At 42.2% G+C, this 62,915-nt stretch overlaps 3 protein-coding genes across 7 annotated transcripts; 1 reads left to right on the top strand and 2 right to left on the bottom strand.

Moving 5' to 3' along the window:
* Nucleotides 1–4,312: 4,312 nt before the first annotated feature.
* Nucleotides 4,313–23,534, bottom strand: LOC140105676 (arsenite methyltransferase-like). The gene is made up of 11 exons (XM_072129680.1): nucleotides 23,462–23,534; nucleotides 22,584–22,638; nucleotides 20,746–20,873; nucleotides 20,003–20,153; nucleotides 18,525–18,661; nucleotides 16,814–16,883; nucleotides 15,244–15,325; nucleotides 12,343–12,474; nucleotides 8,715–8,857; nucleotides 7,562–7,687; nucleotides 4,313–4,563 (listed from the first exon to the last, which is right to left on the bottom strand). The coding sequence occupies exons 1-11, from the start codon at nucleotides 23,524–23,526 to the stop codon at nucleotides 4,468–4,470; spliced, it is 1,185 nt and encodes a 394-aa protein (XP_071985781.1). The 5' UTR covers nucleotides 23,527–23,534; the 3' UTR covers nucleotides 4,313–4,467.
* A 2,493-nt stretch (nucleotides 23,535–26,027) lies between these two features.
* On the bottom strand, nucleotides 26,028–42,399 carry BORCS7 (BLOC-1 related complex subunit 7). Of its 5 annotated transcripts, none has more exons than XM_072131105.1 (6): nucleotides 32,176–32,371; nucleotides 31,139–31,311; nucleotides 29,509–29,571; nucleotides 27,504–27,547; nucleotides 27,392–27,412; nucleotides 26,028–27,074 (listed from the first exon to the last, which is right to left on the bottom strand). In XM_072131105.1, exons 1-6 carry the CDS (start codon nucleotides 32,354–32,356, stop codon nucleotides 27,023–27,025), a joined length of 534 nt encoding a protein of 177 aa, XP_071987206.1. In that variant the 5' UTR covers nucleotides 32,357–32,371; the 3' UTR covers nucleotides 26,028–27,022. The 5 variants fall into 5 exon arrangements, with proteins under 5 accessions (XP_071987206.1, XP_071987207.1, XP_071987210.1 ...); XM_072131106.1 differs by lacking the exon at nucleotides 32,176–32,371 and adding an exon at nucleotides 34,693–34,825 and having other exon boundaries at nucleotides 26,029–27,074; XM_072131109.1 differs by lacking the exon at nucleotides 32,176–32,371 and adding an exon at nucleotides 42,126–42,399 and having other exon boundaries at nucleotides 26,030–27,074.
* Nucleotides 38,244–51,385, top strand: CYP17A1 (cytochrome P450 family 17 subfamily A member 1). The gene is made up of 8 exons (XM_072131104.1): nucleotides 38,244–38,607; nucleotides 40,052–40,190; nucleotides 44,583–44,812; nucleotides 45,211–45,297; nucleotides 46,091–46,303; nucleotides 47,297–47,466; nucleotides 48,703–48,806; nucleotides 50,078–51,385. Exons 1-8 carry the CDS (start codon nucleotides 38,293–38,295, stop codon nucleotides 50,353–50,355), a joined length of 1,536 nt encoding a protein of 511 aa, XP_071987205.1. The 5' UTR covers nucleotides 38,244–38,292; the 3' UTR covers nucleotides 50,356–51,385.
* Nucleotides 51,386–62,915: the final 11,530 nt, after the last annotated feature.

The raw sequence follows: 62,915 nt of genomic DNA on the forward strand, positions 1-62,915 counted from the left end.
GGAACGCAGGAAACACAGGAACACAGGAGTTGCAGGAATCGCAGGCAACTCGCAGAGTAGCTTTCTCTCAGGCTGCGAGGAACAAAGATCTGGCAGGGTGTGATAAGAGAGGCAGGTTTAAATAGCCTTATGGGAAATGGCCAGTGTCAATTAATGGCGTGCTGGCCCTTTAAATTTTCTGAGGCTGCCGCACGTGCGCCCTAAGTCACGGGAACGCGTGCGCACGGAGCTAGGCCGGGACTCGGGAGCGGGGACAGGTATGTGGCGCTGCGGGGAACGGGTGAGCCTGCGATATGGGTTGCGGGACCACCCGTGACACCTACCACTACTGATCTACCTATTAAGGTAGATCCGGTGGTAGGTGAATCTAACGTATGTAAGGATAGCCCTTTTTAGGGCTAATTTGAACTTTAATCCCCTCTATCTTTTCTAATCTTTAATCAGGATAATATACAATAATATACACCTCAGAGGTTACTGAGGTGTGGAGTAGACCAGTGATTTTCAACCTGTGTGCCGCGGCCCATGTCACGTGACTGACGCGACCTGACGTCAGGTCGTGTAAGTCACGTGACATGGGCCGCGCGGTGCAGGAGCTACAGAAGATGGGCGGATCGCCATTAGGAGAGAAGTTACGCGGAAGAAGACATCAAGGGTAAGTATATAAGGTTATTATTTGTATAGGGAAGGAAGCTAGGGTCTTTTTTTTTATTAGTAAAGGGAGGCTGAGGCTTTTTATTAGTTAAGGGAGGCCTCTAGGGCCTTTTAATTAGTAAAGGGAGGCTGGGGCTTTTAATTAGTTAAGGGAGGCCTTTAGGGCCTTTTAATTAGTAAAGGGAGGCTGGGGCTTTTAATTAGTAAACTGAGGTGTCTAGGGCCTTTTAATTAGTAAAGGGAGGCCTCTAGGGCCTTTTAATTAGTAAAGGGGGCCTCTAGGGCCTTTTAATTAGTAAAGGGGGCCTCTAGGGCCTTTTAATTAGTAAAGGGGGGCCTCTAGGGCCTCTTAATTAGTAAAGGGAGGCCTCTAGGGCCTTTTAATTAGTAAAGGGAGGCCTCTATGGCCTTTTAATTAGTAAAGGGGGGCCTCTAGGGCCTTTTAATTAGTAAAGGGGGGCCTCTAGGGCCTTTTAATTAGTAAAGGGAGGCCTCTAGGGCCTTTTAATTAGTAAAGGGAGGCCGCTAGGGCCTTTTAATTAGTAAAGGGAGTCCTCTAGGGCCTTTTAATTAGTAAAGGGGGGCCTCTACGGCCTTTTAATTAGTAAAGGGGGGCCTCTACGGCCTTTTAATTAGTAAAGGGGGGCCTCTAGGGCCTTTTAATTAGTAAAGGGAGGCCGCTAGGAGCTCTTAATTAGTAAAGGGAGGCCGCTAGGGGCTCTTGATTAGTAAAGGAGGGCCGCTAGGGTCTTTTAATTAGTAAAGGGAGGCCGCTAGGGTCTTTTAATTAGTAAAGGGAGGGCACTAGAGGTTTTTATTAGTAAAGGGAGGGCGCTAGGGGTTTTTTATTAGTAAAGGGAGGCCTTTTATGACTGTTTTAGTGTCATTTTGTGCTATTTTGGTTGGTGGAGTGCCCCAGGATTTTCTAAGTATAAAAAGTGTGCCGCGGCTCAAAAAAGGTTGAAAATCACTGGAGTAGATGGAGCGGAGGCTACACGCATGCATAGAACACAGGCCAGCGGCTGCGCCATCTCGGCTCCAAACCACTTAAGATGTACATGTACTAATAATGTGAAGCATACACTGGCTACAAGCAAGCTGGATTTGGGATTTTTAGGATCAGCACTTGATTATAACTCCAGCATCTATATACATAGGTGGAGTTGAAATGAATGTTTCCTCTATATATGCTTCTTTATAGTCTTTCCACACACAAGTTTCCTTTACAAAGAATATTTTGCTTTCATCATTAAAGGGGTATTCCCATCCGGGCATTTACATTAAATTGAATTAATTTGCCGTATGTAAACATTTCTTCAATTGGATGTTATTTAAAAAAATGTTACTGTGTGAAGATAATTTCTCATAAATGTAGCCATGTTGTCCCTTAGAAATTAGATCAGCTTCCTCGGATACGATCAACTCACATTTAGGCAGCAGTGGCCAGAGATGAGTCCTGTCTGACCTCCTGGATTCATCAATCATTACTACAGGACGGCTGTGGGGCTTGCAGTAACTCCCGGACATTTCATGTACCAAAACCTTTTGTTTCTTTGTGCAATCCCTCCAGCAGAGGTGGCCGTATCCGAGGAAGCTATCTCGTTTCTAAGGGACAATATGACTACATTTATAAAAATTATCTTCACACAGGAACATTTTTTTTAATAACATCTAATTGAAGAAATGTTTAAATGTGGCAAATGAATTCAATTAAATGTAAATGCCCAGTTGGGAATACCCCTTTAAGTAAACTAATAACTTTGCCTGCTCGTCCACCTGGTTCCCTTTTTCTACATTATCCTTTACACAAGAATTCACATTCCAGTTAAAAGAAACTTAGAAACAAGAATACCCCAGTATGTGCAGAAGTGGCCACACCCCTGTAAATGAGAAGCCTGATTTGCATAATTTGAAACCAGGGGTGTAACTAGAAGAGGCAGGGCCCCAGCAGAATGGGGCCCTTCTATCCACTTAAAAATATACATATTACACTCATATTTGCACACATTTATATACCTTTATACATAAACTTACAGTTCTTTACTAATACACACACATTTATACACTCTTACACACATATGCAACATATAGAGCATACACATATCACACATACAGTGCCATAATCAGACATACATCATACACATACAGTATATGCACATCACAGATACACCCACATATACATCACATATATGTTATATACATATTGTGCTGTACAATGTGTATATGTATATAATGGTGCACATCAGGCCACAGTGGCTGCTATGGCTGCCACCACTCTAGATATGCCCCTATTTGCAACCCATTACACGTAATTAAATCCTGTTCTTTCCTTAAATTTTAGGAATGTCTACCCTTTGGAACACAGCCCAGGGCAAATGCGTTACTTCTGGCTTTTTGGGGCTATTTTGGGGGATTTTTGCGGTGTTTTTGCCATTGACTCAACTTCTGAAAATCGTTGAATAGGTTTGTGTGATTTTTCAATTTACTTGGCTCCGCTCGTGCTACTCTCTTCCTGATAATAGGTTTTGCAGAATGTGGTCTTGCCATAGGGACAAACAATGTCAGCAAGGTTTCAGATTGACATTACATAAAAGTTCTATGAATGGGGAGGGGGTCAGTGAGTTACAGCAGCTAGGTCTCCACTCAGCATCTCTGAAACATCTGGAAATTGTTGGACAGAGTTTCCCTCATGTACACACACTGAACTACAGATCTCTGCAAAGTTTGTTGAAAGGTGAAAGGCTTTGTAGCAACTATATTATATTTCATTCATGCTCAAGAGGAAATACATTTCTCATCCAAAAGTGAATATGTTATATATATATTATTTGTACACAACAAAAAAAACAAAAACAAGGTAACATTTTTATTGAAGATGTCACAAAAATAAATATAATTAATCAGTCATTAAGATCTCCGGCAACTATTCCTTTTCCAATGTTAAAAGAGGATATGTCACCCCTTCTGACAAGTCTGTTTTAGCACCTTACTATATAAACTATATAGATTCAGTTAGAAATGCCTTATTATATTCTCAAAATGTAAATATACACCAAATACTGTCTGTGTTTATGCCCCCCACTACCTTTTCCCATATAGAAAGAAAGCAATGAAGTCATTAGCTATGTGATGATCTACTTCTAATCACCATTTAATCCATAATCTATCTTTATATTATCCTAATTCAGTTATATAAAGGGAACCTGTCATCAGGGACCTCAAGGCAGGTTGTAAAAGCCCATGACACCTGCAGTACAAATCTGCCTCTCTGCCTTTTCTAAGCATTTGCATTACAATATAATTGTGTGCTATAATTTACCTTGCACCCTGACAGAATCCTCTGTGTAGTCACAGGGGCTGGTCTTTGGTTTGGATGCATTTCAAAAAACAACACATGACTTGTCTGTACTGCAGGCTGCCTACACCTTTGTGCTCCTGTACAGCTCCTCCCTCCCCCACCAGGCTGTGATCTCTGTGAAGGAGCAGGAGGGAGTAGCTGTACAGGAGCACAAAAGTGGGGCCAAGATCTGAGGAGTTAGTAACACAGACAACTCACATGTTGTTTAATGAAATGCATCCAAACCAAAGTCCAACCCCTATGACTACACAGAGGATTTTGTGAGGATGCAAGGTAACTTATAACACAAAATTATATTGTAATGCAAATGCCTAGAAAAAGCAGAAAGACATTTTTTCACTGCAGGTGTGATGGGCATCTGTAACCCGTCTTCAGTGAAAATGAGGTCCCTGGTGACAGGTTCCCTTTTAATTAATTATAATTAATTATGACCAAAATCATTTTATTAATCACTCTTAGCAATATCCTTTTGGTCCGCAGCAGCTGTTATTGGCAGGTAAGGGCAGGTTTTTCTGGTCATCTGCTAAACGGAATGGGTCCTTAATGATCACCTAAAAAGAAATATCAAATATCAAGAAAGCTAATTTTTTTATTGCAGATTACAGAAAAGGTCAGCAGGGGCTTAACTATAGCGGTAGCATGGGGCCCCAGCATCTGGGATACAGGGTGTGTATATGCTGTATGAGTGTGTGTGGTTTGTATATACTGTATGTGTGTGTATATGCTGCATGTCTGTATATGGTACTGTATGTATGTGTTTATTTGCTGTATGTGTGTATACATGATGTGTATATTCTCCATATGTGTGTGCATATCTGTATATTTGTAAATGGTGTATGTCTGTGCATATGATGCATGTATGTATCTGTGTATATTCTCTATGTAATTGTAACGTGTATATTCTGTATGTGTATATGATGCATTGGTGTATATGGTAGTGTATGTATGTGTGTATATTCCCTATGTAATTGTAATTGTGTATATTCTGTATTCAAAAGAAGTGTGCTATGGGGCCCAGCATCTCCTAATTAAGCCCCTGAAGGTCAGTACATTTATAATCAACAGGATCCATTGCAACGCCAAACACAATACAGTAAACAGCTTTGCACCCGTACCCATGCTTTGGCTTAGTCTTGTTGTATTGGATTGGCCTAAGCTGCAGCACTGGACATAGACACATAGGGGGGGGGGGATTTATCATCAAGATGCTGAGGCAAAACTGCTCATGGAAACCAATCAAAGCTTAGCTTTCTTTTTATAAACAACTGTGGGAAAGTAAAATCTGAGCTCTGATTGGTTGCTCACAGTTCTGCTCCAAGAGACTTACTACTAACTCTTCCCCATAAGTCTCAAGATCAGCGTTCATCTTTTCTCTAGATCTCAATGTTTAAACCCAGCAAGTTTATTCTTCATCGAGCACAATACAAGGTCAAACTACGATATTGCATATTTACAAGGAACATTCTTTTCTTGTGTTAGTACACACAGTCCCTTTTTTCTATAGACCTCGATAATCCAGCAGTTTGCAAAAAAAAAATATTCCACATCTGTAGAATTTACACTGTTATCATCTGTGGCATTAACTGAAAATGTAATAAATTATGTGTTGTGGTTTTGCTGAGTTAATTTTGTATGATGCATAATGTGGCATAAATAAAAAACTTTTTATTTGAATCTAAAGGAGATTAAGGAGCTCCTATAAAATAAAATGAGGTGTAACTGTCCTGAAGACAATTCTAGGGGTTACCTCTCACCTTCCTAGGGTGCACACGCGCCGGCTCTAGAAGATTTAAATGGCCAGGGCATCGCTGATTGGCACTGGCACTTCTGGTTTTCCTATTTAACCGGCGGCTCCCATCACTCCCCGCCGGATCTTTGAGCTGTTCGCCATTGAGAAAGCTCTCCTGCATTGTTCCTGCGTTGTTCCTGTGTTCCTGCATTCCTGTTCCCATGTTCCTGTGTTCCCGTTTTCTCCTACGTGATCTCCTATTGCTGACCCCGGACTTGGACTCTGCACCTCTGCCGCCTGCCCTGACTACCAGCCTGCTTCTGATCCCGAGCCTGGACTACGATTCGGTACTGTATCCTTGGCTGCCACCGTGGGCTAGTCGCACTTGTGGTACGACCTGGTGGTACCTCGCCGCAGCAAGTCCATCCCGCTTTGCGGTGGGCTCTGGTGAAGACCAGGTGCCACTTAGACTCCGGTCCCAGGTGTCGGCTAGTACCATCTCCCACGGTGGTTCAGAGGGTCCACTGACCCTGAACCCCATCATTTTAAAAGTTTATTTTAGAAGAAAGGAGGTCATGGATAACAAATATATGAAGATTACCACAAGTGTTATCAATGCTTGAATCTGATGGTAGATCTCCTTTATATGAAATCTCTTTAAAGTAGACCTCCCGTCAAAACACAATTTTATCCCTGCTCCAAACACAAAAGCCATAAGTATACAGTCAGGGAAGCTAAGTTGTAAATTTCTTAAAACTGTGTTTCTAATTATTACTGGTAACTGTAGTGGGAGTTCCTGACCCTATGGAGGGTCTGTGAGGTAAAGACAATGCAACCACCCCAAAGTAATACTTTATATAGAGATAGAAATAGTAAAATAATTAAGGGCAGGGTGGGCTCTAGGTACCACTCGTCACTTAGGCACTTCCCTTTTTGAGCCTGTCTCTGGACAGAAGTTCTTGGAGGGGGCAGTGTTCAACCTGATGAATTCCTTGGAACACAGAACTTTACCGTATTTTTCGGCCTATAAGGCGCAGCAAAAATCCTTTAATTTTCTCCGAAATCAAAGGTGTGCCTTATACGCCAGTGCGCCTTATATATGAACTTATACAGAAATGTACTACAGACAAGATGTACTGTACATTTACCAGTGTTTAATAGCTCCAACCCCAGAAATTTCCTGCACCTTCCCACACTGTATACAGGGTCCCTAGCTCCTGAAGTGCCCTGGCACCACAACTAACATTGTGCCCATCCTGCCCTCCCCTAGCATGGAGAGACCGGAGCTGCCATAGTGCCGACCACGAGGCAATCATCATCATCAGTAAAGTCATACCTGACAGCCCTGTAACAGGGGAAAGAGAAAGAGCCACAGGGAACCCCACAGGAATAACACCCTGGCTGAGGAGGGAAGGAGATGGGGCAGAGGAAGACCGCTTAACCCCTGCTGCATCACCCTGCATTAACCCCCAGCAGCTATACCTCTGAGATCAGAGCTCTCTGACACGCTGAAGACAAGTTTCCCGGGAAGTGTAGCTGGCTTGAACTGTGCACAGGTCTGCCACTGCTGGTCATTTTTAGGTACTGCATTTGATCCTGCGCCTTATACTCCAGTGCGCCTTTTATATGAACCTAGATGTCTTAGCAGGCATTTATTAAAGGTGCGCCTTATATTCCAGTGCGCCTTATAGGCCGAAAAATACGGTACTTCCTTTGTTGTTCTTGGTCTGAGTAACACTTTCACTGGCTGAAGTGGGTTTCTGCAGGTCTTCATTGGCTGCTAAGGGAAAGGGTTTTTTTTCGTTTTTTTTTTTAAATACCTTTTCTATGCAGCATTGTCTAGGACTGTTTCCTTTTCCTAAGGGCTGAAATAAAAATTCATCAGAAAACCTGGAAGTCTTCAGGATCCTCCACAATTCTTCATCCACCGATGTAGCTTCTCCTTCCTATAAAGAACAATATCTGACATAAATACAATGCACAGTCACCATAATATCTCTCATACTCTTCCTATACAATATATGAAATGCAATAATTAAAAAAACAAAAGAAATAGGGGGAATTTATCATACATCGCTACCAGGTGAGCGAAAGTATGACGTTCTCCTCTCCCCTTCCCCCTGCTGGGACCTCCATTTATATCCGCTCTCCAGCCGGGCATAGAATTGCACTTTAACCTGCGTCCGAACAAACCTGAACGGGCCTAGGCTAATGCTAGTGTGCAGACCCAATCCACCACCAGGCACACCCCCCCCCCCCCCCCCGCCACCCCACTGAACCAAATTGGTGTGTGGAAGGTAGGGGAAGTTGTGAAAATAACTGCAATACCTGGCTGTGCACCAGCAATTGCTATTATTTTAGGGCTTGTGCACCAGGGAACTGCTGTACAAACCCTGATAAATGACCCCTACTATACTTATGGCCACAAAAGCCAAAACTTACTGATTACCATAGCCTCATATGTCAAGACCCAGTCAGCTTTTATAAATTTTAAAGGGTTTTTTAAAGGAATTTACTACTTATGATCTATCATTAGGATAGGTCTTTAAAAATCAATAGGGGTTTGATAACCTTTCTGCCTACCACATGCTTGAACTAGCTACACAATGTCACATGAATAGGTCTGTGCTGCAGTAACCAAGCCCAGCCACTACACTGCATATGGAGCTGTGCTTCCCTCCGGGGCATAGTGATCAGCTGATTGGTCAGACTTCCACCAAGCTGCTATTGATCTTGTTCTAAGGGAATGTGATAAGTAGTAAACTTCCAATAAACTCTTCTAAATGAATCATGTGTATGAAGTGCGGTTATTTCAGGGACTACATATACATAGGAGCTGTACAAAGAGTCCAACATAAAGTAGCACAAAAAAAATTGCAAGCAATGATGCAGCTTTTGATGGTGGTGCAAATGAGTTCTCCCCTATAAACAATTATGTATACCTACTGCATGGCAGCACACAGGCACTTGTACCTTAAATGTGAAGTTTGTATCAAACTGAATTTCATCCTCGCAGCCTGTGATTCCTCCATTGTATATAACCATACCCTTCTCCTTTACAGAATCCTCTGGAAGCTTGAACAAGCGAAATGTAGCAGAGACAAACTTGAGGTCACCTAAAAACACCCGAAAAACACAAACCAGATTTTATAGCATGACACACAGAAAAGAGCTCTTTTGATACATCGTGGCTTGATATGGTAGATTTTATTTTTTTGTGTAAAATTGGAATGTGGCTGCTTACAGTTTTGTATTTGGAAATACTCCAAAAAATGCTTTTAATCTGAAATTATGCAAGACATTTGTGTACCTCTCAACATTTGTTAACCTGTTGAGGGATAAAGGAAGTACGTGCAAGTACGTAAGTTCTTTAGGTGTGTTCTTAAGTTAAATTTATATGTAAGTCACTTTGTGCGGCCATCAAAACAAGGATTATTAATAAAGCATCATTACAGACACCTTACAGCCTGGGATCCAGAGATCTTCACCAGAGGTCACAGGGAGCAGAGAGGTTTGTCTGTAACTAGGGGTCATCTATAAGTCGGGTGTCCTTAATTGGGGGACTGCCTGTACTTTCAAATGGCTTTTCCAGGCTCTAAGTGTTATTAGAAAATTCCTAGGAAAGGCGATAAACCGTCCATTAATAGGTATTAGTGTGGTACTGAAGCTCCGGCTCCATCAGCTTATTGAGCCTATGGGTGGAGTGGGAAGCAGAGTGCTCCCTCCGCGCTCCCTTTTATTTCCCTTAAAATGAAACCTATAGACAGGGATGTCTACCACAAGCAACACCACCGTGTCCAGGAGGCAAGATTGGCCGGGTCAGGATGGACAGAGGTGACAGGTTGAAGGGATGAGATCTAGTGTCTGTGTAGGCTTCTATGGCCACATGACTAAGCTACGTCACTCTGCATCTGACAATTGTTTTAACATCCTACTTTGAAGAAATGTATTCTCCATAAGAAACGGAAACTATAACGGCTGGGAACCCTGATCCACTGAGACTTCTTCTCTGCAAATAAGACCTTACTCATGATATGATCTGGGTCTCACTGAAATCCCCTAAGCTCATACTCGCTGTAAGTTAAAGGGGTATTCTCGCCTGGGCATTCACATTCAGTTTGATAAATCTGCCATACATAAACATTTCTTCAATTAGATGTTATTAAAAAAAATGTTACTGTGTGAAGATAATTTCTCATAAATGTAGTCATGTTGTCCCTTAGAAACGAGATAGCTTCCTCGGATACGGCCACGTCTGCTGGAGGGATTGCACAAAGAAACAAATTGTTTTTGTATATGAAATGTCCGGGATTTACTACATGACCCACAGCCGTCCTGTGGTAATGATCACTGAATCCAGGAGGTCAGACAAGACTCAATAGCTGATGTCTGGCCACCGCTGCCAGAGTGTGACGTGGTCGTAACCGAGGAAGCCATCTCGTTTCTAAGGGACAGAATGACTACATTTATGAGAAATTATCTTCACACAGGAACATTTTTTTTAATAACATCCAATTGAAGAAATGTTTATAAATGGAAGATTAGTGAAACTGAATGTGAATGCCCAGGCGAGAATACCCCTTTAAGGATAGGCTTTCCTTCCACTATGGCAACAAATAAGCTAATTCCCATGCCCCTTGTAATGCCATAAATTTTTCTTGCCAAAAAATACCCAGTTTCTAAGTATCTGCTGGATATATAACACAGAGCGCTAATTCATTCTGTAGCGGAGTCTAATGTCTCAAGGTTACAGATGGATTTTTGCATTGAAGGCTCCATTTTTTTTCTTGCTCGTTACGTAAATCATTCAGATAACATATCAAGGTCTCTGGCTGGAGTGTGGGCTGCAAGATACCAGATGGGAGTCAATGAAATAATATCAAGCCACAAAAAGCTTCCAGTGTTTGAAGTTACAGTTATCGTAGTTGTATTGGTTTATGGAAATGTAACAAACTATAACAGAACAGGTATCCCTCTTTCTCCACTTGGAAAGGGCATTTCTGTCTCATGAGATATCTTAAGAAACTTTTTGTACAACAAAAAGTACAAGGAGGAACATTAGAAGTTAAGTTGCTACTGTATGTGGAAGTACTAGGCTACAATTATGAGGTTAGAGCTAAAAGTATTAGGTTAAGGGGAACTCAACACTTTGAAACCAGGAGCAGCTAAGCAGATTGTACATAGTGTACTATCTGCAGGCAGAATGTTATAGAGCAGGAGGAGCTGAGCAGATTGTACATAGTGTCCTATCTGCAGGGTGCATATTATAGAGCAGGAGGAGCTGAACAGATTGTATCCCTTCTTCAGGTAGAAAGTTATAGAGAAGGAGCCGAGAAGATTGTACATAGTGTCCTACCTGCAGGCAGCATGTTAACGAGCAGACATAGCTAATCAGATTGTACACAGTGTCCTATCTGCAGGCAACATGTTATAAAGAAGAAGGAGCTGAGCTGATTGTACATAGTGTCCTTTCTGCAGATAGAAAGTTATAGAGCAGAAGGAGTCGAGAAGACTGTACATAGTGTCCTACGTGCAGGCAGTATATTAAAGAGCTTGTGGGGCTAAGAAGATTGTACTTAGCTCTACCTGTTTCATAACAAGCCCAGAGCTATCTTAGGTAGGTGCAGGGCTGAGCCCTCTTCATACAGAGGAGGGGTTTGCTGCATATTAGAGCAAACACCCACTGCTTATGCCCTCTATTGATGCTAGCACAGATTATGGGTAATAACCCTTCCAATGTTGCCACCAGCATTTATAAGATGGCAGTGCGTGGGCCCCGCCATCTGTGTTCCGATTTTTGCTTCCCGGAACGTCATTGGGGAGGGGGGATCAGTTGCCATGACAGCCTTGCGTTTTCGTCAGATCCAAGGCTGCATAGCATATCCAGTTTTGTTACAATGAGCTGATTATTGCCTGGGGTGAACCCCAAAACGAAAAATAGCCCACAAATGTCCGAAACGCTACTTTTACACCATTTTTCATCACATAAAAAATGTAATAAAATGTAAACAAAAGGTCGCACAGACCTCAAAATGGTAGCAATGAAAACATTGTCTCATTTCTCAAAAAATGACACCTTATTAGTGTCAGAATATGGCAAAAAGAATAAACCAAAGAATAAAGCAGCGGTGTTATTTGGAGCACACAGTGAAAGACGTAAAAACTGAACCCGAAAGAAGGTGCCGCAAATGCGTTTTTTTGCCAATTTCATGACACTTGGAATTTTTTCCAGCTTTCCACTACACGGCATGGAATAATAAATAACGACACTGAGAAGTACAATTTTTTACGCAGAAAATAAGCCCTCACACAGCTCTGTACACGGAAAGATGAAAAAGTTATGGATTTTTGAAGGTGACAAATTAACAAAAAAAACCTTTGTCCTTAAGGGGTTAATAAGAAACATTATTTTTTATGAGATAAATATGACTGCTTTCTTCCAGCAATAGCACCACACCTGTCTATGGGTTGTGATACTGTAGATCTGCTTAATTCAAGCTATGGGAATGTAGTGTAGCACCACCACAGGTGATGGACACGGTTTTGTTATCTCATCATGGCCAACCCAGCAGGATAATACCTACCCAAGCTGTAAGCTTACCAATGATGTCCTCTAATTCTTTATTGTTCACTGTGATATAGCTGGAGGTCACTAGACGTGGAGGGCTAAAACCAATCTCTTCAGCGATTAGATACAGTTCACTCCAGGAAAGGGCTCCGCTAATGCATTCTCCTAGATAGACAAGGAAAGGAAGAAAACACCCGAATTGCTTTCTAACAGTGAAGCCCAACCATAAGTAACAGCAATATTGTATAGGGAACTGAAAAGCCAATCAGATTAGCTTTTCAATGCACTAAGGACGGTACTTACCCTTTGGTGCACCTGTTTATTTCCTTCAACTATTTACTCCTGCAGTGGATGGCAATCAATGTTTAGTGTGCAGTTCTGGGTAACACTGGTAAAACGTAGAAAGTAGAAAACATGGGCAGAGGTGAGTTAGGCTATACCCATGGGTGCACTAGCAGGTGAAGCTATGTCCATGGGTGCACTAGAAGGTGAAGCTATGCCCATGGGTGCACTAGCAGGTGATGCTATGTCCATGGGTGCACTAGCAAGTGAAGCTATACCCATGGGTGCACTAGCAGGTGAAGCTATACCCATGGGTGCACTAGCAGGTGAAGCTATGCCCATGGGTGCACTAGCAGGTGAAGCTATGCCCATGGGTGCACTAGCAGGTGAAGCTATGTCCATGGGTGCACTAGCAGGTGATGCTCTGTCCATGGGTGCACTAGCAAGTGAAGCTATACCCATGGGTGCACTAGCAGGTGAAGCTATACCCATGGGTGCACTATCAGGTGAAGCTATGCCCATGGGTACACTAGCAGGTGAAGCTATACCCATGGGTGCACTAGCAGGTTAAGCTATGCCCATGGGTGCACTAGCAGGTGAAGCTATGTCCATGGGTGCACTAGCAGGTGAAGCTATGTCCATGGGTGCACTAGCAGGTAAAGCTTTGTCCATGGGTACACTAGCAAGTGAAGCTATTTCCATGGGTGCACTAGCAAGTGAAGCTATGTCCATGGGTGCACTAGCAGGTAAAGCTTTGTCCATGGGTACACTAGCAAGTGAAGCTATTTCCATGGGTGCACTAGCAAGTGAAGCTATGTCCATGGGTGCACTAGCAGGTGAAACTGTGTCCATGGGTGCACTAGCATGTGAAGCTATGTCCATGGGTACACTAGCATGTGAAGCTATGTCCATGGGTGCACCAGCAGGTGAAGCCATGTCCATGGGTGCACCAGCAGGTTAAGCTATATCCATGGGTGCACTAGAGGTGAAGCTATGCCCATGGGTGCACTAGCAGGTGAAGCTATACCCATGGGTGTACTAGCAGTTGAAGCTATACCCATGGGTGCACTAGCAGGTGAAGCTATACCCATGGGTGCACTAGCAGGTGAAGCTATACCCATGGGTGCACTAGCAGGTGAAACTATGTCCATGGGTGCACTAGCAGGTGAAGCTATGTCATGGGTGCACTAGCAGGTGAAGCTATGTCATGGGTGCACTAGCAGGTGAAGCTATGTCCATGGGTCCACTAGCAGGTGAAGCTATGTCCATGGGTGCACTAGCAGGTGAAGCTATGCCCATGGGTGCACTAGCAGGTGAAGCTATGTCATGGGTGCACTAGCAGGTGAAGCTATGTCCATGGGTCCACTAGCAGGTGAAGCTATGTCCATGGGTGCACTAGCAGGTGAAGCTATGCCCATGGGTGCACTAGCAGGTGAAGCTATGTCCATGGGTGCACTAGCAGGTGAAGCTATGTCCATGGGTGCACTAGCAGGTGAAGCTATGTCCATGGGTGCACTAGCAGGTGAAGCTATGCCCATGGGTGCACCAGCAGGTGAAGCTATGTCCATGGGTGCACTAGCAGGTGAAGCTATGTCCATGGGTCCACTAGCAGGTGAAGCTATGCCCATGGGTGCACTAGCAGGTGAAGCTATGTCATGGGTGCACTAGCAGGTGAAGCTATGTCCATGGGTCCACTAGCAGGTGAAGCTATGTCCATGGGTCCACTAGCAGGTGAAGCTATGCCCATGGGTGCACTAGCAGGTGAAGCTATGTCCATGGGTGCACTAGCAGGTGAAGCTATGTCCATGGGTCCACTAGCAGGTGAAGCTATGCCCATGGGTGCACTAGCAGGTGAAGCTATGTCATGGGTGCACTAGCAGGTGAAGCTATGTCCATGGGTCCACTAGCAGGTGAAGCTATGTCCATGGGTCCACTAGCAGGTGAAGCTATGTCCATGGGTGCACTAGCAGGTGAAGCTATGTCCATGGGTGCACTAGCAGGTGAAGCTATGCCCATGGGTGCACTAGCAGGTGAAGCTATGTCCATGGGTGCACTAGCAGGTGAAGCTATGTCCATAGGTGCACTAGCAGGTGAAGCTATGTCCATGGGTGCACTAGCAGGTGAAGCTTTGCCCATGGGTACACTAGCAAGTGAAGCTATGCCCATGGATGTACTAGCAGGTGAAGCTTTGCCCATGGGTACACTAGCAAGTGAAGCTATGCCCATGGATGTACTAGCAGGTGAAGCTATGTCCATGGGTGTACTAGCAGGTGAAGCTATGTCCGTGGGTGCACTAGCAGGTGAAGCTATGTCCTTGGGTGCACTGGCAGTTGAAGCTAAGTCCATGGGTGCACTAGCAGGTGAAGCTATGTCCATGGGTGCACTAGCAGGTGAAGCTATGTCCGTGGGTGCACTAGCAGGTGAAGCTATGTCCTTGGGTGCACTAGCAGTTGAAGCTAAGTCCATGGGTGCAACAAATAAGTGATTTGCTAAGAGCTTCAGAATTTTCTCTAAAATGGAAAACTTGTAAAACTTTGGAAAACTTATAAATGCTTTACAAAATGCTGGTTTTACTTGATGGGAGGTTTATGACAACTCAGATAACCTCTCCACCTTTACATTTAGTACAAAGTGTCTTTGACCTGAACTTACCCCAAAGCACTTTATTCTGCTTTAATTCCTCAGGAACTGGCTTGTTAGAATAGACATCACTAAAGTAGATCTCGCCACCATCCTATGAGACAAAATGTTCCCTTTACAAGTTGTGACATTGAGGATACAAGATAGCAGACCCAGAGAGATATCTAATTGATTCTATAATAAGCAGAAAATATTTCATCATGAATTACAAGAATGATGGTTGCAATAAGCTCACATCTAGAATGCCCGTATTCACAAATGGAAGGTGCATCTACTCCGTATGACTCCACTGATAATTCTACAAAAATTTACAAAATCAACCAGCGGTGTCTGTGCAAGCGAAACAAAGTAACTATTAATTTGTAAATGTAGACCATGAGAACTTTTCCTACTACCTACATCTGTTCTTAATATATAACAAAGTTTTACTCTTTGCACTACCCAGTGGTGAATGGCATGAGAAAGTTGATGCCAGGGATGTACTGAAACAAAGTACAGCGTTCACCACTAGGGTGGTGTAAATTTATCATCTAAAGTCATACTCTACCAATAGTGGCCACCCCATATTAGAGCTCACCTTCCATTTTGCTCCTGGGGTCCTTGTTGCTCAGCATCCCTGTTGGTCTATGGTGGTGTAGGGGGCATGTCAGTGACTAATAGACAGCTACCCTGATAACATTATTGGTACGGGTGAATCAGGTTAATTTTAGTAAGTGGGTTCTCCATGCAGTGACATGGGTGGGTCACCTCCATACTGACATCAAGTGTGAAAAGACATTGGCGCACATTACTAAAAACAGTGCAGTGTGTACTATGTGCAATTTTCCTGTTTAGTTTGCAGGGGACGCTAGATTCATGATATCTGGCTCCAGTTCTTCATAAATCTGGCGCTCCCTGCACTGCCCCAGCAGAATGCACCAACTCTTTTTTGGCGCACCTTTAACATGGGGCACTTGTTCCGGACCTTGCATGTTAAATGTGGTGCACAGTCCGACCGTGCAACGGAACATCTCTTTCAGGGATGAAACATGTGTTGCGGCTGCACTATTCTTCACACGACACAAATTTCTTCAGTGCAAGGGGCGTTCCGGTGCACAGTCAGACTGTGCAACACATATTTAGCGTGGACCGTTTTTATATAAATGTGCAAGCAGTTTGCACATGAAATAATGAGCAAAGTCTGACAGAAAACTGGGGCAATGACCTTAGTAAATGTGCCCTTCTATTGTTAAGCAATATATCCTGCCACAGGTGTAACCAGGGTCCCTAAAAGCCAAGTCCAGCCTGCCTTGCAGCCACCTGAAGATCTAGGAGCCAAACCAAAGTGATGTCTAATTATAGGCAGCTATATACTATATGTAGCTGGGAAAGGAACTTACAATAGGACACCACTGGAGCTATCAATTAAAGGGATTGTCAGGAGGTTGAAAAACTACCTCTGTAATTAGATTACTCATTCCTCCAGTACATTTGTAGGAATGCGCTACTTAGGACCTACTACAACTTTCCTTTAAATAAACAGTCTATATTCAGCAGAATACAACAGTCATGTTGGTGATGTGAACAATACACTATAGATTACCTTTAACACTCTGTAAGCTTCTCTTAGTACAGATCTCTTATCAGGGGAAAGATTGATCACACAATTAGATCTACAAGGGAGAGAAAATGTAAGGTAAAATGGTTTTACCATATAAATCTGTGTGTCCATCACAAGATCAGGGCGGATTTTTACCAATTGGAAATAAACAATGAAGATTTTATTGCTTGACAGTGTAAAAACCATAAGGAATTGATTCTATAACTATTTAAAGGGAACCTGTCACCAGGAATGTGTTTTTTAGCTGGTGATAGGTAGGAATAAACTCTGCAATAATGAGTTTTGAAATGCATTTGTCTGCATTCTAAATTGTTTTAGTACTTTATAGAAGTATATTAGACATTAGCCGGCTCCAGCTAGTCACAGGGGTTGGGTGCAGCTCCAATGGTCCAAAACACTGTCTCCTCAATTCACCCCCCCCTCTCCTCCTCCCTCACCCCCCCCCTCTCCTCCTCCCTCACCCCCCTATCGCAGCCTCTCAATTACCCTACCTACATCTGCTAATCGAGGAGACCACAACATGAGCCGTTGGAGCTGCCCCTGACCTCGCTGTATGAAGCTGGCAAGGTGCCAGGTAATGCCTAATATACTTTTAGAAAAAGTATATAAAATAGTAGAAATGTTTATTGTGCAGGGTCAGATGAGCATATCTGAACCTGCAATATTCAGACAAATGTTCAGCATTTGGGCTCTACCACACTGGTAACACCCGTAATCAGCACTGGCGCTGATCATAGGGGGTTAACCCTTTCAATGCTGCCAACCAAGCCGCCTTGGCAAACCTGAACTTTGATGTGTCACTAGCAATAACCAAATTTAATTTATGAACACTATTATACCCCTTTAAATGATTTTAGCACCCACCTTCCCTTGTAATAAACAATGGGTTGTGGGCCCAGTGTGCCACCAGAACAATTTGGCTTGGAGGCTAATACCAAGGGCACAATCCTTTAACCCTTTGTTCACACCCTTTACCTGTCAGTAGAGGACTCCTTTATCTCAGTAGTACCAGTATTAGGGGCAATTGGGCCAGTTGGGTCAGCACCAGTGGGTAAGGCAGAGAATAAGTACAGGGAGAACAGAGTACCCTAAGCGGTCCCCTACTTAGGAACACCCGACTTACAGACGACCCCTAGTTACAAACGACCCTCTGGATTTTGGTAATTTACTATACTTTAGCCCAAGGCTACAATATACAGCTGTAACAGTTATCACAGGTGTCTGCAATTAAGATTTATTGTTTATTTTGGTTCTTATGACAACCCAACACTTTTAAATTCCAATATTCATAGAGACCCAAAAAAATGTTGCCTGGAGCTACAATTATAAAATATACAGTTCCGACTTACATACAAATTCAACTTAAGAACGTAACCTGGGGACTGCCTGTACAGGTACCAGCAAAGATTAAAATGGCTAGCTACGGTAGTCAGATCTAGCTAGCGTGGTCACCATGAATCAGCATGACTTTGTTGAGACGGAGTTGTACAACAAAGTTTGAGTCAGGAAAAAGGGAAACAGATAATCCATGAAACAAACACATTTGCGAAGATCTAGTAAGCCAGGGACCTGTGTTGCTGAGGCACCTTATGTAATGGATGCACTGACCCGTAAAATTTTATATTAATACATTTAGTAGCCAGGATGGCGAGTATCTCCCTGGCCACGACCAGGGAGACCTTATAATACTTACATAACGATGTCATAACTTTGATCATCTATGCCTGAAATTTTGAGATTCTCAATATATCCATTCACAAAAGTTGTATTTGGTTCACTGTATCCAAATTTTTCCATGTGATAGTCAATATATTTTCTGGAGATTTCAACCTGAACACAAAGAGAGTCATAGGGGGACATTTATCATGCGCCAGAAATAATAATAATTCCTTTATTTATATGGCGCACACAGATTACACAGCGCTGCACAGAGCTTGCAAAATCAGCCCCTGTCCCCAATGAATCAATGAAATCCCCGCTCCTCTTGCGCTGCCGGACACATCATGACGTTCCCGTCTCCTGATGTTTCTGCAGGGCAACTGCACCATCAGACAATTTTATGCCTGACATAGAACTGCGCTATAGCCTGTGAAAATTCCAGCCACAAGTGCACAGGAACGCCCCATGCCAGTCCACTCCGCTGCCATCCGCACCCACTTTGCATTGAGAAGGGAAGTGGTTAAAGGGGCTTTCCCACAAAACAAGTTAGGCCCTATCCACAAGATATCTCAGTGATGAGACCCACACAGATCACACGATGTACCCCCATTGGACACCTCGCTGACCCATTCAACTCAATGTAGCTGCCTGAGATTGCCGAGCCCCGTACTCAACCAGCTGCTCCACTACACTCCACCCTATCCTGTGGATAGGGCCTAACTTGTTTTGTGGGAAAACCATTTTAATAATCACAATTACTGGCAGATTAACGCTTATTTCAGGGTTTGTACGCCAAAAATCCTGATAAAAGTCTCCCGTAGAGTGAATATTATAAATGAAATGTTAACATATGAAAAAGGATAACTTAAAGAGGAATTGTCACTATGAATTAGTGCCCCCATCCAAACATACCTACTAAATCTACTCCCCGGCCCCTTTCTAAAGCAGTCTATTTCATAACCCTGGATTTAATCAAAATTCATTACTATAGCATACTTATAGGTCCGATCGATGGACTAGCGGTCCGGCGTATTCATTAGGGGGCCGTCCAGGCACTCCTCTTTCTTCACAGGCCGCCACTCCCCCGGGTTCCAATTCTCGCCCTTGCGCACTAGATGCCGGCGATGATGGCATCCAGCACTCAGCGTGACTAACTGCGCATGCGCCGCTCACTGATGTCTCCTTTCATTGAAGCTGGCAGCAATGCTGACATCTATTGGGCAAGCGCTGCCGACTTTGTCCTCTTACGGGGACTTACTGCACATGCGCAAACACGAGAACTGGAAGCCAGGGGAGTGGAGGAGGCTGGCACGGCTCCCTTATGAATATCCCCAACCGCTGGAGCAGAGGTCCTTCGACCTCTTATTTTATGGGAGGTCACAGCATGAAGGTACATTTAATAACCTTTGGAATTACACAGATCAATAAATTTGATGTCTATAGAAAGGGGCTGGGATTAGGCAGATATATTTGAATGGGGGGCCTTCTTTAATGTATAATGGCAAATCTTACTTGCTCATCAGTCATGTCCACTCCAGTGACGTGTCCCTTGGGTCCCACCAGCTTGCTTAGCATGTAACAGTCTCTACCACTGCCACTGCCCAGATCCAAAATCCTGCATCTCTCCAAACACTCTGGTACCACAAGTCCACAGCCATAGTAACTATAGGGGAAGAACAGAAGTCCTTGATTATGTCTTTAAGTTTGTGCTGGTACAAAGGTTTTAGAAAGGCGTGGAAAAATGTTTCTAAAAAAAAAATACTAGTGTTGTACTGCTTTTTCTAACCATCCTGGAAGTAGAGACAGGGTATGAAATATCCTTTCCAGAATTCCCTCTGTTATATGAAATCTCACCCAGTTACCTATAAAGAAATGTCCTCCAAAAAAAAGGCGACAACTAGATTTTTTTCTGTAGTCCGCATTCCCAACTATGGTTTAAACTGCCTGTATTTCTGGTTCTGTTGCTCACAGAACCACAAGCCTGATAGGGTTTGAAAGATGAGATTCTTATCTTTATTATGTAAACAGCATGTTTATTGGTACTATACAACAAAAGATAGGGGTGACTGAAGTGAAAGTCAAACTGAAGCCTTTAAACTTGACTTATTTTAGCCAAAATACAACCACATAAAAAAATAAACTACCACCTTACCACTCCTATTCTAAAACCATTTTTACTTTGCAGCATTTTCCACTCCTGCCTAAAACATTTGCACAGTACTCTCTATACATTATATTTTCCATGAATTACTTACCGAGAGGAAACCTCTTCATGAACCTGGGTCAGTGCATCCCGTATATATTTCGGCACTGGCTTGGATGGGGTTACACACGCATTAGTTTTCAAGTCTTTTGAATTCTTCAAGTATTTCCCATAATATTCCTATGCAAATGGTAGAAACACATGACCAAACAACAGGATGAAAGATTGTATGCAAATGAGCCTGAGGGGCTCCAGGTTCCATTAACAACTATGGAGCCTGGAGCCCCTCAGGCTCATTTACATACAATCCTTCATCCTGGTGGTAGATGGCGTTTAAAGGTATAATACATTTCCGGGTAAGGAAGAAGATGAAATGTAGGGTCTGAGTATTGGGCGTCTGGTAAGTTATTGGAAGACACTTTGCCTTCATCATAAGTCTGGTTACATCATTTAACCCCTTCCCGACGAGCACCATACTAGTACGGGTCCCGGTGCATGTAGAGGGCTCGCAGGCTGAGCCATCTCCATAGCCGGTAAGTGTAGCACCGATCGCGGGTGTTTTCCCGACTATCAATGGCAGCAATTCTGCCATCTTACCACGGATCGTCGCTCCCCGTGACGTCTTCTGAAGACCTGTGGCTGTCTTGTTTTAACCCATTCATTACAATGTGCTATCAGCACATTGGGGCAGATTTATCAAGCAGTCTAAAAGTCAGAATATTTCTAGTTGCCCATGGCAACCAATCACTGCCCCCCTTTAAAATATTCATGAGCACTGGTAAATTGAAAGCTGAGCTGTGATTGGTTGCCATGGGCAACTGGAAATATTCTGACTTTCAGACTGATTGATAAATCTGCCCCATTGTAATGAATGAGGAGGAAAATCCCCATATACTGCCATACTGTAGTATAGGTTAAAGTACCCTAGGGAGTCTGAAAAATAGTAAAAGTAAAAATTTAAAAATGTTTAAAAAAAATATATTATAAAAAAAAACAAAAAATTCATATCTTTCCCTAGAACTGATATACCGTAAATATTAATAAACAGTAAAATTAAAAACACATTAGGTATCGCTGGGTCCAAAAATGCCCGATCTATCAAAATATAATAACGTTTTTTTACGGGATTTAAACCCCGTGATAGAAAATAGCGTCTAAAGTCGAAAATGCCACCTTTTTGCCATTTTGAAAAATATAAAAGAAACTATAAAAAGTGGTCGTCCAGTCCTAAAAAAAAAATGATAGCAATGAAATCGCCATCAAAAGTCGCAAAAAAATTGCACCACCCACAGCTCCATACACCAAAGTATGAAAAAGTTATTGGCGGCAGAAGATGGCAAAAAAAAAAAAAAAAAAATTTTTTGTATAAGAGGTTTTAATTTTTGTAAATGTATGAAAACATTATAAAACTTATACAAATGTGGTATCCCCATAAACATACCAACCCAATGAATAAAGTAGACATGTTATTTGGGGCGCACATTGAAAGCTGTGAAATCCAAGCCCACAAGAAAACGGCACAAATGCGTTTTTTCAACATTTTCACTGCATTTGGAATTTTTTCCCGACTTCCCAGTACATGGCATGGAATATTAAATACTGTCAATATAAAGAGCAATTTGTTATGCAGAAAATAAGCCCTCACACAGCTCTTTATGTGGGAAAATAAAAAAGTTATAGATTTTTGAAGCTGGGGAGTGAAAAATGGAAGTGAGAAAACTAAAAAGGGCCAGGTCGTTAAGGGGTTAAGGTACAGTGTGTGAAATATGGTACATCAAATGTTTGATAGGTATATAATTACAGGCAAAATTTGTTTTGTAAGTTTTATAGTGAATTAGCATAGTAAGTGGCTAGCACTGTGTTATAGCATTGGATCACGGTCATTAGTACCTTGACATCTTCGTGGGTCTGAAGACCTTGGGAGCTGCAGCTGGATGTGGGAGAACTAGACAAATCAACATTAAGAGGACATTAGACATCTTCAAGGCTTAACCTCAAACCACACAACGCCTTCATACTTTACCTTTGTATCTAATCCGTAAAAACAAGATATCAAGACTGTGTTTTCCCAAGGTTAATAGTGTAATAGAGAACCTGTCACTAATAGATAGATAGAAAACCAGCAGGTCCTTATGTAGCTGGGGCGTCACCATGATGGTACATTGCTGCAGATGAACCAGAGCTCCTCACAATATTTAGCATTGTACAGAGTCATATCCCAGCCATCCATGCCCATCGGTGGACTACATCTCCTTGAAGCCCTGTGAAATCAGCTCTGTCCTACTCTAATGTATATTCCCTCTTCTTTCTTAAAGGGACAGTTCACCCACTATTATGTTGCCAGCCAATCCAGCCCATCTTTTTCCCAAAAATGCAGCTCACCAGTGTACTTAAAGGGAACCCGTCACCAGGTTTTGCCCCACTAATCTACAAGCCCTCATGAAGAGTATGAAAAGTCCTATAAATTCTGAAAAAATATATAAAGGCGGAAAGTATACAGGAAACTTGTATAACTTCTCAGTATTCCAACAATAACGTGTATTTGCTGAAATGGGAATAACCCTTTAAATTGTTAAATACAAGGATCCCCCTCCTGTAGGGAGTGACATTGTTAGGCTGGAGACACATGCATAGCTTACAGATTTTATGAGCAGAGTCAGGAAGGAGAAGTAAAGGTCCTATGAATTCCTGATTTTGCATTATAATCTGCCATGTGTCATTTCATGATAACTTGTGCACATCCACAAACCCCAACAAAGACATTTTACCTGCAATGTGACTGGGACATGTCGCTCTGTAGCTGAAGCTTCCTCCATCCCACAATGCATTGCATCTTTATGGTCCCCTCCTCCAAATGCATATGAACTGAGTGAACTCACAAGAGACCTTTGCCATGCATTGTATAAATTGTACACAATTGCCTGATACTTTATGGAGGATTCAGTACATTCCTGCACTTGTACAGTTATACAAGTAACAGCTGGTGACTAGCAGGCAATGCTGGGACTTCTAGTTCTAGTTTTAGGGTGCATTCACACATTCAGTTTTTTAAGCCAAAAGCAGGCGTGGATCAAAGCGTGAGAACATATCATTGAGAGAAGCTGTTCCTCCTCCGTTTTCATTCCTCTTCAGGACATCAAAAACTGAGAGGCTGCAGAGGGAATGTCACTACAAAAGCCCCCCATCTTCGTTCTATAATATCTAACAACATGTTTTTCATATCATATTAAAGAAAATAATATTATATTTCTAATTGCATCATTACTATAGAGTCCAAGATATGAGCATTTGAAAGGTCATCCCTTTTCAGCTTCTAAAAGTGACTCATCTCAGGCAAAATATGACTCTTCTCTGCGCATTTTCACATGACTTTGGAGGTGATTTTTATAGGTGATATTTAACATAAAGAAAGCAATTCTAGAAAAGATATTTCATACTCTATTGCAGGTATAGAGCATAACCTGGTGACACAGTCCCTTTAAAGGAAATCTACCATCAAAATCCATCATGATACACAAGGGACACTTCCACACGTCGCGTTCTTGCATCGTTTTTAAATGAACTGAAAATGGATGAGCTTTTAAACCCGCTTACCATGCGTTTGGCTGGTTTTAATCTGTTTCACAGCTGCCTACACTTATAGAAATGAAGATAAATGGGTTCAAAGCCGCCAAACACATTGTAAACATTCAATACACGTCCAAGAATGTGACGTGTAGCAGCACCCTTAGGCCGCGGTCACACGATCCGCTAGGCGTCCGTTCATAACGCGACGCTAGCTCACAGGGGGAGGTCCTCGGCCCGAACGCACATGCGTTAACAGGGAAACGCATGCGACTGATAAGCCGATCGCATGCGTTTCCCTGGAAACGCATGTGCGTTGGGGCCGAGGACCGCCCCCTGTGCGCTAGCATCGCGTTATGAACGGACACCTAGCGGATCGTGTGACCGCGACCTCACTTACTTATATTTGTTATCCATGGCCTCCTTCCTTCTAAAATTAACTGATAAAATTTTGCTAATGTGAAGGGTTCTGGGGGCGTTACCAGAGACCCTCCATGCTGCTGCTTTACAGGCTGTTACACTGTTAAAACCTGCCCTCTGCATTCTCAGCTCTTTCCCATACCCTCTGCCTGATGTAATCTCACACAGTGGGAGAAGGGAGTGCTCCTGCACAGTGTAACAGCCTGTGAAGCAACAGCATGGCAGGGCTCTGGTAATGCCCAAATTTGGGAAAGTCTAAAAATGTTGATGTTTTTAACAAAAATAGGCTTGTTTGATGCCAAAGCTATCAAGCGACAGGCAGGTGTAGCAAAGCCAATGTAGTCAAACTACGTCATTTTCAAAAGCTAGAAATTGTACCAGAGTCCAGAGTGTGACAGGATTTGTACCATGAAATGTTTATTTATAAAAAAAATATTGTCTTAATACAACTGCATGGTAGAGAGCATACAAGTACAAAAGAGAATCTTTGACATTTTATTATGTAATATTATTTACACTATTCGTTTTACAAAAGTCACAAGCAATTAGAAATAAAAAGACACATTGTAACAAGTTTTATTTAAAAATAGAATACACATTCTAGATATAAGCGAAGTACTTTTCTTAGGTTCAGTTCACATTAAGTTTTTACGTAGCATGTCTGTTCCGCTGCACACACTGAAGTGTCCTTAGTCACACTGTCAGACAGAGGCCAAAAAAGGCAAAGATTGTGCCATTTCATCCTGTTTGCTCCTGTAATAAAAGGGATCTGTTTAACTGAGGCCATAAAAGCCTCCAGGAGACAGATGCCACTAGCCAAAGCTAAAGAGGACCTGTCACCCCAGAAAACCCACCCACCAAATGTGCCCCCCATAATCCTCCCCCAGCCCCTTTCTCCCTAGCCATTTTTTTTTAATGTGCAGTAAATTCATTTAAACCGATCCGACCTCTCACTAAATAAGAGGTCGGATCGTGTATCTGGTGCGCTGGCAGTCGGCCTTATTCATAAGGTGGTGTGCCGTCACACCCCCAGCACGCCCCCGCCAGCGGTCACATTGTAGGAGAAGCCGGCAGCATCGCATCGCTGCCGACTCTCCACGGTGCTGGCCGCACCACACTAACAGCGGCTGCAGCCTGGACTCACGTTGCCGGCCGGCCGCGCCAGCTTCTCCTACAATGTGACCGCTGGCGGCGGCGTGCTAGGGGTGTGTCGGCACGCCCCCTTATGAATAAGGCCGACTGCCAGCGCACCAGATACACGATCCGACCTCTTATTTAGTAAGAGGTCGGATCGGTTTAAATGAATTTACTGCACATAATTAAAAAAAAAAAAATGGCTAGGGAGAAAGGGGCTTGGGGGAGGATTTTGGGGGGCACATTTGGCGGGTGGGTTTTCCAGGGTAACAGGTCACCTTTAAAGGGTGACCATTGGTGTACCTTTATACGGACAGTTATATCACCAGGAAGACACCCTGACAGCAGCACATTACAGCCTCAGTTGGCAAAAACAAGATCTAAACGTTGCCATAGAATTGACTGCAGAGCCTGGACTCCCCACATGTAATGCCAGGAGGAAAAACAGAGGGTCGGCACATGCACAACACAGATTTATCAGAAGAGATTCCCCAGAACTGTTCACATGGACTATTTTCTAAGACAGCAGAGCTGACAGATCCTCTATTGCTGATCTGCTTTCTGTCATATTGTGTGTTCACCCGTTTAGTTTTTCAGATGCAGTTTTGGAAGCCAAAAGCAGATGTGGATCATAATGGGCAAGACCACTTCTGGTTTGGACATCAATAACTGCATCTAAAAAACTGAATGTGTGAACGCACACTCAACATCCTTATAACAAGTGTGCCAGAAATTCATGGAAGGGGCTGTATAAATAGTTCATGTGGCACAATTCCGTGGCATTATCAACAGTAAACATTTGTAATTTGTAACAACCAATTAAAAAGTTCACACATTTACCTTTACTTTGTTACAGTGTGTTAATGGTGAAGAATCCACCAACAACATCTGCAAATATGTTACCGGTCATCAAATGTTGTGGTGCAATTGCATAAGTGACATTTCAAGGACTTTCTGCAAATATATAGACAGGGTGCAGCTATGGGAATGTCACTCTGTATGATAACTTCACTGCCATAAAATTGTTTGATAAACCATCTCTGCAAGACAGAACTCTAAGCTGCAGCGTCATCAATGTCCCCTAGTGCCAACATAACAACGGTGACACATCTGCCCCACAACACATGGGTCGCTAAAGCATCTTCATGTACAACTTTTCTTCCATACTGATAATAATATTCAGTGCACTTCAGATTATGCAGTTTTTCTTCTCACTTTAACAGATGCCTCAGCTGATCCTGAAGATTTGATGACTGCTCAACGCTGCACAAAAAGCAAAGATCAGGAGATTACACATAGGATATGGGTACTATAATAATACACGCAAATATATAATGTGATGGGGCGGTCATATAACAATAAATGTAAATCTGGTGAAAACGTACTTTGTGTCTTTGACTATAACCCGGCTGGCAGGTCTATTATAGTTTGCAGCCTTTTTTTGCTGCTTAGCATGAAGAGCACCATACTTAGTATAGTGGTGGCGCTTGGTATTGCAGCTCAGCCGCATTCACTTTAAAAGACCAAGTAGCAAACAAGTCATGTGATTTATGAATATAATAAGCAATAAAGATACTTACTTCTTCTGGATGGCTTCTTGCCTGCAAGATGGATGATAGAGTTATACATGGTATTGATGCACAGTCCTGAGCTGAGGACACATTAGAATAAAGGTGTAATAGATGCACTTACTGGTACTGTAGATGAGTTGTTATAATTGCCATTTTTCTCAGGCTCTGAAAAGATCACACATTGAGCAAGTTAGGAATCAGCATTAAAGATGAAAATTGTTATGTATGACTACTTTATAACTATCGATCTCTAAATTACTGCATACATTTGATGAATGAGGTCCACGTTAAGCCATCAGAGAGCTAAATGGGTTGTAGAGGATTATATACACATAACTCTACTCTTCCAGGAATAGCACCACATCTTTGCATGGGTTTTGCTGGGTATTGCAGCTTAGTGACATTAGGATCAGTTTCACACAGCAGTATTTTGGTCAGTATCTTGCATCAGTATTTGGAAGCCAAAATCAGAAATGGATCCTAAGCCAAGAAGTTGTACAAATCTTTTCATTATACTTCTCTCTGTATGATTGACATTTGGTGCTGGTTTCCAAAAATGGTTTAGAATACTGGCGTGTGAAACAGGCGGCACTCGAAGCCCTCTCTGTGGGCACTCAGGCCATCACCCCAGCATGAAGTTCACCAGACAGGACTCAAAGAATCTGCCTGCAGAATCTTCCTACAATAATAGGCGACTTTGCCTTCCTCCTTTCAACTGCATTGGTGTCTTTAGGAGGCTGAACGATTGAAAGTTGTCAAAGAACAAGGAGAAATAAATTACTGCTTAAATTGCAGTGCTACACACTTTGCAATAAATAAGTGGCTTTTGGTTGAAGTTTGGGCACTCAGGCTCTAAAAGGTTCGCCATCACTGCCATAGAGGATAACAATCTGGTGCAGGTCTGACTTCTGGGACACTCACCAATCATAAGAATGGGGGTCCATTTCTCACTAATTATAAGAAACAGCAGGTTGAGCATGTATCCTTCCGCTCTATTTAATATTATGTGAGATTAGAAATTGCCAAGCACCGCGCTCAGGTGTCCCCCAAAATCTCATAAACAGTCCTGGAGACTATCAGAGTTTTGAATGGAGTTTCAGGCTTGACCCGACCATGCTTGACCCGATGCTTTATTTAATTACTGAGAACAAGACCCCCATTCTCTGGATTGCTGGGGGTCCATTCTTGTAAGCGGTGGGTGTTCTAGCAGTCGGATAGCAAGTAACAACCCTACATGTGTCAATTCAGCTTCAGGCCGGCAACACACGTGGCGTTTTGAACCCGTTTTTGGGTCGTTTTTAAGCAGTCCGTTAAAAAATGCATCCGTTTTTGACCAGTTTTAATTAAGATATTGGTAAAACCTGTCAAAAACACATGCGTTATTTAACGGACTGCTTAAAAACGACCCAAAAACGGGTTAAAAATGCCACGTGTGCCGCCAGCCTCAGGCTACGGTCACACGGTATGTTTTGGTTGCATTTCATTGCATTTTGAAACACATTGCATTTTGTAAACGCAAATGTTAATAGTAATGTAATTAAGCAAATAACCTCTCCTCAGCTGTAGTAATGGGTTTCAAAACGCAAAGAAAATGCTACCAAAACGCAACATATTACCCCGCCCTCAAAGAACCTGCTGATTTGTACAAGCAAGATTCGGGCACATGGCTACGTTGGTAAACATGTTGTACAGCTGTGATACCACGGGTGGGGTATACAGAGGAAGCTCTGTGAGTCTGTTGCTGGAGGGCCCACATGATCTGCGGCTCTGCTCACAATGTTGTGTTTTATTTAGCCTTTTATCAAACGTTTATCTTGTTAACGACCACATGGTGTTGCAGCCATTATCAGTATTGATGACTTATCCTTAGTACACATTATGAAATCTAATTCACATGAAACAAATATCATCTTCTTCCTCTACCAAGCAATCTCTTCCTAACATCAATGAAGATCACAGGATCTCTTGTTCCAATGTGCTCAGGCTCATATTTGTTTTCTCTTATTGATATGGAAATGCTTTGCAAAGATTTGGTGGAAAAATGCAATTCTCTATCAAGCCTCCTGTAAAATATACATATGGGCTCAATAACTTTTGTATGTAAAAATGTATTGTAGTTTGCTTACATCTTCCGAATGTAAAATGGCATCTTCTTGCATCACCATGTTTCTTGCTGCATGTCCAAGAAGCTAAAAGAAAAAAAACCTGAAACTTAGCGACATGACATATTCCTGTAGTATATGAACTGTCAACTTTACATAAGAAAAAGGAGGTGAATCAAATTGGTCCGAATAAGGAGAAGTTGGAAACCATGCTCAACTTCCGCAAGCAGTTTCCAGCATGGCCTGACGCTTGGACCTATCACAGCAGAATGTCTACCAAGACCTGGAGTCTTTATAAAAGTGGCCGTCCTACTTGGGCCAGCGTCACATGTGGCATTTTGAACCCGTTTTTGGGCCATTTTTAAGTAGTCCGTTAAAAAACGCATGCATTTTTTACCCGTATTAATTAAGATAATAACCATGGAGCCCCAAACTGGACAAGGTGGTTCTGGAAACACTCTCCCGGAGGCATGACACGGCCTAGGAAGACCTCGCTGGACGGCTCCTTCCACTACCACACATACAGAAAAGCCTCCTCAGATGTCCCTGGGAACTTCAGCTCTGGTTTTACCACTAGGAGGACCCACTACCCCAGGCTGAGTCAAGGAACAAGGAGGGTGGCTACTTTTTGAAAACAGCTCCATGAGGTTGGTCATGGCTTCCACAACCTCCAGATCTCTGAACCTCAGTACCACAAATCACCAGGATATTGAGATTCGTGCAGAATTAATTTTTTCATAAAATTCACATTGGTTTCCACTTATCTCTATCTACAGCGGCTCCATGGTACAATGTACAGAACATGCAATGTAAACAGTGAGGGGTACAGATATATACTAAATGTTTTCTTTAATTCATGGAATAGGGTATAAGATTATTATTGACTGTAGAGGTTATCTGACTGCTGTGAATAATAATCAAGAAAACCTCTTCCTAAATGCATCAGAAGGTACAGGTGCAGGCACACAGTCGCTTCTCTGGGGGATTATCATAGATAGCCAAGGTTGGACTGGTCCACCAGATTACATATGGATCCTCCGGTAGCCCCAGTCTTTTCCCCACACAGTAAATGAGCACTATTGTTCCTGCAGAAGAAAACCTAACTATGTTTTATTTCCTAGGGGTTGTCACAATCATTTTATGTTGGTCCAAAGAACCATAGTCCAACACTGCCTGTATTTAGCCATTGTCAGCAAGCTATGAGATACAGTATGAATGAAGCAGGGACTAGAGACATGCGTTCATGTGATCAAACATGCATCCATTGTGTGTCATTTAAGAATATACTGGATTGTAGGGTTGCAGAATGGATAATATCTGATCTCTCTCATACTATAGTTGTTGGCAGAAAGTCGGATCAGACATACTGTTATCAACATTCCCAAAAATGTTGTCCTAGTGGAAGTATTTCGCTGCCAGAAATGTGTCATTCACTGCCAAGTCAAAACACTTGGCAGAAAACTTTGTTAAAAATATCATACCAAGTTATATATGGTAGTTATCCGATAGTTATTCTAAATAATGACAATCAGATCATTGAAGATCCAACCCCCACAAGAGTCCTTTGGATAGGGGATAACAATGTAACTTGGTGCGAATCCTTTTAATCTGCAGCAGACTGCACCCATGGTTATGATGACATCTCCAATCTTACTTCCGAACTGCGGGATCCTTTCAGCACTTGTTTGGTGAGCGCGATCACATCAGCACCGCATGTACTGACTTTTTCGGTGAGGAGCCCTTTCACAGACTGCCCGTATTTGGTCTGGCCATCCGCAGAGGCTGCCATCTTAGCTACAACTTCTCTCTCCATCCTTAGTACAGCAGCTTTGACAAAAAGAGAGATATGCATTAAATCACTAATAATGGTGTAAAATTTTTTTATTTTTTAAATATTTTCCATAGCTCCAAGGCACCTGGTTCCGGTCTGAGGACTATGTGACGGGGGAAGAGGGTTGTTAGTCTGAGGCCTGTATTAATGTGGAGGTAGTGGGGGGGGTTCTGGTCTAAAGGGCTGTGTAAAAGAGGGGGTCCTAGTCTGTGTAAATGGGGATCTTATATCTCTGTAAATGAGGGGACTGAACTGAGATTTGTTACCGTTATAAGTTGCCTAGACACTAAAGTAAAAATGACATTTTCCCCAATCAGAGATTTGAAGATAACTCGCAGGGCGATGATGGGACCTCCCCACAGATCACAACAATGACAGAGACAGCTGGGCACAGCATTTGGTTACTTCCATCAGTGCCAAAGGCTGTGACCGGAGTGACAGCGTGCATGGCTGACCTGCAGCTCCATTTGAGATACAACATGGGACCCCACCCATAAGCAAGTTACCCCCTCTTCTGTGGGAACAGGAGATATTGGGGCTCATTTACCAAGGGTCTGAACGCAGCACTTTCGTCGGGTTTCGCAATTATTTCGTTTTGCATGATTAAATCAAAAATTGTATAGTGCATGATAATTTTTTTTTTGCAGACATTGGGGCACATTTACTAAGGGTCCAAACTGCGCATTTCCCGACTTTTTACCGATTTGCCCTGGGTTTTTGGTGCACGCGATCGGATTGTGGCACATCGGCGCCGGCTTGCATGCAACAGAAACCAGGGGGGTTGCCATCGGACAACCCGACGGATTCGGACAAACCGCAGAATTTAAAAACAGAATTGTGACACAAGATCAAGCACTCACATGCACCAGGAAGAAGCAGGTGAACTCCGGCGGACCTCGGCGCAGAAGCGACGGATGCAGGAACTCGGGGGCACGATCTTAGTGAATTGCGGCAGACCCGAATCCTTGTCGGACAACGCACCGCAGGATCGCGACAGGACCAGGTAAGTAAATCTGCCCCATTGTTGTGGCAAAGGCCCATGGTATCAAGAGCTTTCAGAAATGCTATTTATTCATACATTGGGGCACATTTACTAAGGGCCGTGCACCAATTTTTTGTCGGACTTTGCACATTCTTTTCAGGGCAAACTGCTTGCATGGGTATTTAGGAAGTGTCTGCTCCACATTGGTTTTTGTGGTGCAGCTGCACTTTTCTTCATGCGACACAAATTTCTGCACAGAAATGGGCGTTCCCATGCTCAGTCGGACTGTGCGCCACATTTAACATGCAAAGCCAGACAGAAATGTGTTGTACGCTCCATGTTAAAGGTGCTCCAAAAAAAAAAAGTGATGCACTTTCAGAGCAGTTCAGAGGGCACCAGATTCATGAAAAACATACGCCAGAAAATAAATCTGGCGCCCCCTGCACACTACACAGGCAAACTGCATATAGTATAGACTGCACTGTACTATAAAAAAAAGTGTGTATGCAATACATTTTTATGGGACTGCTTTTCATAAATTACACTAGAATAATCTCAGGAAGGGAAATTGTATAGAACCAAAAGCTATAATATTTGAATACAAAGTGGTAAATATGATCAAGTTCATTACAACCCTATATAAATATAGACCCAGAGCCCTAATATACCGGTAGGTTGATTAGGCTACATTCACACAGATGTATGGGGGACGTATATACGGCCAACTTATATACGGCCGATATACGTCCCCCATACACTTCTATGGGCTCACGGCACTGTACGGGAGCGGTACGGTGCAGCACATGTGCGGCGTCGTACCACTTAGTAGCCTGTAGAAAGGACATGTCCTATCTTTCTACGTGATGCGGCGCAGAGCGCTGTATACTCCCATGGAGAGGGGCGGGGGTGAGCGGCAGTCATCCCCTGCTCCTCTCCGCAGCACGTGTGCATGTAGCCTTAGACTGTGAGACCCATTGGGACAGGGACTGAATTGGCAGCTCTGTGCAGCGCTATGTAATCTGTGTGCGCTATATAAATAAAGAAATTATTATATTAATATAATACAGACCACCTAACACATATAATATAATACAGATTCTTCCCAGATTCTTTAAATATACATTTTCTCCATAGACCAATATATTACTTAAATATCTACAATTTGTAATTGAAAATTACATTGTTACAATGTAGCAAGGATGAAACAATACATACTGCATGCATAATACACTAGATACTATACATCCCACCACATTGTAGATGGTTCAGTATACAGACAGCGCTGTCTGTTATATGATGATCCCCTCACCACAATTTATCCAAATCCTGCAAACATCCCCAAACCCATCAGCTGAATTACCTGCCCAGTGACATGTCGCTCTGCAGCAGCAGTAGCTTCCTGTTTTCCCACAATGCACTGCAGCTTCATGTTCCCCCTCCCCTCAGCTGCACTCTGTAAGGCTGCATTCAAACGTTCAGTTTTCAGATGCAGTTTTCAATGTCCAAACCAGGAGTGGAGTGAGAAGAAAAAGAGGAGCTGCAGCTTCTCTCAATGATATGTTCTTCCCCATTATGATCCACACCTGCTTTCGGCTACAAAAACTGCATCTGAAAAACTGAACGTTTGAACGCAGCCCTAAATCCTCTGCAATGCTTTCCATTGTACGCCGGTGGTTAATAATCTATACAAAGAGTATGACAGTCCTTTTATTTCTAGAGTTGTCCATGTTATTGAATGGGTGACCATGCTGGGTCTTGTAGTTCTCCAGCACAGTGTTCTCTGCTTGGTATAACTCCTGTTTTATGCTAAATTCATTCTGATGTCTGGTTACAGCAGGTATCTTGCTCTACATTGAAATATCATAGACAAATATGCAGAATAAAACTATTGGGGACTTTGCAAAAAATTTGTGCTGCTGATGGTACACCAAATTTACTCTTTGGGCATGCAGAGGTGTAACTTGAAGCTGCCGAACCCCCAGAAATGCTAAATTCACCTCTATAGTGTTTCTCATATTCTCACATTGCTGTTTATATAAGAATTTTTGATCAGGTCCTTTCATCGGGTCTAACCATGAAAATCCCTATTGATAAACTCTACTTCAGACACCATGGAGGTGGCACACACTACATACAGGCAGTCCCCAACTTAAGGACACCAATTTACAGATGCCCACTAGTTACATACGCTCCCTAGTTACAGGTGGACCCCTCTGCCCCCTGTGACCTCTGGTGAAGTCTCTGGATGCTTTACTATAGTCCCAGACTGCAATGAACAGCTGTAAGGTGTCTGTAATGAAGCTTTATTGATAATCCTTTTGAAAATCCAATTGTCACTGTGACAAAAAAAAAATACCAGTTCAAACTTACATACAAATTCAACTTAAGAACAAACCTGAAGAACCTATCTTGTATGTAACCAGGGAACTGTCTGAATAAGCGTACAAAGACATTCATTTGAATAATTAGCACATAATTAAAAGCTAACATTGGGGGACATTTATCAGAAGTGTCTGAGGTAAAACAGTTCGAGTTACCAATGGAAACCAATCAGAGCTCAGCTTTAAGTTTATAAACAGCTGTGGGAAAATGAAAGCTGAGCTCTGATTGGTTATCATGGGCAAATAGAACAGTTCCGCTCTCAGACACTTCTGATCAATCTCCCCCATTGACAGGAAATTTCTTTCCACCATGAGAGAGATTATTGCCTGGATGTATTTTATACATGTTTATACTAATAGCAGCAGGACTGTGAAAAAAGCATTTATATTCAATGTTTGTTGCTGTACTTGGTGCACTGGTGTGTGAGATTACTTCACCAAACACAGCACAGCCCAAATATATTTTGTACAGTCCTGTTGCCACTAATAACAAACACATAAGTATGACTAAACATATCTCCAGAGACACATAGAATGCATAAATGTTCCACAGGACCTTTGTTTTGGGCCCATAAACATGTTCGGGTAGCCTAATAACCAAGAACTGCTTGTAGAGCCTGTGGAGGCACAGATCAGGAGAAGATACAAAAAACATGTCTACTCCACTGAAAGTTTTTAGGAGCACGTTGTCCTGCATAATTCTTAATTGGAAAAAACATGATTGTTGCTATTAATGGTTAAACGACAAGATATAGTAGGTCTTCATAAGGCGTTTTTGCAGCATATTCGGTGCTTTTTTATGCAAATTTTCAAAATGGGACCTCAGAAGATTCACCTTCCAACAAGACAAGAACCCTAAGCACAGACAAAGTAAATGCATGAGTGGCCTAGGTATAACTCATTGAAAGTCTGGTCCAGAAGCACAGACCTGAATCCAATCGAAGAGATATGAGAATGGCTGCCCCAATCTGACAGAGCTTTACATGATATGCAAAGAAAAATGGTAGAAAGTCCCCAAATCCATTTGTAGCAAGACACCCAAAAGACCCGTTTATCAATGAAAAACCTGCTTCTGTTGGTCTTAAAATTTGAATAGCTCCACAGACAATCCAAATCGAAAGCAACACAGAGTCTTAATGGATTCTGGGAGAAGCCTTAAATGCAGAACTGGAATACATCAAAGCAGCGCACCCAAAGCCACCCCAACGTTGAACCATTCGTCCGACGCCTCCACTTGGTGCACGGCAGTAGTCCCAAAGCAAGAGACAAGATATAACACCTAAATAAGATTAATTCCACCAGGTTACATCTATAAGACTACTGGCAAATCTTCTCCAGTAGATAATCGGCGCATATGCGCAACACATCGTTTTCGCGCTAAGACTGCCATATAGAAATACTGACACGTCACTTTCGGATATCTAACTTCCGGCAATTGAGCTCCTGGAACGCAGGAGACAGGCACTCTGACCTGAAGCTCTCCCAGTGGTCAGTTCCCCCTTTATTTATGTGAGGATTGCAGATACACTATACAGTATAGCTTACAGTGGGTACAGAAAGTGTTCAGACCCCTTTACATTTTTCACTCTTTGTTTCATTGCAGACAAGATCAAAAAGTTATTTTTTTGCTCAGTTATGCACACTCTGCTCCCCATCTTGACAGAAAAAACACAAATGTAGATATGTTTGCTAATTTATTAAACATGAAAAACTGAAACATGGTCATAAGTATGCAGACCCTTTGCTATGACACTCATATTTAACTCACGTGCTGTCCATTTCCTTCTGATCCGCCTTGAGATGGTTTTACTCCTTCATTGGAGTCCAGCTGTGTTTAATTTAACTGATTGGACTTGATTATGAAAGGCTCAAACCTGTCTATATAAGACCTCACAGCTCACAGTGCATGTTAGAGCACATCAAAATCATGATGTCTGCCCAAGGAGCTCAGAGACAGAATTACGGCAAGGTTAAAGATCTGTTCAAGGTTACAAAAGAATTTCTACAGCACTCAAGGTTCCTAAGAGCACAGTGGCCTCCATAATCCTTAAATGGGATGACCACAACTCTTCCTTGACCTGTCTGTTCAGCCAAATTAAGCAATCCTGGGAGAAGAGCCTTGGTTAGAGAGGTAAAGAAGAACCCCAAGATGACTGTGGTTATGCTCCAAAGATGCAGTTGGGAGATGGGAGACAGTTCCACAAAGTCACCTATCACTGCAGTCCTCCACTAGTCGGGGCTTTATGGCAAAGTGTGCCGAAAAAAAAGCCTCTCCTCAGTGCAAGACATATGAAAGCCACATGCAGTATGAAAAACACATGAAGACTATGAGAAATAAGATTTTCTGGTCTAATGAGACAAAGATTGAACTTTATGGTGTTCTGAGCGTTATGTGAGGAGAAAATCAGGCACTGCTCATCACCTGCCAAATACAATCCCAGCAGTGACTCATTGGAGCAGATTTATCAAGCTGTCTAAAAGTCACAATATTCTTAGTTTCCCATGGCAACCAATTACAGCTCAGCTTTCATTTAACCAGTGCTCATTAATTTTTTAAAGGGGAGCTGTGATTGGTTGCCATGGGCAACTAAGAATCTTTTGACTTTTAAACAGCTTGATAAATCTGCCCCTACAGCATCATACTATGGGGGGCAGGGACAGCACATCTGGTTGCAATTGAAGGAAAGATGAATGCGGCCAAGTACAGAGATATTCTGGATGATAACCTCTTCCAGAGTGCTCTGGACCTCAGACTGGGCCAAAGGTTCACCTTTCAACAAGACACTGACCCTAAACACACGGCTAAAATAACAAAGCAGAGGCTTCAGGACAACTATGTGACCATTCCTGACTGGCAGAGCCAGAGCCCCGACCTAAACCTAATGGAGCATCTCTGGAGAGACTTGAAAATGGCTTCCACCAACGTTCCCCATCCAACCTCAGGGAACTGGAGAGGATCTGCAAGGAAGAGGCAGAGGATCCCCAAATCCAGGTGTGAAAAACATGTTGCATCATTCCCAAGAAGACTCCTGGCCGTACTAGCTCCAAAGCTGCTTCTACTCAATACTGAGCAAAGGAGAGGAACAAGTTATTAATTATTTAATTAGCTGATAAGAACAAGTTATTAACCATTTTATTAGTCATTAACAATAGTTTCATATTTTTTTTTGCAGTTTAGAATTATTTATATGATTATATAAAAAGGGTCAAAGATCTTCCAACATCATCCACCCAGGAATATGACTAACGGTTTGGCAAAATCAGAAAAACACTTTTGAGTACACTAAATCCTTAGAAGTAAATTGAAATATCTTTAGATTAAAACACACACACAAACACACACACATATATATATATATATATATATATATATATATATATATATATATATACTCTATCCCTATCAAAAGTTTGAAGTTTCATTATTAAACTTTTAAGAATGAAACTAAAGATACATAATCAAAAATATTGCAAGAGTCTGAAGGAAGACACTTATTTTCAGCACTGAGGGAGTTAATGATCTCTTAGCTGTGATTGGTTGCTGTAAAACCCCCAGCAATATTTATTTGGGCTGTAGACTGCCAAAGTTATTACAAGGTGGAGAAGACCCCAGCATGATTGTGTGGCTTGGTGGTGCTTTGCTTCTAGTCATTGGGCTCATTCTCATCTCTGTCTGGAGATGGGGATTAAGAAGCCACGGATCTGCAAAGTATCCCAAGAGCTTACCTTCATTGCCTGTCATTGGGAGTTTACTTCATCTTGGGAATCACCTCCCTCCACACATCCTCTTCTGTAACCTGCAGAAAAAGTATGGCAGCCTCTACTCCTTCATGATGGGTTCCCACTATGTGGTTATCGTGAATAACCATGAGGACGCCCGGGAGGTTCTACTGAAGAAGGGAAAAACTTTTGCTGGAAGACCTCGCACGGTGAGTATTCCCGGAATATATTCTTTTTAGCTTATCACTTAGCAATGTAATGAGTCCCATATACAATTTCAATATACAATCATCAATTATTAGTAATAGTTGTGAGTTATTAGTGTGGAGAAATCTGGGACTTGGATGAAATGTGTCATGTATTTCATTTACAAGGACAGGACTTCAAGGCTAAACACAACTTAATGAAATTCTTCAGACGCCACCTTGTAATGCTAGATTGGATAGTACTGATACTGGTTCTGACTCACTGCTGAACCTCTGTCCAATGGCTGGAAAAGGTTAAGGCTTGCTCAAAGTTTTTAGAAATAAGTTTTCCAGGATGGGTCAAGGAAAAGACATGGGCACATCATCACTGTTGTAAGATGTCATAACTATTTGTGGTTGTCAATCCACAATGGCCAATAAGGTAGAATCCCAATAGGACAACCGCTGCGGCTTGCATGGGACATCTTTTTAAAAGTTTCCATTTCCATATAATTTACCGTATATACTTGAGTATAAGCTGAGTTTTTCAGCACAACTTTTGTGCTGAAACTTCCCCACTTGGCTTATACTTGGGTATATAAAAAAATAATAAATTGAGTCATCACCATTCCGACACCAGGTCCGTGTGCATATATATATATATATATATATATATATATATATATATATATATATATATATATTTATATATACAGGGGACTGGTAGGATATATAATACAGGGGGCTGGCAATATACTACAGGGGACTGGTGGCTATATACTACAGGGAGCTGGCGGCTATATACTTCAGGGGATGGCAGGCTATATACTACAGGGGGCTGGCTGGCTATATACTACAGGGGGCTAGCAGGCAATATACTACAGGGGGCTGGCAGGCCATGTACTACTGGGGCTGGCAGTCTATATACTACAGGGGGATGGCTATATACTGCAGGGGACTGGCAGGCTAAATACTGCAGGGGGCTGGCTGGCTATATACTAGAGGAGGCTGGGGGCTAGCTTTAAACTACAGGGAGCTTTCTGGTTATATACACATTTGTTACAATGTGTCAGTGGCGTATAAGCGCGTATAAATACTGCACAACTGTGGGGGTTTTTTTGCCAATTCTACCACAATTGGGATTTTTCAATTTCCCTGTACAATAACGAAATATAAAATAGTGCAACTAGAAAGTACAATTTGTCCAGCAGATTATAAACCCACTTATATCTCTGTGTACGGAAAAGTAAAAAATAATTCCCTTGTGGAAAGAAGGGAGTAAAAAAACCCGCAAAAATGGAAAAGGGCCGGTAAGGAAAGGGTTAAAGAGGACCTGTGATCAATTACAAGATGCTGAATGTTTATTCATATTTTGCTCTCCATGTATGGTGCCAGTGTCTCATGATGCAGTGTAGCAACTATTATATTTGAAATAATCCGTATGCCCTTTGTGTATTTTCCTTTCAAGGTCACAACTGATATTTTGACAAGAGACGCCAAGGATATTGCTTTTGCAGACTACAGCCCGACTTGGAAGTTTCACCGTAAACTGGTGCACTCCGCTCTCAGCATGTTTGGTGAAGGGACTGTCGCCATTGAGCAGATCAGTGAGTAAATGTCTATAGAAATGTATATACTAGCAGTCAGACAGTGTCTGACAACCCTCTTAAATAATTATTGAGAATTAAAGTGTTGTCAGAAATGGACCATTACAGCTGTTAGAGTAGTGCCCTAATTTATCACGGTGGCTTATGGGTTAGCACTACAGCCTTTCAGTGCTGAGGTCCTGCCCCATCCAGGTCAACATCTGCAAAGAACTTGTATGTTCTCTCTGTGTTTGCGTAGGTTTCCTCCGGGTACTCCGGTTTCCTCCCACACTCCAGATTATGAGCCCCATAGGGACAGGAACTGATGTGGCAAGCTCTGTGCAGCAAAGAATCTGTGTGCGCTATATAAATAAAGAATTATTATTATTAATTGATAACCCCTCCCCCCCATTGCTAAACTGTAATCTGCAGAGCAACCTGTGGTCAGTCTGTGAATCATGGAACATGTCTTGTCCTGATTCAAAGACTGACCACACTGCCTTGAATGGGACTCCCTGCATCAGAGGATTTACAGAGAAATATGGATACATCAGAGATATTTTGTAACCAGAAATAAGACGGAATCAAGAAGCGGCTAATGCAATAACATAGCACACCGTTAATGAGGGGACCAGCCCCAGGCTTCCACACTCCTTATCCTTCCCCTGTCTCCTTCCCTACTGGTCAGAGGTACCTGGTACCCCTTCCCGACTGGCATATGTTATGGTTTTATCTTGAGAATCCATAGATACTAAAGCATGCAAATAGGACATCAGACGGTGAAATGGATGGGACCAAGAAATAAAACAAGTGGATGTGTGCAACGCATGGAAATTATTTAATAATTGCTTGATGTAATTGTATTCTACATTTTGTCATTTATGCCCAATAAAAGTCCTTTATATGTGATATACAGGCGACTTAAGAACACCCACCTGTCAACCCCTATTTACAGACAGACCTCCCTGACCCCTGTGACCTCTGGTGAAGTCTCTGGATACTATACTTCCAGGCTGCAATGATTAGCTGTAAGGTGTCTGTAATGATGATCCTTCTTCCCATGACAGATAAAAATTTGGAAAATCCAATTGTCAAATTGGGACAAAAAAAAATTTGGCCTGAAGTTACAATTATAAAATATACCAGTTGCGACTTACACACAGATTTAACTTAAGAACAAACCTAAAAACCTATTTTGTACGTAACACGGGCACTGGCTGCATTGTCATAATTACATTATACATCATATTCCACTTTGATGCCCAGAGTCCCAATAATAATAATTTCTTTATTTATCTAGTGCGCACAAATTCCGCAGCACTGCACAGAGTTGGCCTAATCGTCCCTGTCCCCAATGGGGCTCATAATCTAATCAACCTACCAGTATGTTTTTTGGAATCAGGGAGGAAATCGGATTCCCAGCACTCTGTGGTTGGACCATGAAACAGAACACTGCACAGTCCAATTTCAATGTAATGACTAGCTACACCAAATTTGTGAAGAAATTGCACATCTTAGCCTTATACATTTTTAAAATTTTTTATTTGCCGAGACCTACGTTCACTTTATATGGAGTACTCTTGCTCCCTCTAGTGGTAAAAGTTTAGAATACTGGTCATACTACAGTCATAATTAATAATAATGATTCTTTATGAATATAGCGCACACAGATTACGTAGCGCTGCACCGAGCTTGCCAAACCAGTCATCATGGTTAATATTATTGATGATTCATTTATTGATATTTAATGTCTCTGTGACAAGAGGGTGTGGCTTAACTGTCAAAATGTGGTAAAATGGGCTACAACAGCACCAAAATTTTTCTGCAAAATTCTGGAACTAATTAACCTATTATATAGGTGTCTAATACTATAGGTTTTAATCGCAAACTGACAAAGTCTTGGATACTTCCAACATACAGAAATAGAGAAACCCTCAATGGGTCACATTTTCTTACCAGTTCCAGCGAGTTCCCCGAAAGTGCATTGTCCGTGTATAATGCCCTGTGCAGCGATTCACTAAGATTGTGCGCCCGATATCCTGCATGTGTCGCTTCACCTTCTTCTTCCTGGTGTATGTAAATGCTTGGGCTTGCGACACAATTTGAAAGTTAAATCCTGCGCTCAGTCCGAATCCACACATGTGGCACAATCCCAGCAAACCCCTGTTAAATACCTGTCAAAACCATGCAAATCCCGAATACGTCACGAAGTCCGATGAAAGTGTAGCGCACAACCCTTAGTAAATAAGTGCCAATGTGTTCAATCTCTTGAAGAAAGGAAAATATTTGGGTTGAAACCTCTAAAACATCCCTAGTGTCACCATAAAGACATTCTTAGGGCTCTGGTGACATCTAGTGGTCAGACAAGAGATTTTAATGTTCAGTAATTTTGCTATCATATGTATAAAATAATTTTACACAAATCATTAGGCTTAAAATTTTGTGCATTGTATCCAGGCATGTTAAAATGATCTGCCAAGTTAATTTAAAGTGCTTATACCGTGGATATATAGATGTGCATTCTAATGAATGGGGGAGAAATTTTGTGTATGTCAGTCAAGTGAAAATATAGCAGTGTAGTTATTATTCTCCTTTTTTTAATTTTAATTAATTTAATATTGCATCTGTCTATATACTGCAGTCATCTATCAATTATACATTTACTTCTATTCTGTGAATTAGAGGAAATTGATATTTATTTATGTCTTTACACCCATGTGGGGATACTAAGACAACAGACTCCAAATACACCTTGCACATACAATTTCCTTAGATAATATACCAGTATTTCATGTTTTTTTCCAAACTGTATATGGAACAACATAAGACCTCTATGGTAACCTAATGAGGCTAATTCCACACAAGGTTAACCCCATCTTGACCATGAATCAGGACTGTATAGTGGCCATGAGAGAATAGCCTAAGGGTTAAACTACTTCTATGTCTGGTTATGGTATGTTTGTATGTATCGTATCTAAAAGCAATTTAACACCTTAAGGACACAACTTAAAATGGCCTTCAGGACCTAGCTCAAATTCCAAAAGCCATAACTTTTTATATTTTTTAGCCTACAAGGGCATATGAGGGCTTGTTTTTTTGTGGTAAGATTTTTATTTTCCAATTGCATGATGATTTAAATTTATTAATCCTTTCCTGCAGCGATACAGAATAAAACAGCGGTTTTGCCACTTGTTTTTTTAATTAAAACGTTTACACAGAGTATAAACGTAGAGTATAATAAACTATTTTGTGTCATCATATTCTGAGAGCTATAACGTTTGTATTCCTCAATCAAAAGACAATTATTAGGGCTTTTTATTGCAGGAAAAGTTAATGATTAGATTGGTACTATTATAGGGAACATCTGACCTTTTGATCGCTTTCTTTTACATATTTTTGGGAGGTGGGAGGCACTAAAATTGCAATTTTTCACAATACGGGTCTAATAATGTAATATCTGCTTGGCCAAGGTCACTATGGATGCGACAATATCAGTTCTGTGGCTGGGGGGGGGGCGGTGTTTGTACAAAATATAATGATATAATGATATATTTTAAACTCTACGGCCACATCTTGATCCCTCATACAATACTTTGCAGGACTTCTATACTGTAATGTATTGTATCTGTTAGAATTTTTCGGACAGTTTGCCTACAAGACCCAGTTTTGGATTGTGCCTCATAGTCCACTGTACATGAAAGTCACGGAGGTCTGGCAGCCATGTTAATCCCCCAGCACCCTATGAATGCATTGCAGGGGACTTGGGGAGTGACGGAGGGAACTCTGTTTTCTCTGTCTTTCTCCTTAGCTGCCACGGTTTTGCTTAAGGAGATCTCCCTGCCGGACAGACGCAGCAATGACCAGGCTGTATGTAACAGCCAGTGTGCCAGCATGATCAGCTGGACGATATATACCATCCTAATGTGGCGACAGCCCGCTAATTAGGACTATCTATATCATCCCATGGCGGCAACCAATTAATTGGAATCGGTGATCAGTTTTATCCATAATAAAACGTGCTAGGTATAGGCCCTGGGTATATATAATTAGAGTGAATTTTTAAGCTTTTTGGTTTGAAGCTTCTGTAACTGCTCTGGACGGGTCTTTCAGCCTGAAAAGGTTTGGGCACTTTGACATGAACACTCCTCTTCACAGCTTCTGTCCTCTGTGACTCTTCTGTGGAGCTGCACAATGCAAAGAGCAGAAAGCTCTTCAGGCTGAAGACCCACCCAGAGTCTTTAGAGAACCTGTCACAGTTCTCTCACTATAAACACACAAACCTATGAGTACACAGCTCTCCAGGGCTGCTACCTAACATTGTCTTCAACTTAAGATAGCTGCAGAGAAAGCAAATGAGATCACAAAAATGAATTCACAGAAAATGTCCTTCTAACTCTTGTCCCTTTACCATAGTTTCTCATGAAGCTGCCTCCTTGTGCCAAACACTCACAACTTTCCAGTCCATCCCATTCGACATGGCTCCAGAACTCACAAGAGCCGTCACCAACGTGGTTTGCGCCTTGTGCTTTAACACAAGATATAGCAGAGGCGATGAGGAGTTTGAGACCATGTTAAGATACAGCAAAGGAATCGTGGATACTGTGGCAAAGGACAGTCTGGTTGACATCTTTCCCTGGCTCCAGGTAAGGACATGAAGCGATAGTCCAGGGTTAAAAAGACCAAACACAGCACCATGACTGTAAGTGTTGTACAAGTAATAGCATTTATTTTAATGAGGCTGAATACAATGGACAGTTTTGTCTTCTGGTTCCATTCAGTGTATAGAAAAAACACCATATACAGATCCTATACTGATCTCTGCAGTGGATACAGCATCACTATAAAACTGGAAACCCCCTTTAACAAAATGTGATAACTCAAGGACCCATATCTATGGTTAATGCACATAATATACAGCCTTCTGTTTCCTAGAGCTATTGTATATGGCATCTACACAATACATTTATTAGATAGATGCAACAATAAAAGTTTACCAATAGAGTGAAATTCAATGTATGATGTTGTTCTTCTATGTTGTCAGATATTCCCTAACAAGGACCTCAATATATTGAGAGAGTCGGTGATAACCCGTGATCAGCTGCTCCAGAAAAAACTGAAGGAACATGAGGTAGGTGGAGGAGCGAATACTGTAAAGAACTATACACACTTTATACAGGCACACATTGGAGATGACTTTTGCACAAATATTTGATGCTACCTAGTACCTAGTAATGTAGACCCCCAGGTGTTGTGCACTTGTTAACTACCCCCTTGCCACCCTGTGTCCTCTTATAAGCTTTTTTCACATTTGCTGTACCCTTGGGTGACCCAAGAGATTCTGGTACCAAACATAGTGGGCCATAGATTGCCTAACCCTTGGCTCTATTATATCACAGGATGCCTGCACATCTGGTAGTCAGCCATTGATCAATGATGGCTAAAAGACTGTATCCGAACCCAGACAACTCATGTTCATCCACTGAATGCCATGATACCTGTGACTAGCGTGGCATGGCTACATAGCCTCCTTTATGCAGACAGTTTAGTCTAGTCCTAACTAAGACCGATAGGTCAATAGGAAAATTCTGCAGTCACATCACTTTTTTGCATTTATAAACGAGTTCACCATTAAAAAATGTTATTACAGACATGGGGGTCTTGGCACACAATGACAGAAAAGTTCCCTCCTTAGTGCGGTTAACCCATTGTACATTGACTCCAATGAGAAAACCACCTCCTACCATTGTTCCACATGTTACAGTACAAAGGACTGATGTCTTGTAGGAGGTTAGAGTGACCCTTTAATAACTAGACTGGAAGCAATATTTCAATTATTACATTGTTTTCCATGGATAATAACGATACATCTGGACATGTGTTTGCGACATCTGGTTTCTGATTCTAATCTCAATATGTTGCAGGAAGCTTTTTGCAGTGAAACAGTCAATGACCTATTGGATGCTCTTCTGAAGGCCAAACTCAGTATGGAAAATAACAACAGCAACATATCCCAAGATGTGGGGCTAACGGAGGATCACATCCTCATGACTGTTGGGGATATATTCGGAGCAGGAGTGGAGACAACATCTACAGTGTTGAAATGGACCATTGCTTATTTATTACATTACCCAGAGGTAGGGGGATAACTTGTGGATATTCTAGGAGTGATAAGCAAAAACAGTAATGAATGGTGGGTTAATAAGCCTCTTTCTCCACTTAACATCTGCTGTTCCTTACCCCAATGCTCCAAAACGACATCCACTGTGAACAATTTTGTCAGCCTAAGACACACTGGACACATAGGCAAAGACAAAGGGTGCTGGAGCTACACAGGAAGTTACTATCTCACCTCAAGTGCTTTCACCTTAATCCTTAATCTCAGTGAACTGAGAACGGCATTTTTAAAGAAGACCTGTTACCAGAATTTTAATAATAATAATTCTTTATATAGCACACACAGATTACGCACAAAGCTTGCCAAATCAGTCCCTGTCCCCAATGTAATCAACATACCAATATGTTTTAGAGTGTGGGAGGAAACCTATGCAAACGCCAATAGAACATACAAACTTCCTTCACAGCAGTAATACCTGCTGTTAAAGGGTTAAAAGTCCTCACCATATCACTTAAAATTATCTGTCACTGAGGCTCTGTACCTAACAGCTGTTTTTCTCATATGCAAATGAGTAGTCATGAATCAATTTCTGAATAGAAGAGTCATGGTTTCATCAGGCTGCCAGTAAGCCCCGCCTCCTTCTTTTGACTGACAGCTCATTGTCTCTTCAAATCTCAGCCTGACCAGACAGGAAGTCCTCTCCCTGTTCTAACCAGAATGTGGTGTATTTGTATATGTAGCAGTAAACACTGTGTGGGAAACTGCACATCTTGTCACACACCCCACAGCGGGCAGAGCCAAACCTGAGTGAATTGAGGACTGCATTTTTAAGGTGTCCTTGGACGCTGCCCTCACAGCTGACTGGTACCACTGTCCAACAACCATTTAAAATAAAAAATTATGGCTAGAATTTTTGCCTCGTGAACACATCCTGTACTATATATATATATATATATATATATATATATATATATATATATATATACACATTTGTTCCTATAATATATTACAGGTACAAAAAAAGATTCAGGAGGAGATGGATGCCAAAGTTGGATTAGGGAGACATCCACTACTAAGCGACAGGAAAATCTTACACTACTTGGAGGCCACCATTGCTGAAATTCTGAGAATTCGCCCTGTCTCCCCTCTACTCATTCCTCACGTAGCTATGAAAGATACCAGGTGGGAATCTATAAGAAATGTACAACTTTACAAAATGTGATATACATAAATGAAATAATTTTCTTATTTTTTATATTTATGGGACTGTATTAGTTAAATTTACTTTTGAAAAGCCCCAGGGGGTGGAGCATGACTCGAACAACACTAGTGAGAGTCTTCATGTCATGCTCCGCCCCCTGGGGGCCTGCATGAAATATAATAGATGTATTAGTGCTGTCCAGAGTCATCTTTTATAGGGAACCTATCAGTGACCACAACATTGCATAGGGCACTTTATAAGCTTTTCTGTGCTTTCTTAGCCCTCAATAAGTTATCATTTTAGAGAATTTACACTTTTAATGTTATGCAAATCATCTCATCAGTGCATCAGGGGGCACCCTAGCACTGCCTCTTTACAAAATCTACGATTTTGCTTCGATACATTGTGAACCGAACATACCTTGGGAATGCTACAGCTACACTGATGCAGAAACATTTTTTTTTTTAATCACTGAACCGAATGGTTTTGCTGAAAAAACTATTATAAAATTATGATAATGAGGCTCTGTCGCTCCTGTGACTGCTCGGGACTTCTCCTCATCCTAATTTTGCATTGCTCCAGCCTTGTCCTGCCCAGCAGAAGCTGAGAATCTGTTATTATTGAGTGGTCCCCGACAGGCAGAAGTAATTAATCCCCCAGTAATTAATCCCCCAGCTGCTTTGTATGAGTCATCCAGCTTAGGTTGATTATTCCTGTTTGGACAGTTCAGGAAGCTCCGTGTTTTATGTGTTTATGTAGGAACTCAGCTTTCCCAACCTCCTGAATTTTATAATTGTGTTTTGAGCAAAACCACTTGTTTCAGGGATTAAACAAGATATGTTTCTGCATCAGTGTAGCGACAGCATTCTTAAGGTATGTTTGGTTCACAATGCATAAAAACAAATGGTACATTTTCTTTAATGAAGACTGTAACTTTTACAACTCTTACAGAACCTCCATGTCAAGTAGGCAGGAGAGGCATGTAGTGGGTCCTATGAATAGGCCGAAGCATCTTAGCATATCTGGCATCTCGTGAAGGCTTGGGGGGAAGGGGCATGGTGCTCTAGGGCTTGGCAACACCTCTCAACCCCCCAAATTTTTATTGTCACAGAATTTTTGGTCACATGACTCATGATAATGCTTGGAAACAATGTCTAAAATGCTCATTACATTAGATTTAATTGCATTTCACATATATATCTATATTTGTTTACCAGCATTGGAGAATACACCATTCCTAAAGACGCCCGAGTGGTTATAAACCTGTGGTCCATGCATCATGACGAGAAGGAATGGGTGAACCCCGGAGACTTTAATCCAGGTTTGTGCAAAAATTTTCAATAGGAATTTTTCACAATAACAATTTCTATACCATAACCAGCCATTTGCAGAGCAAACTTCCAACATGTCCGGTCTCAGATCGGAAAGTCAGGAGAATCCTCACTAATGATTTCTTTGTTGCCCTAGACATACACATAATTGTTAGCAAAGCTCTTTATCACTTATATCAGCCTCATTATCCTTGCCTTTATGAGAGTACACAACATAATCAGTTCATCTGTGACTATGCTAAGTGCCTGGTTTTCAGTACTCTCTGCTGAGTTAGGACCATAAAACTGGAGAACAGGCTGCTAGGTGAAAGGTTGACCCCAAAGAACAGCTGAAAGTGTATTCATAAAGATCTTCATTCAAACTGATTTAGAGAGCCATTATCTTAAAGGAGATGACCACCTTACCTCATGTTTTCTGTTATGTATCCGTAAGTGTGGGGGGTATGATATTATGTAATTTACCAATCAATTTACATCTATTATGTCACGGGTGCTCCCGCAACCCATGTCTCGGGTCGTGGGCTCACCTGCACTCCTCTCTGTGCCCCTGCGCCCCATCACCCTCACTCGCCTCTCCACGCTCGTGTATCTGCTCCGGCGGTCCGTTGCGCGCATTCCTGAAAATTTAAAGGGACAGCGCACCAGTGATTGGCTCTGGGCATTTCCCAGAATCCTTTATATACCAGCCTCTCCCTGCACATCGCTCCCCCCCCCCCCCCCCCCCGCCTCCCGGATCTTTGTGCCTCACAGCCTTAGAAAAAGCTTGTTGGATGGCTTGTGCTATTATTCTGAATTCCCGTTGTGACCCCACTTCTGTTGTTGCCTTGACCTATTGCTACATTCCTGACTCTGATCCCGTGCTGCCCGTCCTGACCTCCCGCTTGTCCCCGACTACGATTCTGCTCGACGTCTATGTACCTCGCCTTGGCCACCACCGCGGGCAAAGCCGCACCTGTGAAACGACCTGGTGGTACCCTGCCACATCAAGTCCAAACCGCTTTGCAGCGGGCCCTGGATGAGACCGGATACCACGTAAACTCCGATCCCAGGTGTTGGCTTACGTCATCGTCCGCGGTTCTGCACCCCTTTCTTGATATGTGAAGTGGAGCCTCCTGGCATTGCTAGCTGGGGAGCTATTTTTTGAGCATGCTGTAACATAACATACCCAATTCTTATAAAGTTAAAGGTACTCAAGAGCAATATGTCTAGGACAGACCACAAACAAGGTGGACATCACAGGTCTTCTTCTAATCTATTACAGAACGCTTCTTAGACGAAAACGGACATCGAGTATATTCGGCTAGCCAAAGCTACCTGCCATTTGGTGCTGGAATTCGAGTGTGCCTTGGAGAAGCCTTGGCCAAGATGGAAATCTTTCTTTTTCTCTCATGGATCTTGCAAAGGTTCACTTTGGAGGTTCCTGAGGGAGATCCTTTGCCAAACCTGGAGGGGAAGTTTGGTGTTGTGCTTCAGGTAAAGCCATTCAAGGTGACGGCAAAGCTGAGAGACGTCTGGAAGAGCGTTGACATCATCACATAATCAATGCATGTTGCAACACAGATAGTGTACTTCTGAAGATAGGTCATGTGAGGATCATACATTACATTACGGCGCAGTACTACATCTCTTAGTCATTTCATCCTCATTATTCCTTTATAGATGGTGGATAATCTCTTACTGTAATATCAGGCACTTGTGGTCAATACATGAGTTGTATAGGCATCAGGTATCTCAGAGCCTGAGGAAAAAAAAATGCTGTAAAATGCCACTACAAAATGCTGCACATATAAGACATCATAAAGTGTCAAAATTACTTTAAATATGAACAAAATACAAAATAAAACAATTTATTGAGGCCAACACTAATTTTTACCCTATATTATATCACATGCAATGAAATAAGCTGTCCACGAGCCACGGGAACCAAACCCTTGGAGCTCTACCTTTAGCAGGGGCAAAAGAAGCTTCTCATTTTATTGTGTGAAGGTAATTATTTACCCTTACTATTATCTCTCCTCTATCAATTTTTTTTTTTTTGCTATAATGTATTTTTATAATTTTTTAAATGTTTTTTATCAACCTCTTTATTTTCCCCAAAAGGAATTTTTTTGTATATATTACACAAAGACAAGGGGGTGGGGAGATTTATAAATTTCAATGTTTCAGCACCTCCACAATTGTACAATTATCTTTGACTTTGTATCGTTGATCAGTATTTGAGAAAGTCAGCGGATTTACCGATAATTCAGCAATTACTTTAGGTTCTGCCCTTCAGCGGCCAAAAGTAATCACATGCAGGATTGTAGGATGTAAAAACAGATTCTGATGTTTCAAATCTTGTACATATTTTCCTGGCTTTTTATGTGAAAATTCATCTTGGGACTTAATTGTTTATAATCTAGGTTTTAGTATGTCATGTACTGCTATATGTTACTTCTTGCATTCAGTTCTATGGACCTGCGTGTTCCACAATGTCAACATTATTTGCTTCAATAAAGAATGATAAAAAATAATTTAAAAAAATCTTGTACAAACTTTTTATCAAAGAATAAAACTGAAGTCAACTATTTCCAAGGTTTCTTTGATCTTTGTGGGTGTGCAGTCCACTATTAGTACATTAATTTAGGTGACTTGAGATCTGCAACATAAAGCTGCTGGGCTTAAAGGGAACCTGTCACCAGCTTTTACACCACTAAAATAGTCAGGTCGAGTATGACATGTCTAGAATTCCTTCTTCTGTGTTCAAACTCACCTATTTACCTATAAAAGAAATAATCTTCAAAGTCATATGTAAATGAGCCTGAGCCGAGTCGCTTTTAGAGGCTGTTGTGGGAGCATCTCATCAGAAGTCCATATCTTGGGTTCTATAGCATCCACAACCATAACTCTGGTTGGCTTGTATATACGCTATAAAAGCAGGGATACAGATAGGTAAGGACTAGTGCTGAAAGGACCCATTTTGAGGAGAATTATTGTTCATCTAACAATGCACCGCTGGGATTTAAATGGTGCAGACGGCTTTGCCAATGGTACTTCACAAGTTAACTCCAAGGATTGGTACTAGCACAGATCGTGGGGGTTATCAGTTGGGGTTCGGTTAACTCAACTGTGCCCGAAATTTATCAGGTGCGCTCATCATTAGTAAAGACATAGGGTCCGCGGATCGGAGGATTTTCGAAGTTTTTGGGATTTGCGCTGCTGTGACAGGTATTTAACTGGAGATTGTGTTGCACGCGATCGGATTGTGGCGCAGCTGCGCTGGATTTCATGAGACCGGAATCGGGGGCAGGCCGTCAGACGATCCGACTGATTCGGACTCAGCATGGGATTTAAGATTCAATTTGTGTTGCAAGACAATGCACTTACATGCACCGGGAAGAAGAAGGTGAACTCTGTCGGACCTGAGCGGGGAAGCGCCACATGCAGGATATCAGAGGCACGATCAGACAAATCACTTTTAGGGAACTTTGCGGAGCAGGTGAGTAAATGTGCCCCATAGTTGTGAATGATCCAATGTCCAACTGAGTCTTTAACAGGCTTTATCTCTGATTCTGTAGCACATATGTTGATGCGTTTTGAAAAATGAAATTATCATAGTTACAATAACACCAGTACCAACTGCTTGCTAATACCAACATCAACCACCTTTCGCAGGTGTTAACCCCTAAGTGCCACCCTCAAGCACTTAAGTGATGGTGTTGCATTCCCGCCTCCATCTTGGATTAAGCTGGCACCCTCACAGACTGGTCAAAGTACCCTAGGGAGTCTAGAAATAAAGTGAAATAAAAAATCACCTCCCTTTCCAACAAAAAATGACACAGCTCTGTACACCAAGTTATTGGCATCAGAATAGGGTGAAACAAAGACATATTTTTTGTACAAAAGGTGTTATTTTTATTTAAATCTATTAAACCCTATAAAAATTTGGTATTATCGTAGCGACCCAAAGGATAAAATAGAGGTTTCACTTGCACTATACAGTGAAATCCGTAAAAACTACGCCCACAAGAAAATCACGTAAATATGGGTTTTTTTGGGCAATTTCACATCATTTAGAATTTTTTTCACTAGGAAGAACTTTTTTCCATACATGAAAGATATTCAAAAGTTCAGGATTTTTAAAAGGGGGGGGGGGGGAGGTCGAAAAACAGAAACAAATAATATTTTATACCATACTTAAAAGAGCTGTTACATTTATTTAATAGCAAAATAGCCCCCAGACCCCCCCCCCCCCCGACTATAATGTATCATTTATAATTAAGATCCTTAATAATATGAAGTGACACTGCATGGAGCACCTAACATGTCTGCAGATGTATACCTTGCACCTCAACCTCAAGTTACACCTTGAATTTTACAATCCACTAAAGTGGGCAGCATTATAAAGCAAACCCTTACCTCCTCCATCAAGTGCTTCTGGCTTCTGGACTGGATGTGCTGACCATGATGTGGCTTAGTGGTTAGCATTACAGGCTTTCAGCGCTGGGGACCTGGGTTTAAGTCCCAGGGTCAACATGTGCAAAGAGTTTCTCTCCGTGTTTGCGTGGGTCTCCTCCGGGTCATCCCACCCTCCAAAACATACTGGTTGGTTGATTAGATCCCACATTGGGGACAGGGACTTATTTGGCAAGCTCTGTGCAGTGCTTCGTAATCTGTGTGCGCTATATAAAAAAAGGAATTATTATTAATTATTAAAGTGGTTTTCCCACAAAACAAGTTAGGCCCTATCCACAAGATAGAGCCTAACTTGTTGATCAGTGGGGGTCTCTGTGATGAGACGCTCACAGATCACGAGAACAGGGGGTCCGAGGTACTTCCATCGGACCCCTTGTTGCTCCTCAAGATGAGTGGAGCAGATCGCATGTCTGTTCTGCTCCATTGATCTCTGTGGAGCTGGCAAGGATTGTTTTGTGGGGATACCCCTTTATGTGCGCCCATTATGTTACTGTTGAGCCAAACTCTGCTCTCACTGGTCATGTGTGGATGCGTGGTACGGGATAGAAGCACCTGAGACTGGAAGCCGCTGGTGGAGACTTGGAGGTTTAGAGGCATTATGGGAACCTGGGTCCTTTGCAGCTCAGTCCGACCCTTCTTGGTGAGGGATTATGGTGAATACTAAAGAGTTGCCTTTAACTCATATTACAGCTCTGCTACTAATGGGTAACAATTTGACTTCAGTTACTTTTTTTATGATGATAGTTTTTGACATGACTTTTTTTTCTGAATTATCACGTAAATCCATGATGTTTTATCAAAGTTTGCAGCAGGAAACAGAATGTGTGGTTTGGGTTTGCTTTCCTGTGCTCCAGATGCAGGGAAGGATGTTGCTGCCTGTACCAAATATCTAGACCGGTAATCAACACTTTCTCAGTTGCCAGTTCCAATTAATTGCCTTTGAGTCTCCAGCAGTGAGGAAATGAGGTTGTATAATTAGATATTCAATCACAGCCGTTTCATTTCATCTTTTTATCTCGGGAGAGACACATCTGCAGGACAAATTTAAAAAAAAAAAATCAAAATGTTGATGACAAAACATCCAGATTTAGATGACACATGGACGCTCACAGTCCGTGCCGTTTCCTATGGTAGGGCTCCAAGCATTTTGAAACAAAAAGATAAAGGGACAGTAGAATGACAAGATATTTGCTTGAGCAATTAAAAAAAATTCCTCCATTTCCTCTTGGCTTCCTAGTAAAAAAAAACAAAAAAACACATGTATCGGACTGGACACCCCTCTTGCGCAAGAGATGAATTTATGCAAGTGAACATCTAGTGTGTAATATGTATCAGTTTAGCTGATCTGAAAGAGAACCTGTCATCAGCCCCCCCCCCCCCCAAACCTCATTCAGAACCTTTTAGACGTCTTTATAAATGTTCCACTGATGCTTCTATCCATAGGATTAGAGCAATTCTTCTAAATAAGACTCTTAGTAATGTCCTCTGTTCCAGTCATGAAGATGGGAGCTTCGGTATACCCCCACCCACCCACACTCGCCAACACTGCTAACCCCACCCCCTTCATGAATGATAAATACATGTGACTCTTCAAAGAGAATTCCTGAGGGTAGCGTGAGGCTGATTTCATATAGCCAGGTCTTTGTCAGCCCAACCAGGGAGTGGTTAATGAACAACTTTCTCTATCTCAATGTTCCGGCAAGGGATTATGTAATAGTTCATCCAGCTCCTCCAGTGGAAAGTATAAGGAGCTGTATATGTCTGCAGTTTAATATTGGCAGACTGTCCCAAAGTACTATATCTGTACCGGGTAGCATGTTGCTAGCAGTGAGACCTGCCAAACAGGAACAGGGACCCAGGGCAGTGCAGTGAACCTTGAATATGCAGGTCTCACTTACTGTGATTGGACTCACTTCAGGTGAGTTGCATATTAGTTTACTAAGCCACGGCAAGGAACCAATAACGGATAAGGGCAATGCTTTTTTTGGAGTGCTAATTTGAATGGCAAGTGGAATGTACCTATATGGACCCATAATTTTGTTTTTGCTCCTCTCTATAATGATTTATAGTATTTCACACTCCATAATGTATGTGATGGCTCATAAGAGATAACATACTATATGAGGAAGGGTTTGCACCACGTTTTTTTTGAGCATACAGGTGCACGTTGGAGAGGCGGAGGGATGAGCACTGCTTCCCCTCCATAGTGATGCATGATGCCCGCTTGTAAACACAGAAAAATATAGGGCATGCACACCCTACCGCGGTCGGGTGCTATAGGTGTCTAGGGGGAGGTATATCCGGCTACAAAGATGTGACCAGATATACATCCCCAAAACGTCAGTGTGAAAGGGGCCTTACTGTTTGTTACTCAAAAGAGGGAGTTATTGCTATGGGCCCAAAGGTTCATCAATGGTTAAAGATGTGTTTTTGTATTAGGTAACCTACACCCTTTCCGTTTAGGTATAAGGCCGAGTGCCTCCAACTTGAAACACACTTGCAGGGTGTGCTGGCTGGAACATCGAGCCCAAACAATGAACTCAGTGGGGCAGATTTACTTACCCGGTCCATTCGCGATCCAGCGGCGCGTTCTCAGTCGAGGATTCGGGTCTTCCGGCGATTCACTAAGGTAGTGCGCCCGATGTCCACCAGGTGTTGCTGCTGCGCTGAAGTCTTTCGGAGTTCACTGGAGTTCACCATCCGTTGCTGAGTGCAGGTAAGTACGTGTCAAGCGACACATTTTTTTTTTTTAATTCTGCGTTTTTTCCGAATCTGTCGGGTTTTCCGACGGCCATGCCCCCCGATTTCCGTCACGTACATGCCGGTGCCGATGCGCCAAAAACCTGGGGCAATTCGTCGAAAATCGGAAACATTTGGGAAACCCGACCAAAAAAAGTGATTCGGGCCCTTAGTAAATGACCCCCAGTATGTCCGTCCAGTTCCGTTTGCTCATCGTTCAGGCCGGGCGATTCAGCCAGCACATGCTGCGAGTGTGATGCGAGTGGAAAGGCCTAAAGTTTTGCAGGAACAACATATACGCCCTATATAAAGCCCATATTGTATTCCAAGTCATGGCCTCTTGGTGTATACAAATGTATATACATGGCGCTATAATACAGAGCTACCTATATACACAAGGAATAAATCATAAATCAGGGACTCCAGTACAACGTGTCACAATCTGTAAAATATCCTATGCACACAACTTCCTAAAACCTGGTGATCAACAAGAATTGATCTTCCCTTCCATGTGATGTGTATCTGCAGCAAGAAGAAAATACAAAGTCAAGTTTACAATCTGCTGAATCTCCCAGTAGTGGTTTAATATGAACCAGACACCGGTGTTAGAGACATTTATAATGGCCAAGTACATGCGGCAGATGCTGACTATTACTATTTCAGAATGTCAAGCATTTTTCCTTGGCGATGGGAGCTGGGATTTTGTTAGAAAGCAGGAGGTCGCTTATACTATGCTCAGTTTTTCTTTTTGCAGGGAGCAACACCAAAATTTTGCAATATGCTTAGAAATTGCAACACTGCACAACTTTTTATTAGTAACTTTGAACCCCCAACCCCCTCTTCCGATTGCAATCCCAAACTTGGGCCTGATTCACACTTGCAGTGCAGGGTTGCTGTAGGCTCAGCTTCTATTCACTTCAATGGGACTTGAACTCCCACTATCAGCTGATATCAGACTCCCCCTCCCCCCAAACTCATATGGAAAGACCAAAACAGGTTGGGGCTGGAAAATCCATTAAAGCATTCACTTTGTAGATTTGCTTCAAAGCATTTGTATACAGGGATGATACAAGATTATTGTCAGCGTGAAAGGATAGATTACAAAAATGTGGAAAAGGTTATAACGTGTCCAGAATGTATATTTTTCTGCTTAATAAATCAAATAAAAAGCAAATGAATTTTAAATTAATAATAATTATTTTATAGCGTACACAGATTACACAGCCCTGCACAGATGTTCCATATCAGTCAATATATACTCGAGTATAAGCCGACCCGAGTATAAGCCGAGACCCTGAATTTTACCAACAAAAACTGGGAAAAACTACTGCCTTGAGTATAAGCCGAGGGTGGGAAATGCATTGGTCAACCCCCCCCCCCCAGTAGTATACAGCCTGCCAGCCCCCAGTAGTATACAGCCTGTAAGCCCCCAGTAGTATACAGCATGGAAGCCCCCATGTAGTATTTATCAGCCCCTAGTAGTATACAGCAGCCCCTAGTAGTATACAACAAGCCCCTAGTAGTATACAGCAAGCCCCTAGTAGTATACAGAAAGCCCCTAGTAGTATACAGAAAGCCCCTAGTAGTATACAGCCTGCCCCCAGTAGTATACAGTCTGCCCCCAGTAGTATACAGCAAGCCCCTAGTAGTATACAGCAAGCCCCTAGTACTATACATCAGCCACCAGTAGTATACAGCAGCCCCTAGTAGTATACAGCAAGCCCCTAGTAGTATACAGCAAGCCCCTAGTAGTATACAGCAAGCCCCTAGTAGTATACAGCAGCCCCGAGTAGTATACAGCAGCCCCGAGTAGTATACAGCAGCCTGCTCCCACGGACCTTAAAAAAATAAACTTAAATACTCACCCTCCGATGTCAGCGTGGCTTGCTGATGTCCCCGATGTCAGCGCGTCCCGTCTTCTTTCTTCTCCGCGGCTCCTCTTCTTTCTTCCGGCATGGACACGGCCATGTTTTCTTCTAGCATGCGCATACTATGACGCGGCCGCTGCTGACGTCATAGTATGCGCGGCCACGAAGAAAACATGGCCGCATCCATGACGGAAGAAAGAAGAGAGAAGAAGAGCCGCGGAGAAGAAAGAAAACGGGACGCGCTGACATCGGGGAGCCGCGCTGACGTCGGAGGGTAAGTATTTAAGTTTATTTTTTTTAACTTGGTAATTTTTTTTTTTATAATAGACTCGTGTATAAGTCGAGGGGACTTTTTCAGCACATTTTTTGTGCTGAAAAACTCGGCTTATACACGAGTATATACGGTACTAACAACGATGATATATATATGATATAATATATATATATTATGCATATGCAATAATGGAACCCCAGCTGCAAACACAGGAATGAGGGTGATGTCACACAGGGCGTTTTTAGACCGTTTTTGGGATCTGAAAACGCACTAAAACTAAAAACGGCCTAAAAACGCCATGTGTGACATCACCCTAAGGCTGGTGCCACACGTACCGCTTTGTCTGCGTTTGAAAACGCAAACGCAGACAAAGCTGCATCCACCAGGACGGGCCGAGGCCCGATCGCATCTGCGTTTCTATGGAACGCCTGCGATCGGGAATGAGCCGCCGGTGTTTTGCATTAAATTAACACAAAACACCGGTGGCTCATTCACGATCACAGGGGATTGTGTTGCACGCAATCAGATTTTGACGCAGCTGCGCTGGCTTTCATGCGACTGATTCGGACTGAGCGCAGGATTTCACTTTAAAATTGTGTCGCAAGATCAAACACTTACATGCACCAGGAAGAAGGTGAACTCTATCGGACCTGAGCGGGAAAGGGACACATGCAGGATATTGGGCGCACACTCTTAGTGAATCGTGGCAGTGACAATGCACTTTCTGTGATCTCCTCCGGACGGATAAGTAAATGTGCCCCACTGTCACTGACATATTAAAAACAAGAATGTCATCTTCCAGATCGCATCAAGCTTGTGGTTCTTTGACTTACAGAAATGGAGATCTAGTTAGTTAAAAATCATTTTTTTTATCTGCAGCTCACATTTGTGTTTGGGTGGGTTTCCTCCGTGTCCTCCGATTTCCTCCCACACTCCAAAACATACTGGTAGGTTGATTAGACTGTGAGTCCCATGGGGACAGGGGCTGATTTGGCAAGTTCTGTGCAGCGCTGTGTAATCTGTGTGTGCTATATAAATAAAGGAATAATTATTAATATTTCCAACTATGTCTTTAACTACCAGCATCTCTGGTCCTGTAGCTCACAGAATCACAAGTCTGGTGCGATCTGAAAGATGAGATTCTTAAGTATTATATGACATCCAACTGAAGTTCCACTAACCCTGCAGGCTCTAAACTTGACTTATCTCAGGCAACTCATCTCCGCTCATAAAAAGATTTTTTTATAGGTAAATGGGCAAGTTTTCAAAAAACAAAAAAGGAAATTTTAGAAAGGAGATTTTATAACGGATGTGATGGGACTAGAATTATAATTAATTTTTCTTGTGCGTATAATTAATAGTCAAATTAACATGCCAAAAAGAAATATATTTTCTGAAACTGCTGTTAGAATGCATTGCCCCATCCCTACATTGTCACTCTTGGAGGGGAGTCCAATGACCATCTTTCAAGAAGCCGAGTCCGGCTTATTCATGAGCCTCGTGAACCGCCAAGCCTCCCAGCCCTTCATTGACAGTCCATATGATGATCCCACATGCAGAGCTGTGCTCAGTGGCGTAACTTGAAGCTAATGGGCCCCAGTGCGAAGTCTGTGCAAGGCCCCCCGACTATAATGTATGGTTTATAGTCATAGTCTTCTCATATGGGAAATTGACACCTTATGGGCCCCCTAAACCTCTTGGGCCCAGTTGTGATCGCACCTTCTGCACCCCCTCAAGTTACGTCCTTGGCTGTGCTGAATCTTTATAGCTCCTCTGTAGTTGAGAGAGGATCAGGAGGTCACGGGCCACCTCTCCCCATAGCTCCATCCTCCTCCTTCTGACAGAACTGTATGGCACCGTGGACCAGATAGAGGCTAGTGCAGCCGGTGTGCTGAGGAAAGATTACAGCCCTTCTGTACAGGGGAAGGCAGCAAGCGGTGTAGACAGGGAAAATAGGTCAGGTACTTTGTGTAGCTGCTGCCTTATTTGTGTCTCTCACAGGCAGTAGCTAAAGCAAAATAACTATCAAGGCAATGATTTTCTTTACACAGAGAAATGAGCAGTGGTAAGGAGTTGGGAGGAGAACCAGGTAAAGTCCAGTGCCAATGCTTATTTGCAGAGGGTGCTTTTACAACAATTGATGTATGGATTAACAAGATAGGTTGGATCAGAAACCTTATGAGCTTCCCAAAAAAGATAGTTATGTCAGAATTAGTGAAAGAGAACAGCTTTAAGTCTAACTGGGAAGTGTAAGGTGAAGCGAAAGAAAGGGCCCACTGGACCTCTCTGAAACTCTCTGTATAATAGTTTATAACTACTGGCAATTATTCCACAAATCCACAGGATCTCTAGTGATTATCTTCTACGACCAGGGCCGATTCTAGCATTTTCGCTGCCTGAGGCGAATATTAAAATGCTGCCCCCCCCCCCCGCTCCCTGTTAAGTAAATCCTTAAACTTTATTAACAAGTAACATCCCTACAGACAGCTCCCTGACACTGTGTGACTGACTACAGGATCTAAGAGGCATTAGTGACATCTAGTACCTTATAGATGACAATCTCTTCCATCAGTAGGACTTTATTCCGGGTTCTCCAATCCATGACGTATCACTGCTGAATTCATGGCCGGATATCTTCAGCTCTGTGCAGCATCTCCACCCGGCGTCCCTAAAAATACCACAGTCACTTACAGTATAAAGTCTCCTGGATAACAACACTGTGCTCCTAAATAATATATACTCCTCACAACACAACTGTCCGCATGCTACCCCACATATAAAACATCCCTTCATTATAAAGGGATAAAATCTTGCCCCACATATACAGCCCCCTCCCAGCTTAGTAATATACTGTATCCCATATACATCCCCCCAGCTTAGTAATATACTGTATCCTATATACATCCCCCCAGCTTAGTAATATACTGTATCCTATATACATCCCCCCAGCTTAGTAATATACTGTATCCCATATACCTCCCCCCAGCTTAGTAATATACTGTATCCCATATACATCCCCCCAGCTTAGTAATATACTGTACCTGATATACATCCCCCAGCTTAGTAATATACTGTATCCCATATACAGCCCCAGCTTAGTAATATACTGTATCCCATATACATCCCCCCAGCTTAGTAATATACTGTATCCCATATACATCCCCCCAGCTTAGTAATATACTGTATCCCATATACATCCCCCCAGCTTAGTAATATACTGTATCCCATATACAGCCCCCCCCCCCAGCTTAGTAATATACTGTATCCCATATACATCCTCCCAGCTTAGTAATATACTGTATCCCATATACATCCCCCCAGCTTAGTAATATACTGTATCCCATATACAGCCCCTGCAGCTAAGTAATATACTGTACCCCATATACAGCCCCCCAGCTTAGTAATATACTGTATCCCATATACATCCCCCCAGCTTAGTAATATACTGTATCCCATATACAGCCCCTGCAGCTAAGTAATATACTGTACCTGCTATATGCCCCCCCCAGCTTAGTAATATACTGTATCCCATATACAGCCCCTGCAGCTAAGTAATATACTGTACCTGCTATATGCCCCCCCCAGCTTACTAATATACTGTATCCCATATACAGCCCCTGCAGCTTAGTAATATACTGTACCTGATATACAGCCCCCCCAGCTTAGTAATATACTGTATCCCATATACAGCCTCCCAGCTTAGTAATATACTGTATCCCATATACAGCCCCCCAGCTTAGTAATATACTGTATCCCATATACATCCCCCCAGCTTAGTAATATACTGTATCCCATATACAGCCCCTGCAGCTAAGTAATATACTGTACCTGCTATATGCCCCCCCCAGCTTAGTAATATACTGTATCCCATATACAGCCCCTGCAGCTAAGTAATATACTGTACCTGCTATATGCCCCCCCCAGCTTACTAATATACTGTATCCCATATACAGCCCCTGCAGCTTAGTAATATACTGTACCTGATATACAGCCCCCCCCAGCTTAGTAATATACTGTATCCCATATACAGCCTCCCAGCTTAGTAATATACTGTATCCCATATACAGCCCCCCCAGCTTAGTGATATAGTGATATATAATATATACAGCACCCCCCAGTATAAAATGATTCTGGCCCCATATAATATATACTGAATCCCCCCCCCAGTATAAATTAATTATAGCCCCAAATAATATCTATAGCACCCCCCCCCCCAGTATAAAATAATTATAGCCCCAAATAATATCTGTAGCATCCCCCCCAGTATAAAATATTTATAGCCCCAAATAATATCTATAGCATCCCCCCCAGTATAAAATAATTATAGCCCCAAATAATATCTATAGCATCCCCCCCAGTATAAAATAATTATAGCCCCAAATAATATCTATAGCATCCCCCCAGTATAAAATAATTATGGCCCCAAATAATATCTATAGCATCCCCCCAGTATAAAATAAGTATAGCCCCAAATCCCCAAATAAAATATACAGAACCTCCCCCCTGCCCCTAGTATAAAATAATTCTGGCCCCATATAATATCTATAGCATCCCCCCAGTATAAAACAATCATAGCCTCAAATAATATATATAGCATTCCCCCCAGTATAAAATAATCACGGTATAGCCCCAAATAATATAAATATATATTGCACCCCCCCCCCCCAGTATAAAATAATTATAGCCCCAAATAAAATACATAGCATTCCATCATCCCCCCCCCCCCCAGTGTAATATAATTCTGGCCCCATATGATATATATA

This window comes from Engystomops pustulosus, chromosome 11, assembly GCF_040894005.1.
Source record: "Engystomops pustulosus chromosome 11, aEngPut4.maternal, whole genome shotgun sequence".
Classification (NCBI taxonomy): Eukaryota; Metazoa; Chordata; class Amphibia; order Anura; family Leptodactylidae; genus Engystomops; species Engystomops pustulosus.

Excerpts from the sequence above, each read along its gene's own strand:
- LOC140105676 (XM_072129680.1), bottom strand. The coding sequence starts at position 23,526 with ATGCAATGCATTGTGGGATGGAGGAAGCTTCAGCTACAGAGCGACATG. Across the intron at positions 20,154-20,745 it reads CATGAAGAGGTTTCCTCTCG|TTACTATGGCTGTGGACTTG; the intron begins GTAAGTAATTCA and ends CTTCCCCTATAG. Across the intron at positions 16,884-18,524 it reads CAAAGTTATGACATCGTTAT|ATCTAATTGTGTGATCAATC; the intron begins GTAAGTATTATA and ends TCTCCCTTGTAG.
- BORCS7 (XM_072131105.1), bottom strand. The coding sequence starts at position 32,356 with ATGGGCCTTTGCCACAACAATGGGGCAGATTTACTTACCTGGTCCTGT. Across the intron at positions 27,548-29,508 it reads CCATTTTACATTCGGAAGAT|AGCCTGAGAAAAATGGCAAT; the intron begins GTAAGCAAACTA and ends TGATCTTTTCAG. Across the intron at positions 27,413-27,503 it reads ACAACTCATCTACAGTACCA|GCAAGAAGCCATCCAGAAGA; the intron begins GTAAGTGCATCT and ends TCCATCTTGCAG.
- CYP17A1 (XM_072131104.1), top strand. The coding sequence starts at position 38,293 with ATGATTGTGTGGCTTGGTGGTGCTTTGCTTCTAGTCATTGGGCTCATT. Across the intron at positions 46,304-47,296 it reads ATTTATTACATTACCCAGAG|GTACAAAAAAAGATTCAGGA; the intron begins GTAGGGGGATAA and ends AATATATTACAG. Across the intron at positions 47,467-48,702 it reads GTAGCTATGAAAGATACCAG|CATTGGAGAATACACCATTC; the intron begins GTGGGAATCTAT and ends TTTGTTTACCAG.